General features: G+C 39.4%; 1 pseudogene; it reads right to left on the minus strand.

Annotated features, from left to right (window-relative positions):
* Positions 1 to 21,627: 21,627 nt before the first annotated feature.
* On the minus strand, positions 21,628 to 37,897 carry LOC140229735 (uncharacterized; annotated as a pseudogene).
* Between the last annotated feature and the right edge of the window lie 34,192 nt (positions 37,898 to 72,089).

Genomic DNA, 72,089 nt, shown 5'->3' on the forward strand with positions numbered 1-72,089 from the left:
GCATTGCATATGATGAAGAAAGGAAAATTGAATGAGTTGGCCTTGAGCTTTGACCCCTGATCTTTCATCTCATAACCCCAAAATTCCCTGGATAACCACTGCCAGTCAGTACATGCATATGTACTATGTTTCATGAAGATACCTTGAACCATATCTGAGATATGGAAAAAAAAGGTGAAATGTCAACGTTTTCACTTGACCTTTTACCTCATGACCATAAACTCTCACTCAAGAATCTTCATCGGGTAATGGATGTATATAGCGATATACCAAGTTTCAAGAAAATACCTTCAGGCATTGCATAGATATTGGGGAACGAATGACATTTTGAGCATCTGACCTTGACTTTTGACCTTTGACCTTGAGCATCTGCACCCTAAAGTTGATAGGAACTACTTCATCCCCTTATAGGCCTACCTCTCAAGTTTCATTAGGACACCTCATATGTTTTTTTAGTTACGCTATCCACAAAACTGATTACGGATCAGGCCGCCGGCGACACTTCGTGGTAGAGGCATAAAAACGAAAAAAAAAAATTCAAACAAACAATAAAAAACAACAACTAAACGAATACCCCCTCAAAAAAAAAACAAAGCCATTTTTATTGTTATTATTAAAAAAAAAAAATCAAAGTCAGAATCATTGTGTACTTTGAAGTGCCAATTGTCACCGGAAACTCTATTGCGTCGTATACACTGTCCCATTTTACCCTAATCGATCAGTGCGTGCGAATTCGAATACTTATCAGGCACTGCGGGTTTGACAGCATTTTATTTCCGATACTGTACTGCGCGCATGTGTGAGATTTCACGTTAGGATGCGTCTGTGTATGTGTCAACGTGTGTGACGTGCGTCATGAAGCACTTACGGTACGCGAATATTTTTTCCGTACATGGAAACGCTACAGGACATGAATTATTCATAAGTTTAGCTGAAATTTTGAAGTGCACAGGCGCGTGGACTTCGCTAAATTTCTATGGCTTGGCCAATTTGTACAGGATGAACGGACTCGCATACTGTACATTATCTACATACATGATCACGTGTAATCACTCGCGGGCGTAAGACCAGGCGTCCACTAGGGCGCGGACAAGACGCGGACAAGACCCGGAATGCAAATTTGGTATTCCGCACTCCTTCGGCAACCTGTCCGCACGTTCCTGAACGTGTCCGCTCACTGTCCTAAACATGTCCGGGCGTTTCCGCACCTTCGGGAGAGAGAAAAATTTCCGCGTCCAAATTTTGATCGAGACCAAAATTTGGACGCGGAAATGAACTTCCTGACACCTTCGGCGACTTGTCCTGACGATGTCCTGAGGATGTCCCGCTTGTCCGGAACACTTCCGCTCCTTCCGCACACGATCCGGAAAGAATCCCGCGGTGTGGGGAAGCTTCGCGAATGAAAGCGGAAGACACCAGGAATGTTTTAGGACAGCGCGGAGCCGATGCGGATCTATATATCCAAGTGTCCGGAACCGATGCGGAAATTTTGTGATCCAGACACGAAAATGTCGACACTTTCCGCGAGCGTCATGCCAATGAAACGCAAAATGAGCAAGAAGGGAGGCAAGGCCCCCATGCAAATATCCCCATCACAGGCACACCTTTCGTCTAGTTATGAAGAACAGGTAAATCTAAGGAATTTCCCGTCCCAGAAGGCAAAGAAGAATGTAGTAGAGACTGTGCCAAAAGCAACCAGAAAGAAGTGAAATCAGCCCCCTAACTTCCTAGTAAGTTTATGTTGTTTTGTTCTTTTCAGAAATTATTTTTCATCTGAGTGACTTTCCTGGTTCCTATTTCTTACTATGGTACATTTCCTTTATGTTGTTTTCGTATTTTATTTGCAAACAACCTAGGTTGTCCCATGTGACAGCCCAGCTGAAATATCACAAAAGTAGGTGGAAGTACACTTAGAAAAAAAGCATATTTTTTTTGGCTAAATGTTAATGTATTATTATAAACATTGACAAGTTGTTATTCATACGTAAATGCTTGTTAATGATACAACATAATAGAACAAAAGACAACTTCATCACACTAAAAAGCATGAATTCAATTACAAAGATATACCTGTTGTCTCATTACAATGTAATATCTTTGAAGCCCAAAATAACAATGAAGGCTAAAGATGATGGAGGAAAATGAAGAATTTTCTGTCAATTCAACATTCAAGCGAAATGAGAGAAAAAGCAATGAATTATGAACTCGAAAAAGTGTTAAATTTCTGTCTTTCTTTTCTTTTTTTTTGCTGAGTGTATATATTTAAGTACACACTAAGCATCACAAATCATTTCACAAATATTCTTTACCTGAATGATTTTCGTAGTTGTTATTACCTAATAATTTTATCTTCTCTTTTTGTTTTAGTTGCAAATAAACTCAATTGTCCAATTTGACAGCCCAGCTGACCCTTCCCCCCCCCCAAAGTGAATTAAAGTAGGTTGAAAATATTTCCCCATTTTTACACTTCATTGACAATAGGCTAGTAAGCTCTAAGCATTAAAAAAAAAGATTAAAATAAGAGAGAGTTAGAGATGCACAAGGGTAAACATGAGAGAAAGAAAAACAAATTTAATGATTAGGATCATTTTGGCATGCTCTGCAGAAGTATCAGACAAAACATGTATATACTTCACGATGGATAAAGCACAGGTCTAGAAAAAGGGAATAAAGAATATATATATATATATATATATATATATATATATATATGTATATATGAAGGGTTTGTTTGCAAAAACCGATAAGTCCATTTTTGAAGATTTTGAAGTACGATTTCTGTCATAAAGTACAAAATAATACCTTTTAAATGATATACTGGTCACTACATATAAAGGTATATTTTTGAAGTTATGGTCAAAAGAAGCAAACATTTTCTTATTATTCTCTTTATTTTTCTTGACCTTTAATCGCAAATATCTCCATTTGGCAAATATGGACTTATCGGTTTTTGCAAACAAACTCTTCATATATATATATAAGTAACAAAAATGCAACAAAGTTCATGCTGTATTCACCAATGGTTTATTTCTTGTGAAGAAATAAACCTTTGGTGAATACAGCATGAACTTTGTTGCAGTTTTGTAACTTATCTTTTAATCTTGCCAACATGTGGACTACCTTATCAACATTTATATCTATCTATGACCATTTATATATATATATATATATATATATATATATATATATATATATGTATCATGTACATTTTTATGTATATATATATATATATGGTTCAAAAAGTTTGCGAATATCATCCATGTGACTGTAGGCAGAGAAAAGATTGTCCTCCCAGATGAGAAAAAAAAAATGAGTCGTCAGCCGACATGCAGACAATCCTATTCTTCGACTTTTGGTGGTCACATTTATAAAATAATATTGACCAATCATATCAATATAATATCAGCAGCTATCCTGCGGAATCACAACAAGGAGCATCAATGACGGCTAGCAGTCAAATGAGGAAAAGTCAAAGTCAGCGCCAAATTTATACCTTTCCATTCTCCTGGTATAGTCCGCAGTTTGTCCGCATGCCTAACTTGTGTTGTCCGGAAGGCATCCTGATTGTCCGCGTTCATTCCTGGTGTAATCCCAGATGTTTCCGCGCTGCCCGGCTGCGATTAGCATATTCCGAGGTATTTCGCGCTCTTCCGGAGTGATTCCTAGGAATGTCCGCAGTCACACCGCGGACAGTCCGCGGACAATCCTAGGAATGTCCCAGGACAAGCCGATTCACAAAGTTATTCCTAGTCTGTCGCGGACAGGATGCCGAAATGACAAAATTTGCTTCCGCAACCCTTCCGGAGCTTGCCCGCGCCCAAGTGGACGTCCGCCCTAAGTACGTGCTCGCTATTCAGTTTACATTCGATTCGCAGTTCATGAGCGCCCTACGTAACCGAGCTGGAAATATGCGGGGAGCTAGCGGCGCGGCGGAGAGCATCGTGATTGTCAGCCAGGGCAGCCAGCGTGGATAGGAGAGCAGGTACAGGAGAGCAGGATATTGTCAGCGTGATTGTACCAGACGTACAAGGTCATTTTCCTGCATTTTGTTCATTGAGATCGGACGAACCTCGATCGTGAGTGTAGTGACATGTTTACGCTCGAATATATGTACATGCACAACACACACACACACGTCTACACACACACACACACACACACACACACACACAGGTACTACTACTACTGCATGTGTACACAGAGAGTAGGGCTGTGCGGGGAGTCTCACTAGTCGAGTCCGTTCATTGTGTACAAGTTGGCCAAGCTGGCGAAGTCCACGCGTCTGCGCACTTCAAAATTTCAGCTAAACTTATGAATAATTCATGTCCTGTAGCGTTTCCACGTACGGAAAAAATATTCGCTTACGGAACGCCAAATGGTTGGTCTAACGCTCTTCCAAAGCGCGGCGTGATCGAGCGCGAGCAGAGACAAACAGGGTGCTGTGCAGAGTTGGCACGGCAACGGAACGCAACGAGTGGTAAACGTTTGTCTTTCATTTATGGTTTTAAATGAATGTATGCTGCGTTATATCTGAACTCTTAACGTGCCATTGTCGCCGAACGGCGACATTAGTCCTGACGTGCCATAGTCGCTGATCGGCGACCAGGAAACACCAGGAAACTGCCACTGATATGTATTGCTAGCTGATAAGCATACCCATCGTTACCACTAAAAAAAGTATGGGTGCACTTACATCGGAAAATTTTGAGTAAATTCGTGATTTTTCAGCTAAATATTTTTGTTTTTGTCTGTTTTTTTTTTCGCGTCGGGAAAATCCGCAGACAAAAATTGTTATCATTTAAAAGAGGAAATGAAGCTCTAAAACTTTTTTCGTTCTATTGAAGAAGAGTCACGGTTGACTCTTTCTTTTCATACTACACAAAAATTAATAATACTTTTTTAATGATATCGATTATTTCTGCAATATTTCAAGTTCAGAAGATATTACAGGAAACTAGCAACATGACACGAAAGAACAATCATTTCTTGATATTTGTTGTGTAGAACTTAGATTCAAAACAGTCAATGGTTTTAAAGATATGGCAGTTTTAAATTACATTGTCAATCCAGTTAGCAAACTTTCTGCATGGCGATTGGTACAAACGTCGACGAGATTGATGCGACGAATCGCATCATCTCGAAGAACTTCGCAGCCATTTCGTAAGACGCAAATACGACCCACAGACCGTAGATGATGCCATAACAAGAGCAAAACAAAAACCCAGACCTGAACTCCTCACCTACCACAAACGTAGAAAAACACAAAGACCAATCTTCACAGTCACGTACAACAGAGCCACGGAAAAAAATTCCACGCATCATCCAACAGCACCTCTCAACACTACAGTCGTCATCATCACTTCAGAAAACTTTCCCCGAACCCCCTCTCATCTCATACCGCCGACCGAGATCACTCCGTGATATCTTAGTTAATGCAAAAGACCCGAAAACACAAACACACCACCAACACACAGACATCCACCCTCGCTCTGGCTTCTACAAATGCAAATCAAACAAATGCATCCTACACAAACACATTACAGAAACAAACTCATTCACAAGTACCACCACAAATCGCACATACCCCATCACAGACTACATCGATTGCAAATCAACCTGGGTCATCTATCTACTGACATGTACACTCTGCAAGAAGCAATACATTGGCAAAACAGAAACCACACTCTACACACGACTCAACAACACTCGCTCAGAAATACGAACATTCAACACACAATCAAAACACCTCCCATACACAAGGCACTTCAACCTCCCAGAACACAGCATGAACTGCTTACAAATCACTGTCATTGAACTAATCAAGAAGAAGACCCGCCCTGTGATTCTAAATCGTGAATCGTACTGGATAGCCACACTAAAAACATTACAGCCAAATGGCATCAATGTTGATCCTTAAAGGGACTGTACAGTACTGGTTGAGACCTAATTTCAGGTTTCTAAAATTTTTAGGTGAGATAATAAGAAATCTCATACGAAATATGAAAGAGCATGCAATTCTATGAGGAATTCAACGTTTATTTGCTAAAAATTGGTTTTGAAATGGCTGAGATATCCAAAAAGAGCGATTCTAATAAAGTGTGGGACCCACACTTTGGAACGATTGCTTTGTTTTATTTTGTTTTTGGATGTTTCAGTAATTCCAAACCCGATTTTCATCAAATAAACTTTGAAATGCTCTTAAAATGGTATGCTCTGTGCTATATCATAAGTGTTTTTTGGTATCTTGCAAAACTTTAAAAGCCCAAATTCTCATCTCAACCAAAACTGTACTATCCCTTTAACCAGCAGACCATTAACTGCACATGCGCAACAATGTGATGCGCATATGCAACCATACGCCAACCCACACATACACACACACACGAACAGACACACTCAACCCACACAGACACCACCGCAAGCCTTTATATCCGCCATTAATAAGGTAAATCCTTTTTTTTATTATGTGAACCGTTCATATTCTGTACCATATGTAATATTCTGTTATATGTTATAATACAACTGTATGTATATGAATGGTTGTGGTATATTAGTATTATTTACCTCATTATACGATAGCCAGAAGATGACGCGTGGCTGTTGTACTGTATTAAATAGCCACTTACGTCTTGCAATGCTGCCACATGCTGTATTATCGTCGACAACATAAAAATGTCTAGTTTGATATTATTACAGTCGTCTGTCACACAACACATAAGATGAGGATACTGAATTGGTGTCTTTGTTTTATACCTTCACCTCAATTAATAACACGAGTGTGATATGAAATGTATTCAATAATATGCAATTGATTATGTATATGATTATTGGAATATGTTATAATACAGCTGTAATTACGGATTGATTGATTACACAGTCATTATAGACTCACGCCAGTTAGATTTATATTAGTATATATATATATGAATATATATTTATTAGTGTAGCCATACGAGTGAGTCATTTTTGTATCGTTACAGCCCTGATGAAGGTCCGTTTGGGACCGAAAGCTCGGCGGCAATAAACAGACACGTTGACCTAGCTACGTCCACCTGGCTCTTCTTTTCACACTGAATGCAAATAATGAAGGCCACACACTGGTACTGTAAATGGTCGATACCCCTTCTCACAGTCTATTATATATATATATATATATATATATATATATACATATATATATATATATATATATATATATATATATATATATATATATATATATATATATAATTATCTTGAATCCACTAAAATATAAATGCAATGTGTTTTTTTTTCAAGAAACTCTTCAATCTTAAGTATGCGAAGGTTCATAGAGCAAACAATTGACCTTCTGCAATCATTGACCTGATTTATAGATTTTTTTTTTTTAACTTTCAAAAGCGATGAATTTTGTGTGGGTTAGCACTTTGTTGCACCGACGCCCTCAATTAATCTATGTATCTATTTATCAACCACCCCCCCCCCCCTCGTGTCTGTGTCTTCGCCTTGCATATATGGAGAGAAGGGGAGGGTTAGGAAGCAGGTATTTCTTCTCCCTCATTCGGAGCTTTTGCATTTTTAGAACTGAAATCAACGATCAGGTAAACACTTCATAGGGAATATCTGAAACAAAACAAAAATGATACATGTATTCAAGAAAATGTAGATGGCCAATAATTTACTCTTACTTGTTTTCATTCTTTTTTTTTTTTTTTTTTTTACATTTTCTTTTCGTGCGTGTGTCTTCACTGTGAACTAAGCCGGTTGATATTGACCAAACGGGAGAGTGTTAGAGGGGTTATGCCCACACCCCCTACACGAGGGAGACTTTCACTTCTAGAAGGAAAATTTGACGATCTGGTGTACAATTTTCAATGGAATATTTGGGAAGTTGTCAATAAAAACAAACTGATTAAATTTCAAAGAAATGTCGATACCAACTCTTTAGTTGTGTCTGTATACGTCCTCACTGTTTTTACTAAGTCTGCGGAGATGGTCAAAAGCGGAAAGTGGCTTTTGCGGCATAGTCACCTCTTTCATTTATCTTTTTTTTCCCTCAGTGTGTGTGAGTTGTCTTCGGATATTGACAAGTTCGAAGGGGGATTTTTTTTTCTTTGCGTGTGTGTGACTCCATCGAGTGCACAGCCTATGGAGATTGACCAAAGGGAGAGGGGATGTCCTCTTTAAAGAAGGTAGAGCCTTCCAGTTTTTGAAGTGAAATTTAACCGATACGATGTGGTGTCCACTTTTGGTGGAATTGTAAGAAAAGTTTCAAGTAAAAAAAAAAATATATATATATAATATATATTTTTTTTCTTTTATTTTATATATATGACATATTTAAGAAGAGAAACACGGCTATAAGGACTGTGTAATCTCTCGCATCTTCTTTCGTGTGTGTCTTCACTGTGTAGGCTCTACGAAGTCATTAGTCATCGCATATCTATGGATGCAATGAAAAAAAAAAATATGGACGGCAGGAAATGGAGTGGTGACAAATTCTACGATAATATCACTTGTCACGTCACAAAGAAGGATAACACCATGAGAGCTAGGTAATGAACAAATGTGACCGTGCACCTCAAAACGAACATAAAGTCGCACACACTGATTTTGCGTGAGGACTGAAAATAAGTGAAATGGGTCAACCTAGCCCAACTTGACTTTTTCATATTTTCTGAAAGAGCGGGTCTTCTTTTACATTATGCTAAAATTTGGTATCATAAAACGGGCAGGAAAGTGTGTCTTTTTAGCAGTTTATCTTGAACATTTTTGGTAGAATAGTGTGATTAGGTGTGTCTTTAGAATCCCTTTTTCATTTCTGAAAAACCCTGTCCACACTCATCACTTTCAACTCTAATAACTTTTGAAAGGATAGTGCTACTGCTTTGAAAGTTGGCATTAATTATAGACAAAATGTGTTAACGAGGCATGCTTAATTTCAGTTTAATCTGATAATCCCTTCATTGTTGTTACTCTGGTGGATAAACTTCCTGTTTTTTGTCCCATTCATCGCACAGCCAGCACGGTTTGGTAAAGATTAAGCGCTTGAATACACACTGTACTTCAGAGCCTCTTTTCTCAGTTCACACTTTTCCTGAGTTTGTGCTTTCTTTCCAATATTTGGATAGGTTAGGAGAGTCCACTTGATTTGAGTTATACATCATTTTAAAGCTTAAAGTCTGCTCTTTTAGAATATGGTCTTAACTAAAAATTCATGTCTGGCGACTTTTTGTTTGGAGGTGCAGGGTCACAAATATAAAGGACATGATTATTTTGCAATATCTGCCCGATTTCTCTAATCCAATGAGCTCGGAACACGGCAAACACTGGTTTTGATACCGACTCTATGCGAAAACAAAAAGGAAGAGAAAAGATAAACGGCATCATATCACGGACGCAGTGCTCGTCTTTATTGTCTAGTGTCGAACTTTCATTTTTTCCTTTGTTTGATTGTTCGTTAGTATTTCCTTGTTTGAAGGTGGCTGGATAGCCCTTATACATCTGCCCTGGCAGGTCTTCCGTTGAGTCCAGTTGCATGTTTTGTTTGTTTGTTTGTTTGTTTTTGTTTGTTTGTTTGTTTGTTTTTTAATGGGAACACTTCGTCGGATTATACACCAAGCCTGTTCTTTGCAATAAAAAAGTAAAGTGGGATCTTTTACATGCAAGACTTGTGGTTCTCTCATACATGGGACCTTTTTTATGTCCTAATTGAGTGACAAAATTGGTCTAATGATCCACGTTTGCCTAGTGTCGATCTGGTGGGCCTATTGTTCTTTGTGTCGGGCTGTTGGGCCAGTTGGGTTAATGTCGAACTTGTGGGGTGTATAACGTGGGTTCACGTCAAGAGTTTGACAACCACCATGTTAGGCAGCCCTCGACTTACACAGCCCACGAGTAACACAGACGATGAGTCACTCTGTCTATTCATAGCCCGACCAGACGCTGTCAGTACGCTGTGCGAATACAGCGTCTGACAAACGAGGCATGCACCTTCAAAGTGAGGAACCACAACACGCCTGCAAAGCTTATGAAAATGTATACGTTTATTATTAAAATGTATACGTTACTCACGTTAAGCGCCAGCTTGTATTACAGAAGGTTTATAAGTCCATAGAGAGCCCTCACGATAAATCCACTGAACAAAAAAAAAAAAAAAAAAAAAAAAAAAAAAAGGCACTTTCTGGCACAATAGAACAGTGCAGGTCCGGAGTCCCCGACCGTCGGGGTTCATCGTTGGAGAATTCAAAAATGGCGAGTTGACTACTCAGCAAATTATGCGTGCACGTGCGTGGCTGGAAGTGCAGCGATCTATGCGTACGTGCGCAGCTCTTTGGTAGCAGCACGCACGGTCGACAGATCGAGTGAACTGCCGATTATCAGATGTACCGTTCGCACATGCTGCATATATATTGTAGCATCATTTTCGGTAAGTTGTAAAATTTGAATTTCAATATTGACAGCATAGATATGAAGTCTCATTATTGATGATTTGCATTAGATTGAGTTTTAGGGGACAAAAGAAATAATCTAAAGTATCAAAAATCAAAGCGATCGCATGCGATCGCTGAACTCTCTTCGTGTTTATAGGTCCATTGGTACAGCCCTGTCGCGCTACATACAGCGACTCGGCTGTGTATAGTTATTGTCTATTAGTCATACAACCCGGATCTAGACACTGACGAACCAGGTTCAGTACTTCGACATTAAAAAGGAACCCATGAATTACAATTATGGACCATCTCTCTCTACTACACAAACTAGGTCTATATTACGATACGATACGTACCAACACTATGCAAATAAGTCGAATTAGTTTGACACTAAGCCACAAAAAAAAAAAAGACGCACGAAACTGGCATTTACCAATAAAAACCAAAACCTAGTAATAAACGCCCCATGAGTTCTACAGGATGAACAGCGCCATCTATAAACCAAGTAATCTTGCCTACTCTGTGCAGCAATCTAGACACTAATGAACAAGGTTCAGTACTTCGACATTAAGTTAAAGGAACCCATGAATTATAGATATGGTCCACCTCTCGATACTAGACAAATTAGGTCCATATGATACGATACCAACACTATGCAAACAAGTCCAGTTAGTTTGACACTAAGACAAAAAAAAAAAAAAAAACGCACGAAACTGGCATTTACCAATAAAAACCGGTACTTAGTAATAAAGGCCCTACGAGTTCTACAGGATGAACAGCGCCATCTATAAACCAAGTAATTTTGCCTATAAATTGTGCAGCATATACATAAGTAGTTATACAAAATGACATTTGCATAATTAAACTGCCAAAATATGTTTAACGTGATTGAATCTCAACATTTGACACGTTCGTTCTCATTTCTTAAATTCAATCTTGGATTGTCACTTGGATTGTCAAGCTTGTTTTCGGACTCATGGTACTTTTGGAAAAGTGTCGAGCTTTTGGGCTGAATGACTCATGGGCTGTATGACTCTTGGACCGATATGCATACAGGGAATGAATAATCAGTATTAAGAGTAACTCATATTAATATTGGTTCTTTAGGTCCGGATAAAAGGAAATATGAATCTTCAGTCTTATGATACGCTAGGTTTTGTGCTCCACCGGGTTCATATCATCTGTCATGGTTCTTACTTATGCTGATGAAATGTCTTTAAAAAGACACAAAGGGGTTTCAGCGGTTCGATTAATGTTCAATATATAACTTTTCAAACAGAAGTATCACGCGGGAAGCACACTGGATAATATGCTTACTTTGACGCGGCTGCCCTTTCAAAATGCAGACTTTCTGGAGGAACGCTACACAAATAACGCACCGATGACGCCGTGCACCATGATGGGGAAAACCCACAAAACAAGGATATGGTTTAGTTGATAAACCATGCAACGGAATAAATGACGCGTCTGCTCTAGTTTCATTCATTGATCACTATCATAGAGGAACAATCAATCAGTGTGCAGTTGTAGAAAAAAAACAACAACATCTAATGACACTACTAGTTGAAGCAGTTGCCGCACCGCTTACCTATTTGTTCCCATATTTGAACATGAGTCGATTATGAAAGAAAGGATAAGACTGTAAAAGCAAATAAGATGAATTATTGTGTGAAATTGGTTTGGATTGATAATGATGATAATATGAGATCGGTGATTGCCCCTTGACACCACCCCCCCCCCCTCCATCGGCCTGATGCACGGTCACCTACTGTGACCGTGTTATGAAACCCATTAAAAAGTCGCATGCCCTGATTCTACGTTAGAACTCAAAATAGGTAAACGGTTCAACCTGGTCAACATTTTTTTTTTTTTTCTGGACGTGTAGTTTGTTTTTCTGGACGTGTAGTTTGTTTTTCTGCATCATTCTAGTGTTTCGGATTATCGAATAAATGGAAAATCATGTTTAAAGCATTTTTTCAAACATTTTTGTTGTAGAACGGTGTAATTAGGTTTGACTTTAGAGACCTTTTTTTCATTTTCTGCAAACCCTAACATACTATTCAATGTTAATAACTCTTACAACAATGATTCTACTGCTTTGAATGTTGGTATTATTCATGAATAGAATTTGTTGACAGAACATGCTTAATGGCAGCTCATTAACAATGAGAGCGACTGCAATAGCTCGCTTTAGCCTTCTTCTCATGTGAGGTTAAAAAAGAAATAAAAATAAGTATAAAAATGTCTGTCTCTGCTGGCCAATTTGGGCAACTTAAACTTTTAGGTTTTGAGTTAACCTCTTCCCTCCCCCTAAAAAGTAGAATAAATGAATAAATAAGTAAATAAATAAATAAATAAATTTAGAGGACTGAAAAAAGAGAGTAAAATAGCAATCCTACTGAACTAGAAATGCCCAACCGGACCTCCAAAATATAGCCTTTTAGAAAATTTGGTGGCCTGACTTTGATAATTAGAGGCCCCGGGTCACTGCTAATGTCGAGCCCTGCAGCCTAACCCGAGGTTGTGCCTTGGATATTCATCAAAACAATCATTCCATGTATTATAGCATGATACTCTTCACCTGTGTAACATAGGAGGCATATACCTTGCACAAAACACCCTATAACACTGGGTACATGACAATGTGTGTCTTCACGGTATGATGTAACCTGTACAGATCAGGTATAAATTATTTACCATTTGCGTCTTCTTTTAACAAGCCACAAACCTCAACTTCACACCTTGGTAACAAAACATTTATCATGAAACAAACACATGCATAAATTAGACACAATAGATCCAAACTTTTACAGTGTAACGATATAACCATTGTTATTAACCATCTTATAATGGTGTGACCCTTAGACATTTCATACTCCCACCCCTTTGACATGTAACACCTTTCTCTAACCTTCTTCTATGCACATGTGCGACTTACAATGCCAAATTGTTCCCTGCTCAATAACAGAAAAAACTTGGATTTTTCATACACACACACACCAAACACACGCACACACACACACACACACACACACACCAAACACACGCACACACACACACACACACATACATACAGACAAACCACTACCACTGCACAACCACAACACATACACACAAGATTCAACACATATTATCATACTCTAAACGCATACTCAACACATACCATGTAGCCCCCCCCCCACACACACACACACTCATACACTTCACTTTCATACTGACCCCACTCAACACTGGAGTCAAGCATAACACAGAAACACCCACCCAACCACAATATTCGTAGTGCATCTTAGCATGATCTTATGCAGCTTGAAGAAAACCTCGACGACAGTTTGTGCAGCTGCGTTTCATTTTACGTGCGCGAAATGTCGCCATTAAGGTCAAAAATTGGGAACTGAACGAGCAGCACAATTTGTCGCCGGCGAAAAATATGCAGAGACGACATTCTGTGACGTCACTCCCTTCAAAAAAATAGTCGCCCACGTAAGCTGGCGCGAGCTAAGATGTTGTTCATGGGATATTACCTTGGCGTACGGCGAATGTGGTACCGATAATATAGAGCCGTTGTAAAGTGCACACTTGCCAACATGATTGCGACAATTTGAGCACACGGAGCTTTATTCCAACCACAACTGCAAAGTCCATTTGCTCGCAACGCAATTAATGTCCCTGGGGTACGGGACCACTGCTGCACCCTTTTCAGCGTATAGTCATGCGACAATACCGACACTCTTATGTGTACGCTAACGTACACCACAATAACATGGATTTCAGCTTCTACGTTAGTAGCAAATACAAGAATGTAACATCATGAAGTCTCTCGCTAGTCACAGCGTTCGAGCAATGATTTCACCCGCTGTCCATCATGTTAATAGTGTAGAGAATTAGAAATTAGGTTACCTACTATCACACAATACATTAGTTCAGTGTACGTGAAAAAGAAATAATTTGACATTACCTTTCAGATCTCTGCACACATAAACATGAAAATTCAGTGATAATGGCGGGCAATTGTCAAACGTTCGGATGCACAGCTCGGGGACCTCACGAGTAAAGTAAACTGTAGATACAGCGCAATGCATTGCAAAATGCGATAACGAAAGGGGCTTTGTGCTGGGGATTCCCCGCTTTAGCTTCAGATTTCGTCATTGATGAGCGGCGGAGAGACCTGCGTACGCAAGGTAGCACACTGAAGCAATGTCCTTCGATCGATCTCTTCCATATTTCACCGGTCATGTATGTAATCACGCGTTTGATTTCCTCCTATAAAGCCCTAGGCCCTTAACATGTTTTCTCGTTATTTCTTTCTTCCCGTACATTTTTTTTTTATATTGATTATCTCAAAAAGTTCAATGTCTTAACACTTGAAATTTACGTCATTTCTATGTCATGATCGAAGGATGATTTTTTTCCCTATAGTTATCACTCAACCGTGAAGTAAGTATGACGTCATTTCTAAAACCAAATCCTCGACCACATCTCCTTAACGGAATACAAAATTCCTGTGAAATTCACGTTTCATAAAAAAAAAAAAAAAAAATGGAATTGATCTGGACACTGGTAAAATCGTGAAAAAGCGCGTTTTGAAGTGCTCAAATCAAGTTATTATTATTTTTTTTTTGCATCCGTTTCATTCCATTACCAACATAATCTAAATAACACAAAAGTAACTCGCGCTTACGCACGCGCGCAAATGCGCATGCGCAGGTCGTATGCAATCGAAATTTCACCTTTTTTGCATGAATCAGATGCTTATGACATTTTGAAATATGTTTACCAAGTTTCAACTTGATAATGTCTTCAGGCAGACCATTTAAATTTGAAATGATGCGTGCGTTGCGACTTCGAGACATCACCGATACAAAAAATAGCAAAGCTGAACGAAAACCTACCTTGAATGAGATCCATGACAGGAAACAAAACCTGCTCATTTACATCGTTCCGACGAAATTAAACGAAATCATTCATGAAACCATCAATGAAGTCTTCAGCAGCTTCCTGAACATTCCCAAGAAGAATGTCTCGTCGATACCGCTTATCAACGTCCATCACGTACCTACATCGAACCGTGGTAACCTAGACTCGGAGCCCCAGCCGCCTGCAATAATCGTTAGATTCGCTCACATGCTGGACAGAGACAGGCTTCTGTATGCCTACGACCATCGTCTGCAACAGCACATGCAACGTTGTAGAGCCCACCCATGTCAAAATTAACTACTGATGCCAAAATACCGCAAATGTCATAACACGTCAACCCACAATGTAAAAATTACCACAGGTACACGTCAACAACAATGACAAAATTACCACCAATGTCATAACACGCGCCCATCGTCTGCAACAGCACATGCAACGTTGTAGAGCCCACCCATGTCAAAATTAACTACTGATGCCAAAATACCACAAATGTCATAACACGTCAACCCACAATGCAAAAATTACCACAAATGTCATAACACGTCAACAACAATGACAAAATTACCACTAATGTCATAACACGTCAACCATAAGTGTAAAAATTAAAACATGTCATAACACGTCAACCACAAATGTCAAAATTACCACTAATGTCATAACATGTAAAAACTTAATCACAAATGCCCAAATCTGATTAACCTCAATGTTATAACACGTCGAACACAAATTTCAACAGTATTACATGTACCATGCAGGGAGGTTACCTCCCTGCTATTACGTACTGATGGTGTACATAGATGAACTCGATGTCCAACGAATCTTCTCATGAACCTTTACCGTGTTTATTTTCTTGCAGGGGTGCCCTTATTAAAAAAAGGGGGGTAGGGGGAGAAGGGGATTTTTCACGTTTACTGCATCTTCTGGAAAAAAAAATATATGACTGATTTTCACTAAATTTGGCAGAAAGCATTTTTATGGTGATATGATCTTAACTATTTATGTGCCACGTCCGACTCAGTCGACTGCGTTCCAACTTGGCATACTAGTATTCTGCTCAAACGCACAATCCCGTCCAAACCGATTAATAAATCGTCAAATGCCGCAATACAATAAAAGCGCTTCTCGTGCTTCAGTTCCTCTCACATATAGCTTACATTTTATGTTGTGATGACTAACATGTGGTGTTCCGTAGTTGATTTGCGTGGTAATTCTAAGTCTCTGTCACTGTTTTGTGTGCAAAAGTAATGCCTTTACTATAATCTAGTTACTAGTCATTTGAATGAAACACAATCATATATTTGTCATACAATTTTAATCAAAGCAAAGCTTGGCATTTTTTCTTCAACTTTACTCACTGTTTGTCCAGCCCATTAGAAATATATAGCAGTAATATAGATTTGAAACCAAACAAACAAACAAACAAACAAACAAATAACAAACAAAAAATACCGGTGTAGGGGAGGGGGCGGGCGAGGGTGAAGCCTCAGAGTCCCTTATAAACTCTTGAATTATTCAATATTCTTTCGTCGAACAAAATAATTGAGCTAAGTTAGTGCTGTGAAAACATTGAAGATTGAAATTGCATGTTTGATTATGGCGGATTATGCCTGGATTAAGGGGGGGGGAGGGGAGTGGGGTGAGGGAGCAGAGGGGATTTTCCAGATTTTCTCCGTCTTCTTGATACATGTCACGACGGATCTCCACCAAACTTGGTAGATATCATCTTTACGGCGATATAATCTTTATTTCTAAAGAAATAACCCCACCCCCATCCTCATCCTAAACTGTAGTCTTTTTGTTTTAATCTTCTTGTCGAACCGCATAAGATTAAGGAAGAGAAGAAGAGCTAATTTAGTGTTATTAAAGACATTAATTACTGAAATGTCATGTTTGATAATGGCGGATCCAGGGGTGCCCTGATCGGTTGGGGGCTGAGGGGGAGGAGGGGACTTTCCACATTTACTGCATCTTCTTGATAAATCTCTGACGGATTTTCACCAAACTTGGCAGATAGCATCTTTACTGTGATACAATCTTTATTTGTGACCCTGCATCACAATACCAACAAAAAGCTGCAAGACCTGAATCTTTAGTTAAGGGCAGATTCTGAAAGTGCAGCTTTAATGATGTATGTCGCGATTCACATGAACTCTCCTAACTAACCTCTTTGAAAGAAAGGACATACTCTTGAAAAGTGTGAACAGAGAACAGAGGCTCTAAAGTACAGGGTCTATTCAAGCGTTTAATCTTTACCAAGCTGTGTGTGCTAGCAATGTGATGACTGAGACAAACAACAAGATGTAAACACCGGAGCAACAACAATGAAGTGATTATCAAATTAAGGAATAAGGTCTGTATGTCAGCACATTCTGTCTGTGATTAATGCCAACTTTCAAAGCAGTAGCATTATGCTTTAAAAAGTTATTAGAGTCAAAATGAAGAATGTCCGAAGAATGTCCGAAAAGAAATTGCATAATAAGTACTGCCAACATATGTTTAACGTGATTGAATTTAACATTTTACACGTTCAAACCCATTTCTGATATTCAATCTTGAATCATCAGTTTTCGTCAAGCTTGCTGTCGGACCCATTGGACTTTTTGAAAAGTGTGAAGGTTATGAGCTTTATGACTCTTGGACTGCATATGCATGTACATACAGGGAATGAATAATTAGTATTAAGAGTGGCTCATAAAATTAGTTCTTTAGGTCCGGATAAAAGGAAGTATGAAACTTAACCCGTGGGATACATTAGGCTTTGTGCTCCATCAGGTTCATCTCGTCTTTCATGGTTCTTACTTATTGGCTGATGAAATGTCTTAAAAAGGACACAAAAGGGTTACAGCGCTTCGATTGATGATCAATATATAACTTTTCAAACACAACACAATATGACGCGAGAAACACGCTGGATAATATGCTTACTTTGACGCGGCTGCCCTTTCAAAATGCAGACTTTCTGGAGGATCGCTACACAAATAACGCACCGATGACGCCGTGCACCATGATGGGGAAAACCCACAAATCAAGGATATGGTTAAGTTGATAAACCATGCAACGGAATAAATCACGTTGGCACTAGTTTCATTCATTGATTAATATCATAGAGGAACAAGCAATTAGTGTGTAGCTGTAGAAAAAAAAAAAAAAACAAACAAACATCTAATGACACTACTAGTTGAAGCAGTTGCCGCACCGCTTACCTATTTGTTCCCATATTTGAACATGAGTCAAGTATGATATGCAAACAGAATTGTTGAGTGAAATTGGTTTGGATTGATAATAATGATAATATGGGAGCGGTGATTGCCCCTTGACACCACCCCCCCCCCCCCCTAATCGACCTGATGCACGGTCACCTAATGTGACCGTGTTATGAAAACCAAACAAAGTCGCATGCCCTGTTTTCACGTTAGAATTCAAAATAGGTAAACGGTTCAACCTGGTCGACATTTTTTTTTTCACATTTTCTTGACGTGCAATTTGTTTTTCTGCATCATTGTAGTTTTTCGGGTTATCGAATAAATGGGAAATCATGTTTTTAGCATTTTTTTCAAACATTCTTTGTACAACGGTGTGATTAAGTTTGACTTTAGAGACCTTTTTTTTTTTTCATTTCCTAGAAACCCTTTACACACTATTCAATGTTAATAAATGTTGAAATAATGATTCTACTGCTTTAAATGTTGGTATTATTAATGAATAGAATTTGTTGACAGAGCATGCTTAATGGCAGCTCAATTGTAGGATGGAGAGTGATTGCAATAGCTCGCTTTAGCCTTCGGCTCATGTGAGGTAAAAAAATAAAAAATAAAATGAATAAGAAAAAAAAATGAATAAGAAAAAAAGATGTCTGGCAACATCTTGTTGGTTTCTGGGTGCCGGGTCACATATACCGTATAGACGTTTGAAGATTGTATCTGGGTTACCTCGCTGCAAAGATATGAGGAAAAGCACAAGAAAAAAAAAAATGACGGCCAATATATATTCAGATATTCAAGGAGAACCTTTGGTTTATACATTTACGACCTTCTTGCAAAGTTTGAACAAGAAAACGGGGAATGGCACCACTTTTGGACGTTTTTTTTTTTTCCTCTCTCTCTCTCTCTCTCTCTTTTCTTTACATGGATCAGATGCCTATGACATCTCGAAACAGGTTTAGCCTGTTCCAATTCAATTAGATTTAATATGTCGTAGTCAGGTGTCGTTGAAGTTGAAATTTCACTTGTGTTAATTGCGAAATACAGCGCAAATATGCTAAAAACCTGTTCATCTTAAATCCGTTAGAGCTTATGTAGGATGGACAATGACACCCATTCTTTTAAATAATATCATAAAAGCTACTGAGTTGTATACTTTTGAAATAACATTTACGATCCAAAACTTAACGGAGGGCTCAACAGTTGCTACTTATTTCTCTGCTGGCCAATTTGGGCAACTTAAATCTTTACGTTTTGTTGCTCCCCTCCCCCCCCCCCCTTAGAAATACTATAAATGAATAAATATATAAATGTAGTGGCCTGAAAAAAGACCCCCCCCCCCAACAAAAACAAACAAACAAACTAACTAACAAAAAAAAAACAACAACAACAAGAAAAACAAACAAACATAGCAATCCTTCTGGACTAGAAGTGCCCAACCGGGCCTCAAGAATATAGCCTTTTAGAAAATTTGGTGGCCTGACTTTGATAATTATTGGCCCCGGATCACTGCTAATGTCGAGCAATCATCCAATGTATGAGCATCGTAAATGAGAAGCAGACACAAATCGAGTTTCCGAGTAAACAGTCACCTTGAAGGCATTTAATAGAACGCAGCTTCAGACCAGATAACCAGCAGTGCCATGCATAGAATAATCATACAGTCACCACGAGGTGGCGCTATGTAACAAGCTTGAATTGTAACATTGGCAATCATTAACAACACTGGAGGCGTGATTGCCCTTCTTCTTTACTCTTTCGTTTTTCACCTGAATAATAATGACAATCTAAAAGCTCTACAGTACTTGAGCTTAACAAACCATTATCTTTAAAATGAATAAGGGTGTGAACTTTTATAACATACAAGTAGTTGCACTGTTCATGACCTACGATATTTTCAAGAGTAAACTGCCAAGAACTATAATAGGCTGGCTTATAAAAACACTAAGCTAACATCTGAAAATAATAATTACACTAGCATCAGATTTAGACACCAAGAGTGTAATCATAAAAACCTATTGGGTACATTTCACAATAACACCAGATACGCATCCCACCATCAGTTCATCTCGTCAACGTTAACGAAAACAAGAACAATCACGAATTGTTACAAGCATAACCATCACATCATATCAATACCTCTCTCAGACATGCTGACATTTCATATCAATCAGGCCTGAGTCATACAGGCCTGATTAATATGAAACATAACGTTCAGCAAAAACAACAGGTGTGACAATCATGTACAACCTGATAGGACAAGCTAGGATGGCATAAAATAAGAAGCTCCTACAAAGGCATTAACTTACGCAGCATAAACAAAATTATAAAATTATGTAAATGTTCATGTGGGGACACAGGAAATGCACATATCTATATATCATAATATGCACGTAGCAGAGAACATTGAAAGTTACGAGTAAAGGTGCAATTACACTGTAAAAACATCGGTGTTAGATTTAACACCATGTTAGGGGAGTTAATTCAATAATGACACCGCATGGTGTTGATTTGATATTGGTGGTGTTAATTTCAATGGTATAACACCCGTCCAGCTTCATTAGGGGACCACACCAACTGGTGTTACTGTGGTGTAAATGTATTTACAGATTTTTTTTTCAAAAATCAAGTCCTTTATCGGAAAATTCTTTATCGTCTTGTTGAAGTTCAAAATTAACAAGAAGTACAGTAACTAAGAAACTATTCCAAAAAAAAAGCAATTATACATTTTGAAATGACAGCCGTAGGTGTTAATCTAACACCATGAATGAGCACCGGAAATATAACACCAGCTCGGTGTTTCATATTTAACACCGGACTTTTTGCTGTGTAGGGACAAGTAGTATGAGTAGCTATTCATAACACTAAAGATGTAAGTATAGAAGGGTAACTGATGGAAGATATTAAGAAGATACGGATAAGTGGTAGAGATAAACCTGGTATTACACTCAGAAACAAGAGGGCGTATGCACCCACCAGAAATATAAGCATCATAATTTTATGTTATGCACAGCACAAAGGGCAAATCACTGAGACAACCTGGACTGTTAATAGTCGGAGCAGTGGGGGCAGGTTCCTGGGGGAGAGGGGGGAGGGGGGCTTCAAGAGGGGGTTCCTGCAGGGGGACATACGGGACATCTGGCCCAGGAGGCAATGAGAGTTCCTGTGGAATGTCTCTGCAGGTGTCTTGGGGGGAGCATATCTCGCTCGTCGTCTGGGGGAAGCAAGTCTGTCTCATCGTCGTCAGACATCTGGTGCTGGGGAGGAGCCACAAGGGGAACAGGGACCCTCATGCATTGCAATGTCTTTACACGATATGACGACTTTCTGAGCTGAGAGCCACCTCATAAATGAGAAGCAGACACAAATCGAGTTTCCGAGTAAACAGTCACCTTGGAGGCATTTAATAGAACGCAGCTTCAGACCAGATAACCAGCAGTGCCATGCATAGAATAATCATACAGTCACCACGAGGAGGCGCTAAGTAACAAGCTTGAATTGTAACATTGACAATCATTAACAACACTGGCGCATGATACTCCTCACTTGTGTAACATAGGAGGCATAAACCTCGCACAAAGCACCCACTATAACACTGGGTACTTGACAATGTGTGTCTTCACGGTATGATGTAGCCTGTACAGATCACGTCTATTCACCTTTTGGGTCTTCTTTTCACTAGCCACAAAGCTCAACTTCACACCTTGGTAACACAACATTTGCTATCATGAAACAAACACATGTATTAGATATAATAGATCTAATCTTTTGCAGTGTAACGATATGACCCTTATTATTAACCATCTTATAATGGTGTGACCCTTGACATTTCATACACCCACCCCTTTGACATGTAACACCTTTCTCTAACCTTCTTCTATGTACATGTGCGACTTACAATGCTAATTTGCTCTCTGCTCAATACCGAAAAAAAAAAATGCGATTTTTTTACACACATACACACCAAACACACACACACACACACACACACACACACACACAGACAAACCACTACCACTGCACAACCACAACACATACACACAAGATTCCACATATATTATCATACTCTAAACGCATACTCAACACATACCATGTAGCCCCCCCCCCCCCCCAACACACACTCATACACTTCACTTTCATCCTACTGACCCCACTTAACAAGCATAACACAGGAACACCCACCCCAGCCACACAATTCGTAGTGCATCTTAGCATGATCTTATGCAGCTTGAAGAACACGACCGACGACAGTTTGTGCAGCTGCGTTTCATTTTACGTGCGCGAAATGTCGCCATTGAGGTCAACAATTGGGAACTGCACGAGCAGCACAATTTGTCGCCGGCGACAAATATGCAGAGACGACAATCTGTTCCGTCACTCCTTTAAAAAAAAACAAAACAAAACAAAACAAAACAAAAAACAAAAACAAAAAACGTCGCCCACGTAACTGTTGTGGCGAGCTGGCGCGAGCTAGGATGTTGTTCATGGGATATTGCATGTACCTTGGCGTACGGCGAATGAGGTACCGATAATATAGGGCCGTTGTAAGGTGCACGTTTGCCAACATGATTGCAGGGGCGGATCCAGGGAGGACCGCAACCGGCGCACGCCCCCCCCCCCTTTTTTTTTTGTTGAAACAAAAGAAATAAAAAGAAAAAAATGTAGGGAGGGGTGCGTGCGCCCCCCCCCCTTTAATTTTTTTAAGCGCGCCCCCTCTTTACGGAATTCCTGGATCCGCCCCTGTGATTGCGACAATTTGAGCACATGGAGCTTTATTCCAACCACAACTGCAAAGTTAATTTGCTCGCCACGCAATTAATGTCCCTGGGGTACGGGACACAGCTGCACCCTTTTCAGCGTATAGTCATGCGACAATACCGACACTCTTATGTGTACGCTAACGTACACTGCAATAACATGGATTTCAGCTTCTACGTTAGTAGCAAATACAAGAATGTAATATCATGAAGTCTCTCGCTAACCACAGCGTTCGAGCAATGATTTCACCCGCTGTCCATCATATCAATAGTGTACAATATTATAAACTAGGTATAGGCCTGCTACTATCATACAATACGTGATTAGTTCAGTGAGCATTAAAAAAAAATAATTTGACATTACCTTTCAGCTCTCTGAACACATAAAAAATGAAAGTTCAGTGTAATGGCGGGCAATCGTCAGACAATTGGGTGCACAGCTGAAGGGCCTCACGAGACAAACTGTATACACTGTAGATACAACGCAATGCATTGCAAAATGCGATCTAGCGGAAGGGGCTTTCTGCTGGGGATTCCCCGCTGTAGCTTGAGATTTCTTCATTGCTGAAGCGGCGGAGAGACCTGAGTGCGCAAAGTAGCACACTGAAGCAATGTCCTTCGTGCTGTTCCATATTTGTAAGTGTAATTATGCGTTTGTTTCCTGCTATATGAGTCTACGCCCTAAACATGCTTTCTCGTTATATCTTCCTTTCCGTACATATTTCTTTTTTATACCGATTATCTAAAAAAGTTCAATGTCTTAAAGATTGGCCATCCCTTTTGCATTCCTTCCCAAATAGCACAGAACATGATATATTCCACCAGAATTACAAGACTATTGTAATGCTATAACATTTATGTAATATATGAATGTTGTAAGCCGTTAAAATTCAAATTATGCACCAAACGCTCACCGTAATGTACTCTGTGTACTAGGCACAGCTGAATACATTAATCCTGTGTTTGTAATATGATGTTAATACCAGCGTGAATACTGTACTTCGAACCAGATACAGGCATGTTAAAGCTGTCAGAAAAGAAGAATTCACTAGCTTCTCTTACTCTGCTATCAATGGCAAATAACTTATATAAACGACATGTGCAACTTAGTGCATGACACAGGTCTGTAAAAGTAGACTAGTAGCTTATATCATAATGTTTTCGTAGTACGAAAGATTTATTCAAATCCTAACGGTCAATTTAACTAAACAAATAAAGACCCTCTTGAGTTCAAAATTTACAGGTTTCCGAATAGTGTTTTTTCAATACCTAAGTGTTCTCACCATTTTTTTCAAAAATGTTCATGCAAAAGGGACTGGCTGTCTTTAACACTTGAAATTTACGTCACTTCTGTGTCATGATTTATGGATGGTACGACTTTTTTTCAGTTATCACTCAACCGTGAAGTCAGTATGACGTCATTTCTAAAATCAAATCCTCGACCACATCTCTTTAACGGAATAAAACATTCCTGTGAAATTCAAGGGTCATAACAAGAAATCAAATTGATCTGGACACTAGTAAAAACGCGAATAGGCTCGTTTTAAATTTGTAGGTCTAAAATGCTCCAATCGGTGTTTTTTTTTTTTTTTTTCTTTTTTTCTTTTTTTCTTTTTGCGCCCGTTTCAGGCCATTACCAACAGACCGATTCGGGCGACTGCTCATGGAAGTGCGCCCTCTACAGGCGCCGCCATTCCAGGGGGCTTCTCTCTAGTTTACATATATTGTGCCTCTTCTGGTTTTTCTTTTTGATGCATTAGCGAACAGTCCGATCGAAGTCTTTTTGTTGCTGAAGACAATTACCACAAATAGCATATAGCACAAATATATTGTACTCTTTGAAAATCTCGTCATAGGAGTGACATCATTTTGCAAAGAGTATCTGAACTTCATGGAGTTTCAAACATGCCAACGCTCTGACATAGCTGAAAATACATAATCACGTGGAGCTCTTTCTTGAATAAACTGCTTTCATGTACAATGTTTGTATAATAATGAAACTCATTGAATAATGACTATGAATAGTACTGTGTCACATTGTTTCTTATTACTCCTAGAACAATTGGTAATCATGTAGAAATGCACACCTACCGTTCGCTTCGCTGTTTGTCAATAAAATTTTGTGCAGCTATTGGAGATGCTAAATTGAACCATATCAGAGAGTTTCCATTGAATTAGAAAGCCGAAAAGGTAAGAAAAATGAGAAATCGAAGTTGAAAAGTATGTCGGTCGCGAACATAGTCTCCAACGTAAGTAGTGCACCGATTTCGCAGAGAACGATGTCAACGATTATAATCGATTCTGGTAGTCTCTAATCAGCCGCTTACTAACAATATCGAACTTGACTCGTGCAATACGTGTAGCCCCTACTTTCTTTTTCGTATTTTTTTCCTTATTGATAGCTCACCTGAGTCGAAAGCTCAAGTGAGCTATTGTGATAGTTGTTTGTTTTCATTGCCACTATCATGATTATCACTATTCAAATTATTGATACGATTATTCATACCAGGATTAAGACATCGATCCTTTCTTTAAAAATTGTGGCAAGTACAAATGTATTGATTTCATCATGACAAAAGTTGATAATAATTCAAATTAAATAGTGTTGAAGGGAGTAGAATGAGGTTGACGGAAAAGTGGAAGAAAAAGGTTAGGCTATTACCAGGGAGAGAGAAAGAGAGAGAAAAGAAGATAAGGAAGTTGAATTCAAAGGGGGTTTGTTTCTAGTATCTTCATAATTTATAGGCCTAATTAAATTAATAAATTAATGAGAATAGTATTACAACAAGTGTATGTTACACAATCGTGTATTAATATTGTGGATTTCTTAAAGTGCTTATTTTACCTAAAAAGAAACAGAATATTAATTGAAATGGTAATATGTTTTTGATTGATAAGTTCAACTTAAATTGTTTTTATGATAGTATTCATTTTTCCACTTCATTTTCTTAGTTATGTATACAAAAACTGCAACCCCAGTATTTGCTTTTGTTTTGTGGTAAAAATCAATTTTATTGTGCAATATTCATGATGGATAATTCCCATTTTTTTCATATATCTTTTACTGTTTGGTACACATATTATCTGTCCAACATTTAGTCAGCAAAAAATGTTGACAGATATACAGTCACACGCAGGAGAAAATTACATAAAACGATAAAAAACAGACGCATCAAGATCACTTTCTTTCTTCCACATTTTACTGTCGAGCCGACGTAATTATTGTGGTTAAACACCAAACAAGCGGCTGTATTACAGACTACAACAATCGATTATCATCGTTATATCGCTCTTCCACATAATCGATCATCCATCATGCTACGCTGACACGGCCGTCGATCGGCGTACTTTTGAGTCAAAATTAGCTACTTTTCTTCTGCAATTGACTATGAAATTTCATGAAACCCTCAGATATGGTCCATCTTGACATTTCTGATAGCCACAAGAAGTTTTCATTGACAAATTAAGGAAGGAAATGGTAGGTGTGCAAGGTGTGCATTTCTACACGATTACCGAACAATTAGTTGTTTGAGGATGACAAATTGATGTAATCAAGTCATGACTGGTGACAAACTTATGTGTCAGTTGATGATTGTCTTCATTGGCTGTGTACAGTTTTGACATGATGGTATGACAGTTGTGATGTCAGTAACATTATCAAGGGCAATGACTAATGTCGATAGGAAAGACGGTAATGTGATTGATATGTTTATATGTTAACTACAACCAACCATGCATTACTCAACATCATCAGGACTGAGAAAATTTCATTATTTACACATTGAAATTTGATTTTTTTTTCTTTAAAGTAGGAAGAACAAACATTGACAAGGAAATATTGGTTTAAAAGTGTCAACTTACATTGTAAGCAAGAATCGACTTACATTTTCTACTCTGTCCTCCTTTCCCCCACTCTTTACTTCTTTCAATATTTTTGATCAACTTTTCTCTTTATCCTTCTTTTTCTTTTAACATATATATCCATCTCTATCATCTCTCTCTCTCTCTTTGTATATACATGTATCTTTTTTTCTACTCTGTCCTTTCCCCCAAATAATCTCTGTCTGCTTAACTATTTCCTCATTAACTCTTCTTTCCTTCTTCATCCCTCTCCTCTTCTCTATTGGTCTACCTACTCTTTCTTTCTTTGTCTGTCTGTTTTATTTCTATTTCTGCTTTCTCTTTTTCTCATTTGAAAACACCCGCAAACACAGAAACTCACACATTGGCTGCACACAAATACATGTTAAGATGAACAGGGCAGAAATAGTACAGTGTCATCACAATTTATTAAATTAACTTGACAATTACTTGAAGTTGGTTGTAAATTGGACTGTTTGCCCCATAGTTTTGAAATATGAAAATCCCAAATTCTGGAATAAACATTTTAGAAAAAAAAAAAAGAAATACAGTTTTAGTAAATAATACATTCATGGCATCTCAGTTAAACAGTGTATGTCTATCTTAAGGTCACATTAACATGCATTTGATTTGAATTAACTCATTGGCATACTGCCCGTGTTACGTTTATCACTGTTTTGTAAACTATGCAAAACTTCAAAATACAATAACATTCTTATTTCACGTCCGGTTTTGATCCAAATTTCCACAGTTATGCTTGTTTGATTTTATTTTGTTCATTCAAATCAACGTGATGTAGAGGTGGAATTGGCCTTTAAGTTAAACTGTAGATGTACACTTCAAATCTCTTTAAACTATTACTCGAGCAACCCCAAAATTTGACAGAGTCAGAATAAGGGTTGACCTTGCTACAATAGAGAACATAATAGTATGTAGAAGTGGTTGTGTTTAAGGAATGGGTTATTGATTGATCCTATTTGGAAAATCTGAGACATTTGGCCACATATGCTATCTGAAGGTCTGGTGTGGTGCATAAATGAAACCTTCATAAAATTTTAGCATCCATCTTGATATTCATCATTAATGTCCATGGAAATTTCTTCCTCATTTGGAACCTCACTTTGACTTTCCCTTGACACAGTTCCCTCACTTATCAGAAGGGGTAAGTTGTAAGCTGTAAGTTGCATAACCCAGCACAAACAATTAAAATGTCATCGACATTTTGAGCCGTTCCTGGAATTACACTGCTCGAAATCTTGAAGCACTTCAGGAGTCGAATAGCCCTCTCTACATGGATTCGTACATTGGCCATTCTTCTCGTTGCCGTAACACTTTGTTCAGGTAGACGTCTGTCTTTACACCCTTTTGAAAACGCTGGAATTGATAATTCTACACCAGGTGGCAGAATATCTGTGATGCTATTCCCTCTGTCGGCAAGGACTTCATCTCCTGGCAATAAATGTTCACCAAATCCACTATTTTTGGAAATGAAAGTGTCACTTGCCCTTCCACCGAAGAGTTAAGAAACAAAGGCTACAAAGCCAATTGGGGCTACACAATACAGCGCCCAGTAGGTATTGTGGCTTTTGTAATTTGAATAAGTCTGTGCCTTTTTTTTTCTTTCGATTAAGATGGTCTCTGTACAAATATTTCGGTACAGTCTATAAGGCAAGTGGCTTTTTGATGGCAAGAAGCAAAGCTTTGGGGTCGAATTCTTGCCAAAGTGTCACGTGCTGGCCAGAAGATTAAGTTGGTTTTCACATACTTGGCAATTATTGCAACCACGTAGAAAATACTGCGCATGATGTGGTTCTCGAGATTAAGAATCTTGTGCCAAGGTCAGTAGACATAAGGTCAAGTCGAAGCGTCATAAGAACGAGCAAAATCTGATCACGCACATCAATTTGAAAATTTGGTACAGATGACAGAGTCATGCGGAGAGCATTGACAAACTAACACAGCTTTACTCAGTCATGTGTAAAACTTGACAACACCATCACTCATCTTTGTTATCGACACTTCAGGACACTGATCTGTTTGTGCTGCTTTAGACTTTACATTTTACGATTGATCTTCCATTGCATAGCTGTGATCATGTAGAGTGACATCTTTCCACAGAAAGAAATAATTATTCATCTGAAGTGTATCTGTCTGCACAGAGTTGCGGTTTATCCCCTTGTCTCTCTCATCGTTATCATGCTCTTCAATGTGCTGTTCAACATCAGCTGCCATGTCTGTCGTTTTGGCTGGAGTACGTTGTTTGGGTCGTGGTCTTGAAGAATACATAAATCATAAATGATTAAAACACTGGTTTTCATGTCACTTTTATTGTCTGCCAGACAATTCATTTTACATTCATTTATACTAAATGCTGGTCTTATTTCAAAAGTTTAGGCCACCCCAATTTTAATGATATCACCATGTAATAATGTACAACAATAACATTAAATTTTGTGTGAAAATAAAAACCTACTCTAATTAAGTGCTCATTCTACCTAAAATGATACCCATGTGGCTGCAGAACAGTATTTTATAACGTATGCATACAGCTGAAAAATGACATGTAAAGATATCTAGTTATTTCATTTCCTGAAAAAGATGCTTTAGTATTGAAATGAGTCAATAACATCTAGCAGTAGACCCTACTGTGTATAACCAATAAATCTTGTAGCCCAGACACTTGCCTGGATACGGATGACCAGCAGTTGATTTTCCATCTTTGAAGTGGACTAAACACACCTGCCGGGGAGAAAAGTTACAGGAACCAACAGATAAGTTCCGCAAATGCTTTTTAAGTTCATGACAATGACATGTATTGTAATAATCTCACACCCAATGTTCTACAATTAATTTCTGTTCAAATCATTTCACTTTTTAGTAGAAAATGATCAAATTCATGGTGAACAATTTGGTCTAGTAGTAAAAGTAGCAGCAGAATTACATTTTCAAACCATTTTATACAGTATGATTGAAGGTACCGCCTATCATCACCCTAAGGATCTGCAGCTTATTTATTCCAAAAGCATAGAACAAATTCGCCTAAGTATTGCATCGAATATGCCATAAATACTGCAGTTTCGAATATCATTACCATCCTCTTGATTTTGAATCTGCTTAGTGAAATAAAGCCATTTCAGTGCGTGCAATGTATTCTTCTTAGTGCGACTTAAAAGGGTACCTCAACATCGGAAACCCTTCCCTCCATACACTGTAAAAAATTTGTTTAGTTTCTAAACACCTAACTAAACACTTTTCTGTGACAGTTTAAAAACACTGCGACGTGTTTATATATTAAACATGTTTATGAACTAAACACATGCTGTGTTTATTTTCAGCACACCCTAGGTGTTTATCACACACACATGTTTATGTTTTAAACGGTTCTGATGTTTAAAAACTAAACACCTGCTGTGTTTATAGCCTAAACACCAAACGTTTACACCGTAATCACTCACAGTGTTTAAATACTAAACACCGCACATTCACATAATCACCCACAATGTTTAAGATCTAAACACTGAACCAAAAAATAAACATGACGCACTGTTTACGTTGTAAACACTGCGACATGTTTATTCGCTGTGACAGATTAAAAACACTGCGACATGTTTATTTGCCATTTAAGTGTTTATTCTCAGAACACATGTCTGATTTTTAGATCGATCACAAAATTGCATACACTAAACATGTGACATGTTTACATACTAAACATCGCAATTTCTCTGTGTTTATATGATACATGTTTACGCCTTATACATGCTGAGTGTTTATATGAGACATGTTTACTCATCATACATGGTAATTTCCACGTGTTTATATGAGACATGTTTACACATCATACATTCATACATGCTAATTTCTACGTGTTTAAATGAGACATATCATCATGCATGTTAATTCCCATGTATTTATTAATGTAAAGTGGATTGTTTCCACTTTTTTGCATGAAAAAAGATAAACGCATAACATTATATAGAATTTACCCAGTATGTACCAAATCATCAGCACACTTACATCGCATAATACCAGGGAAGACCTGCGTTAGCTTTCACAAATATTTTGGCTACAAGAGTTAAAGGCAATTCTCTGAATGCAAGTTATCAAAACATCAGTCAAAGCTTGGGCAATATCTGATGAATAATAAGTTAAAATCCTTTAAAGGGGAAATCGAGTCCAATAAATAAGTCTGATAAAAAAGAGTAAAACCTTACCAGTTTAACAGTAAAAATTTGAATGAAATCGGATGAAAAATAAGGAAGTTATCAAATTGTGAAGATTTGCTAATTTCTGCAAAGCAGTTAAAAGTGGATATGAATATGCAAATGAGTGAGTTGACCATGCGATAACCTCACAATTTTCCATTGATCGTGTACCCCCCCCCCCCCCAAAAAAAAAAAAAAAATCATGAAATTCAATGTTTATGTTAATGAAATGTGAAACATTATGGTATTCTCTGGTTGAATAACTTCAGAAAAGTGATCAGTTAGATATATCAGGACTTGAGCCTCGGGAATAATTGCGTTTGAATGAAAAACTTGAAATTAAGTAAGTTGTGAGGGAATGACATGCCCACGTTGCCATTTGCATATTCATATCAACCATTCAAGAACTGTTTCCTCAAAAATTAGCGAAACTTCAAAATGTCATAACTTCCTTATTTTACATCCGATTTCGATCAAAATTTTACCAATGAACTCTTAATATTTTATTCTTTCTTATCAGACTAACTTGTATTTGGACTGGATTTCAACTTTAAATATTGCCATGTTATTGCTATACGACACCATACTGAGTTAAATGCAAGATACCTGGGAGTCACTGGCCTGTACACGAAGACGTAAATGGAATTCTCTCCTATACACACAGTAAAGTTTGTATTTGCAGGAAATGACACATAACTCATTTTGGAGGAAAAAAAAATATTGCATTTAACAATTACTTTTCAGTCACATGTAATTCTTAGCCTACTTTCAAGAATTGCCGTCTTTCTACTGTATTCAGAACTAATTCTTAGTATTGTAAAACAAACGAATAAACTTGTCGATTGTGAAGTGCAACTCAACGCTTCGGAAGCTTGACATGTATGTAACACCTCCAGGAACATAACTGCAGTCTGTGAACAAATCAATGCCGACCTTGAAGATTACATCAATTATTGGCAAAGTGCTTTGGGGTGTACCCGAACCAAATTAGGCTCACGGCAAATTATACCATGCACAACACTATGGTCGTATTGGTACTGATCAGGGAGTGTAGATGATGCACTCATCATAAAGAGACCCCCCCCCCCCCAAAAAAAAAAAAAAAAAAAAAAAATGTTTTCACTGTATTTAGCCTGTGGTGAACATCTGCACTCCCTGATCAGTACCAATAATGGAACTAAACTTAAATACATACATGATATTGTTCTTTTCACTGCGACATTCACTGAAAGTACATGTAGGCTAACAGTACTGTATTGATTTTTCACTTTTGCTATTTCGAGAGAAATCTTAGAATGTTAGCGGATTTCAAAAGGTGAGTGAGAAAAAACTTCTACCTTGCTAGAACCTTGGAGAAAGAAGTCAAACTCAATGGATATACATGAATAGTCTATTAGAGTCTAATCAGTCTCATCATACTCCACATAATCATGGTATGGAGGGCTACTTTCAATCTCGACACAGCAGAATTTGTGGTAAAGACAAGAGGATATGAACAAAGAAAAAATAATGCATTGCAACTGGAGGCGGGAGGGTATGCAAGGCTGTCATGAACACGCGATGTGATCAGCAAGACTCCTCCCTTGTCAATTTGTCAGTCAGTCGCAAGACTCCTCCCTATTCTCCATGCATGTTGTACTACATTTCTGATACCTCTCTCCATGTGACCGATTTCAAGAATATCTCAGAAAGAAAATATTAACTACCGAATGCTGCATTTCCTATCAGGTCTACAAGAAAATTGCAAAGAATTCCAAACAAATGCAACTACTGGCCTCTTATTTGCGTCCAATATCTGCTGATTGTATTTGAAGCACCCGAGGGAAAAAAAAATGAAATGGCTGATATTTTGATTTGATTTGTTTTGATTTCTATATTCCTTTTTGCACAAGAATATAACAGAAAGCAAATCGAACAAAATTCTTGAGTAATATCTTAACAGTGAATTACAAGGATATTGGTTGATGAATAAAATGAAGTGAATGAAACTGTTTTTCTTAGTGCAAAACGATTTCGAGCAAGTGTCTTTACATAATATATAACATTACAATTTTACGTACCAGCTGTTAAAAAAAGACAATTACACATATCTATGAGCAATAAGAATACAGGTGACCATTATCGTCAGCACAGAGGACAATAGAATCGCTTTGTTTCGGATATCCCTGCCATTTCGAAACCAATTGTCATCAAATAAGCATTGAATTCCTCTTCGAATTATATAGGTCCCCTACCTTCATATTTCTTTAGAGGTTCGTCATTATGTAATACACGCATACACGCACACGGAGAACTGAAGCCCCAGCGCATACAAAACCCTATCAACCCCTATATGATTTGCTTTATTCTAGTACATGTATACAGGTTTAGATGCACACTGTCAGTGAAGAAAAAAAAAACAATAGAAAGGTTGCTCTAACAGGTGGGATGCCTCCTAATAGGTCTGTAGTGCATCATGACGATGTGAGACATCACATGGCTAGCGGGAAAAAGATTATTAACATTCAAAATCATTATCCATGGTTCATTTCCTTCACATGGCATGTAGGCCTATAGATATACTGTATATCAGTATATCTTGCGATGTCCTTGTAATCCTCAGATGTTTGCACTTTTAGACAGGTTGTATAGAAGTAAGCGCATGCATCTTTCATTCTAATCCAGACAGGTTTGGCGTGATCCCTGATCAATTCTTCCATGACGTACTGGTGCTGGTAAAAAGAAATGATTACACAAGGAAAACAAATCAGTTGGCTTTGCAATACAATGAACTTAACTGCTCCCATAGATTCTGAAAATGAATGGATAGCAAAGAAGTTGACTGAATCCATAAGCAAGTTCAAATTAAAAGGAATGACAGAATCCCTTCATCACATTAGCACATAGCGTCTTGCGTCAGTTTTTACTTACTTTGCTGAATTTTCTGGAAATAATTCAAGTCTTTTTTGTTGTTTCTTCTTTCTTATTCATCATCATTATCAAGCAGAGTTACGACCATACTGTATCCTTTGTCTCTTGGGTGAAGATTTTCACATCTGTAATTTACACTTTCAACAATATTTGCAATAAATCAATTTTCCATACTGTGTATTTATTTTAGCTAATGGATTGAATTCGGGAGTCGGGAGTAGGTAATCCCCCCCCCCCCCAAAAAAAAAAAAAAAAAAAAAAAACACACACACACACATACACAAACACAAGAACTTAAAGCATCTAAAATCTGCATTTTGTAGAAACTCATTTACATGCCCTTTAAGTACATAATATTTATTGATTTGGCTCTGCAATTTTGAGTACTTACTTGATTTCCACTTTCCACATGGGTAGTATACAGTGATATACTATCCCCAGTCGATTTACTCTGCTGACTGCACCATGCCTCGTTCTCTGCCAGCAGAGGTAATGTCTTGCAGGATTTATACACTACACGTCAGGACATCATCGTCACCCACTTTGGTGCCATTGCAATCCCTTCCAAGACATCCTAATGGGCTTTACATTCAATTTTCACCACCTGTTGAGTGAAGAATTTACAGGGAATAAAACTGAATTTCACTCAAAATATAGTCACTAACCCATCGTCATTCACATGAAAGATACTTCATAACTTCGTAAAATTAAAGATACAGTGAGTTGACCCGCTAGGCCGAGTTTACCCATAACTACGGTACCGGTAATTTGCAGAGTGTAGGCCTAGCAAGTTAGATATTGTAACGTTAACAACACTAACACGTTACAGTTAGACTTAACGCTAGAGCGTTCCCCGTTCTAATGTACAACTTAGTCGTTAGATTTAGAAATAGAAAACTAAAACAAACGAGCAAAATCTTCAAGGCGTAGCTTATTTCCACGCCTATTACAGTTTTACATTAAACGAGGGCGATTTTGCAATAAATCTTGTTATTCACCGACTTAGCAGACTTAGCAGACTCACCGCTTTCATGCAGGCCGGCCAGGCTAGAACTTTATCCCTTCGACGCCATCTTAGCTAGATCCGCTCCTTTATGCAGTGCAGTCAGCTATCAGCAGCAGTACAGTGCAGTCGATCGAGTCGTAAGTGCAGTGTAGTGGACGACAAGCCTAGAACGAATGCGCACGTACTGTAGGCCTACGCACATCACGCTGCTGGGGCATGCAATCGCAGCATGCACCAGCAGCCAGCCAATCAGACAGATCCATCCGTACAGGTACGTACGCGCGCGCACATCTCCTTTCCCGCCAATTGTGCATTGATTATGGTCATAATCATGCACAGCACGAGTGTGCGCTAGAAGCGCACGCACAGGTCACCACTGCGTGCGTTGTGGCCGCGGCCGTCATGTCACAATGCGCTGCTGACTTGTAGAGTACGAGTATCACAGTGTTTATGTTAAACATGTGCGGTGTTTAGAACGTGTTTACGAGGCGTTCTAAATGTAAACGCGCCTGTTTATTCTGACAGTAGAAGTGTTTAGGCCTAACCAACAAACATTTGGGTAATGCCCTAAACCATGAACGAAATCATTAACAAAGGCAACTCCCATTTTTTTTTTCTAGCAGTAAAATATAGGACTGTACATGCGAAACCAAAATATAAATTTATTACAGTTGTATTACATATTTTTAGGTTACCCTTTTTCCTTATTGATTAGGCATTTCCATGAAAGGCCTAAAACATGAAATATTTCATAGTGCATCTTGATGTCGTAACAGTTTCCACTTCCTCGTGATAAAAGGAAACTAGAAATTGCAATTTACACACCATTTCCAACACTTCTCCATATATATATGGACATATTGAGATTAACATAACGTGACCAGAATAAACACTCCAACTAAACACTCCAAGCTAAACACTTTAACTCTCATTACTTTACACGTGCTATACACACCGGGTGTTTAGATGTTAAACAAAGTGTTTAGATTTTTAACACTGTGTTTAGTTCATAAACATGTCGCATGTCGCATTTTTTACAGTGTAGGAAAATCACATGAATTCACAGTCATGCATTGTGTTCGCAATTTACTAAACGGATGTGTACTGTAACTCAACCGTGTTTAGTTTAGTTTAGTTTATTAGTTTGCCTATGAGCTTGTTTTGTTTTCCTGTCTTCGTTATTATTATTATCATTGCATATGGCCCATAATCTCATGCATCCCTTTTCGTTTAATACGCCAACAACTATGATACGCAGGGAGCCGATGTTAAAGGGATCGTATAGTTTTGGTTCAGACCCAATTTCATGTTTCTATCATCTATTGGTGAGATAATGAGAAACCTCTTATGAAATATGAAAGAGCATGTGATTCCATGAGGAATCCAACGTTTATTTGATGAAAATTGGTTTTGAAATGGCTGAGATATCCAAAACAGAGAGATTCTAATAAAGTGTAGGACCCACACTTTATTACGATCGCTTTGTTTTACTTTGTTTTTGGATGTTTCAATCATTCTAAACCCGATTTTCATCAAATAAACTTTGAATTCCTCTTAAAATGGTATGCTTTGTACTATTTCATAAGTGTTTTCTTGGTATCTTGCAAAAACTTAAAAGTCCAATTCTCATCTCCACCAATACTGTACTATCCCTTTAAGGTGCCCTGCCGATACGTGGTCCCATTGGTCTTGTACCTAACCCCGGGGCGCTCCTTGTACACAGTTATGTATACTGTGGGCTACGCGTTAGGGCTGGTCGCAGTTAGGTCTTACTCTTATCATACATCTGGAAACCTGAATTCATCTTTTATCTACATCTAGAAAACATATAATAGATGCACACTTGAAGAGTGCTTACTGGTAAATCTAAGCCCTGGACCTATACAGTAGCTATGCTTAGTTTAATATTCTAACTGGATTTTCTTTTATCTTGTCGAAGCGGTGTCAATGTGCTTGACACTGAAAACACTGCCCACGGTTAAGTTTAATTTGAGAACGATAATATTCAATTTTAGGTTGGCATTTTATAAAGTAGTCGTCTAAGGTATAGTTGGACAACTCAAACTCACCCTGCTGTTGGCTTTAGGAATAAAATTCTTGCGATTCATATTCTTCAACCATTCCTGAAGTTTTGCAGCAGTGCATTTCAGCTGAAGCTCCGTTTGAAATCTATGCATTCGGTAAGGCTGTGAGCACTCACACTAATCGTGAGTCAAAGGAGAATGAAGTTCACACACCGATAGTTTTAATCTTCTAGGTTCTTGCTATTGTTTGTGCGTAGTGTTTCCCTGTTCCTTGCTTCGCTGTTTTCCTTGTGGATTAGAGCTATTTCGTCTAATAAAACAATCACGAGTGCACAACAATGTAAACCAGCAGGGGGAAGACTCATGTGTGTGCACGCCGATCATCGTGGTGGGTAAAGGGTCCTGTATTGTACCAACAATGAGTGGGGAACGGGCCGCTGCGCTGCTATTAAGGCCCCCATATCACTAGAAAGGCGACCATGGCGACCATAGCGATCTGTGATGATTTAACAAATAGTGGCGCGATCGCCGTCCGTCTCCATTTTTGGCCTCCGAGGCGATTACACTACGCTTTCTCCACGCTCAACCTGCGCTGTAGGCGATAGCGCCATGATGATAATACGACACTGTCACGTTGTTGCCGCGTTTCCAGGCCGACGGGACGCTTTGCTTCTGCGATTGTACCGACTGTGTTGCGATATTCGTACGCTTATCAAGACCTCGCTACAACAGTGATACGATCGGAGCGACAGTGATACGTTTACGCCGGGCTCATGCTACGATCTCAAGCGATCGGGGTATAAAATGTCGTATCAGGACAACTCCCCCGGAGGACTCCTCCCCCGGGGACTACTCCCACCTGACAACTCCCCCGGAGGACCACTCCCCCGGAGGACGTCTCCCCCGGAAGACTACTCCCCCGGAGGATGTCTCCCCCGGAGGACTACTCCCCCGGAGGACGTCTCCCCCGGAGGACAACTCCCCCGGGGATTACCCCCCCCCCCGACTACTCCCCCGGGGACTACTCCCCCGAACACTACTCCCCCGGGGGACTACTCCCCCTAGGACTATTTCCCCAGGGACTACTCCCCCGGACGACTACTCCCCCGGGAACTACTCCCCCGAGGACTACTCCCCCGGGAACTACTCCCCCGAGGACTACTCCGCCGGAGGACTACTCCCCCGGAGAACCACTCCCCCGGAGGACCACTCCCCCGGAGGACCACTTCCCCGGACGACAACTCCCAGGTTGACTAATCCCCTAGGTGACAACCCCCACCACTTTTTTTTTTTTTTTTAAATGAAAGACTTCGATTTAGATTCCTGTGGACGCTGATCTTTCAAGAGTGACAGAGTTAACTTTAAGTTTGTGTGAACGTAACCTAGTTCCTATATTCTTTGTTGATTCCTTCATTTTCATCATGATAATTGAGCTTCGGCTAAGTACACGGAACTTTATTTCAGAAATGACGCAAACATAGATGTTCGACATCATTATTCTGTAAAACTAAGAGGGCAAATCGTCCCTTAATTCCCAAATTATCATCTGCTGTCTATTTGTGACCCTGCACCTCAAAACAAACAAAAAGTCGCCAGACATGAATTTTTAGTTAAGACCATATTCTGAAAGAGCAGCCTTTAAGCTTTAAAATGATGTATAACTCAAGTCAAATGGACTCTCCTAACCTATCTAAATATTGAAAAGAAAGCACAAACTCAGGAAAAGTGTGAACTGAGAAAAGATGCTCTGAAGTTCAGTGTCTATTCAAGCGTTTAATTTTTACCAAACCGTGCTGGCTGTGCGATGAATGGGACAAAAAACAGGAAGTAAACCACCAGGGTAATAACAATGAAGGGATTATCAGTTTAAACTGAAATTAGGCATACCTCATTAACACATTCTGTCCATAATCAATGCCAACTTTCAAAGCAGTAGCACTATCCTTTCAAAAAATTATTAGAGTTGAAAATGAAGAGTGTGGACAAGGTTTTTCAGAAATGAAAAAGGGATTCTAAAGACACACCTAATCACACTATTCTACCAAAAAAGTTCAAGATAAACTGCTAGAAAAGCACACTTTCCTGCCCGTTTTATGATACCAAATTTTAGCATAATGTAACAGAAGACGTGCTCTTTCAGAAAATATGAAAAAGTCAAGTTCGGCTAGGTTGACCCATTTCACTTATTTTCAGTCCTCACGCAAAATCAGTGTGTGCGACTTTATGTTCGTTTTGAGGTGCACGGTCACATTTAATTAATGCGCTTTTGACAATCATATCTTATTTCTTATTATTTACAGTCTGGAAAAAAATTCATATAAATCCCATTAACAGAAACTGTCAACGTGAAAAAAAAATATACCACACAATATAGGAACGTCACTGTAATGTTATATTTTTGAAATAAGTTTCTTCCTTCCTTTTACATCTAGAGGAAGGTTCCACAAATCATGAGTTCTTTAGAAGACTTTTACAATGCAGGTTTGAATGTGATCGCATATGTGTTTTTTTGTGTGTTTTTGAGACACCTTAGTAATGGGTAAACTTTCCTTCTATTTATTATGATATTACGTTATGAAAAACTGATGGCCGGTAAGGAACCAAAGTCAACAAAATGAGAGTCATTGTGGGAGCGACCAAGCGAGCGTGTTTGAAAATTGTTGCAAAAACTTGCTCGTTGTTGCTTCATTATATCCGAATTTATCTGTTTATTGCTCGCTTATTATTCCTTTCAAACTGATGTAGAAAGAAAACAAGAGCTGGGGGAAGGGGGGGGGGTGTGCTAGACGCCCACCCGAGTATTACGGTCACCACATCTGACGGAATTTCCCTGTAAATTAAACCTACTTCTCCAATTTTCTCTAGGAGCCCCCCCCCCCCCCCCCCCCCCGGGCCACATACCTAATAAAACTGACTCTGGGTCCCTATCTCATTAGAATGATTCCAACCAACTTTGGGGTTGGGGGAATCTCAGAGGCAAATCTCTCGTTTGAAGAAGCTGCACCCCTGTGCCAGTGTATATCTTGGCAATCAAGGACTTAAAAACCAAAGATATAAAACACCTGTTTCTTGACCCTGGCTAGTCCAGATACTGCACAATTTTAATCGTCCGCATTCCCCACACTAACACACGCATATACAATCATGCATGCACCCACACAATGCGCCCAACCGCTGATTGCGACACTCCATCAATTGGTACTCCCGAAAAAAAATTGTATTCAGGAGGGGTGATCTTGTGTAATACAGTGTACATACAGACACCATCAACGTACGTCCGTACATCACTGCATGTCAGTGCATGGAGGTGACGTTACGAATACAGTCCAGGAAGTGGACTAGACCCTGGCCTAATCTAAGCATCAGTCACCGCCACAGGGGGGGGGGCACCCGCGAGAGGAGGAGATTGTTTTGGTTTTGGCATGGGCTATGTAGCTCCATGGTGCGTAGGCCTATGTGTGTCGACAAACTTCTACAATGCTCTCCTTCATATTCCTGTATTTTCGTTATTTATGGGCCATTTTTTTTCGTTAGAAATTCAAAACGGATGACTATAAAACTTCTCAATAGAATATAAAATCTAAAACTTTAGAAAGAATAGAGAAAATTGAATGGTCTGCCACAGGCAGATATCCTTATCATGCTCTTACGTAATATGACAGCTGTTGCAGTCATTAAACCCTGGCTTGGCCTCCAGGTTTGCCACGCCTGGGTAGAAAGTTATTTTGCAGTGGACAAATACATCTACTCCCATTCCTAAACGAGGAATCGTTAGGGGGGTATAGCACCCCATCAACTTCGTTTGGTGATGGGGTCTCGCCTCAAACGGGGGTTTGACGGCATGTGCAAACTGGTTCTGAAGAAGATGAAAATAGAATGCATCAACTTCCCCCCTTTTTCACCCATCTTAAGTGGCCCGGTTCCCCAAGGGGATTCCAATAAGTCGCGAACAACATATTAAATTAATTGTGACCTGCTACAACAAAATGATCCTAAAGTCGGGCGAGGTCGATTATTTGAAAATTGCATGACGCAATTCCCGAATCTTTCTGCTTTAAATTGATATATAACACATGTTATAAAAATAATCGGCTGTGGAGATATCGATGTTTAAAAGAGAGCATGTCGAGACGTCTGGGAAATCACTGTTTCGAGAAAAGCGCCCTAAAAGTTCTCCTTGCGATGCACTCACGATCAAGGGACACGAAAGTCAGTATTCACCTCCGGACAATAGAAGGTAAGCCCTAGCAACCCCCGAAATGCTCATTCAAACACAGCGTCGGCGGTCTCCTCACCGACCAATCAGCGACCAGGATGGCAGGAGAAGCGGCTGGGCATAGCGCACCCCGCCACCGCGCACCAGTCGACTGGGGAGTGTGCGAGCTTCACGCTTCGGTTAGCGGCAAGCAGCAAACTGACCAATGAGATCGCTCTGGTCGATGTTAGGGGCGGAGCCTATCTGTGGCGCTCAATCCAAATGTTCGAACCAGTTTCTGCTTCGTTGAAACGCCGAAAGACATGGCCCAGAAAAACGCTATTTTTTGGTCTTTCCTTTCATCATTTTGCTTCAAAATTTCGACAGATGATAGAAGACATGTCAGACTCCAATAATATGTCAAATTCAGAAAATCGTAAGTTTTGACCAATTTTGATGCTTTGACTTCAAACTCGATTTTTACAGCTTCGACCGTGCGCGACTTTAGGACCATTTCGTTGTAGCGGGTCACAATTGTCTATAAAGTATCTATGTAAATCATATCTTGAGTGTAGTGCTTTTGGGTTTAGAGAAAAGATTTAAGGGGGTGGCTACCCCCGGCCCCTGGGGACCACAGTAAACACCCAAACAACTAAAAGCACTTTGGGACTCTATATCCCCTGGGGATGGTTCGCAGTAAGTTTGGCTGAAAGCTGCCAACTGGTTCTGAAGAAGAAGAAAAAAAAAATGTTTTTCCCAATGCCCCCCCCCCCCAACCAGGAGCTCCAAGGGGGCTATCCAAGGTATCGTCATGACTATTCTTCACCTACTAATACATCTATGTCCACACACAATATATCTAGACTGTAATGTTATGGGTCTGGAGAACAAATTTCTCCCTATTTTCGGGGGGGGGGGGGGAGGCACATGCACAACATGAACAACTTTTGGACCCTACCTCCTAAGGATAATTCCCACCAAGTTTGATTGAAATCCGTCCACTGGTTCTGAAGAAAAAAAGAATGTGTTTATCCCCCTTGGCCCCCACCCCATACCTTTCATCCCTATAGGCGTCCAAAGGGGCCACATTGGCTCTTGCTATGAACAAATAATTTTCATATATTAGGTATATCTACACAACGCATTATCCTCACTGTAGGCCCATCTCTTTTGGGTTCGGAAAAGATCTTTTAAAGTTTACCCCCCCCCCCTTTCCCTCTTAGGGGCCCTCCCCCTGGGCCCTGGGGGCTATATGCTCCACATGAACGACTTTGGGTCCCTACCCCCTATGCACAGCCCCTTCTACATGATACCGCCATTGCTAGGCACGCGTTTTAGCGGTAATAGCCGAAGACAGCCCTGACCAGTGGCGGCTACGGGAGGTGGGGGGGGGGGGCGAATCGGTCGGTTTTAATTTGCGTGATGACTTTTTTTTTTTTTTAAGTCATCACTCAAATTTAGTCAAAAAAAAAAATTCGGCCGAACATTCGGCCCCCTTCTTGGAGATCCTGGATCCACCAGTGCTGACGTTGTTCTTCGTTGCATGCTAGCCTATGCATTCATCTCGTCCCTCCTCGTGTAGTCTGGTTTCCAGACCCTTTGCCAACTGGACTCCGCGAAGAAAGAAAACAAGGCAAGTGCCAAATTGTGTCTTGCCCATTCACGTACAAGAAAATTTTCAAACTCCCAGAAGTTCGTTGACCCGCCTATGACCTTTGACCTTGTGGTAACCTTCAGCTTCCCAAGGGACATCTACCATCTAAGTTTGGTGACAAACACACAGTTACACCAAAAGTTACGAGCAATAAACGAAACGCGCCCTGCGACCTTTGACCTTGAGGTGCCCTTTATGTTTTGTAAAATGTGTATCTTTGTATAACCACTCTTCCCTCCAAGTTTGATTGAAATCAAAATCCTCAGTAGAGAGTTATTCAAGTTTTTGTAGCGTTATGGACAGACGACGGGCGGACGGACGACGGACGGACAGACGCCGCAGGTGATCCCTTAAGTCCTGGTCACAACTCGCCGTGCGTACTTTTAGTCCGTACGTTTTTGGCGGAGGCCACGGCATTCACGTCTTTTTCTGAAAACGTGGGGAGGGAGTGACTAGAGCAGGGAGGAAGTACGTCTACGCACGACACTCGCACGGTTGCGCAGGGTTAAGTACGTGGTCCGCACGCCACGCCTGGGCGTGAGGGGTTACGTGCATCGTACGTTGTGCACGTGGTAAGTGAGTTGTACGTGCTTACAACGTACACTCTCCGTGCGGATTGCCACGTTATCTTGCGGAGACTGTAATTACACGTGCAGCTCACATACGGTATCCCTACTCTCTCGCATGCTGTAAGTGCGTGCAAGTGCGATGTTTGTTTGTTTTTGTTTTTGTTTTTTTCCCGTCAGATGTTGGGGGTAGGCCTATAGGACCACCCTCCGAGATTCTTCTGATGTATAATCATACGTCTTCTCCATACGTGTACATGGCAGTTTAACCTTCTGTGTACCATATTTCATGTCCATAGGTTTTTATGTGAAATGTGTGAATGTAACCCACTGACAGAGAAAGGGTTAATACATCAGGGCCCTTTTTCATATATAAAGAAAAAAGAGTTGATATGATAGCAACTCTTGCTGGAATTGCAATTGTCATTGTAACGACAAGAATCCAGCTTCCTGACTGGCTGTTGCCATTGGAAGTTGTCATTCCAGCAAGAGTTGCCACTCTAATTTATTTTATGAAATGGTACACGTATAAACATATTATCGTGTATACAATGACATTGTAAAACATTATTTTGGTTTAAATAGCCTAACACATTGGTACTGGAGATGAGCTGAGAATATTTTACGTTTGTTATTTCAGATGCATATGATTTGATGTTATGAAGTCTGCCATCTTTACACGCAGTTTCAGAGGTGGCCAGTGGTTCATTTCAGCCATCCAGCATATTTTGAGGTAGATTAACAGCATATTGCTGGATTATTATGATGACAGTAATACTGTCATCATAATAATTCCTTCCTTGCTTAATTTCGAAATATACACATTCTCAATTTCAGCTTAACTGAGAATTGTACTGACTTTATCACTGCTCTACAAAAACAATGATGACCAATGTACGCACGTTTACTGTAGAGGGCACGTACGTTGCCCGTACTTAGGATGAATCCGTAGCCCGAAAGCAGCGAAAGTTCCTCGTGACATAAAAGTGCTACGGCGTGTCTGCGTGCTTCAAAATCCGTACTGAGGCGGTACTTATTACGTACGGATCCCCAAGTTTTTTCCACGTTTTTGCAAGTAGACAGCACGCACTTGCAAGTACGGCGAGTTGTGACCACGGCTTTGAGCCCTGGTCGCAACTCGCCGTGCTTGCTTTTCGTCCGTACGTTCTTGGCGGAGGCCACGGCGTTCACGTTTTTTTCTAAAAACGTGGGGAGGAACTGACTAGCGCAGGGAGGAAGTACGTCAACGCACGACACTCGCACGGTTGCGCAGGATGTAAGTACGTGGCCCGCACGCCACGCCTGGCCATGAGGGGTTACGTGCATCGTACGTTGTGCACGTGGTAAGTGAGTTGTACGTGCTTGCAACTTACAATCTGCGTGAGATTGCTACGTTCTCTTGCGGATGCTGTAATTACACGTGCTGCTCACGTAAGGTATCCCTACTCTGTCGCATGTTGTAAGTGCGTGCAAGTGCGATGATTTTTTTTCTCCTCGTCAGATGCTAGGGGTAGGCCTAATTATAGGACCACCTTCCAAGGTTCATCAGATGTATAATCATACTTCTTCTCCATAGATGTATATGGTAGTTTAACCTTCTGTGTGTCATATTCATTTCATGTCTATAGGTTTTTATATATTCTGTTGAAAGAAATGAGATTGAAATAAATAAACTAAGTGAAATATGTGAAATGTGTGCATATTTGACTCATTGACAGAGAAAGGGTTAATAGGCTATAAATCAGGTATAGGACCATAGAGCTGTACAGCTCTATGCATAGGACCTAGGTTACATCACGTATAAAATGGCATTGTATACCTGATGTAGGCTAATAGGCTAATGTCAATATCAGGTATACAATGACATTGTATAACATTATTTGGATTAAAACATCCTAACACATTAACACTTGAGGTGAGATGCGTTTGATTTGCTGTTATGAAGTCTGCCATCTTTATACCCAGTTTCAGAGGTGGTGGCATTTCAGACATGGAGGCATTTTTTAGCTAGATTTATCAGCATATTAATAGAATGAATGTAGGCCTATGGGTTTGCAGTTTCATCTGAGACTAAATGTGTCACGTTTGCAATTAAGGCCCTATATAAGGTAATACTGTCATAGAAAATGTTTCCTCGCTTAATTTCAAAATATACACATTCTCAATTTCAGAGAATGGTACTGACTTTATCACTGTTCTGCATGTACAATGATGATCAATGCCTTTTAACCACGCTTGAGCAGATCTTTAATGTAACATTTTTTTTTTCAAAACTCCATAAATCTTGTCACTTCATGCATTGACCACTCAGAGCTCAAGATCTCTATATGTTTTGCTTCTTCAAGCAGTTTTTTATACTTTGTCTTATGTGCCCCAAAATATAGTACAAGTATATACAAGTGTGTGTATTCATTACTAATCGCCTACCAGGCAGAAGGGTCCTATAACATAATCATTTTGGTTTGTGACACAATTCGAAAGAGCTTTAAACGCCCTTTCAAGTGATATAACAATCATTTACTGTGTACGCGATTTTTTCGATCATATAATCCTTACAGGGAATTTCTGCCCGGTAGGTGAAATAGAACAGTATGAATATATAATTGCCATCATCATGACATCTTGGAGACGAAAATGATGATATTCGTCCGTCGGCTCGGTTCGTGTACCTTGCAGAGATCACTGCGCACAACTTGCGTTTTAAGTGCGGAGCAGGTGCTTATTCGGCAAATCACCAAAAACACATTTATAATGTTAAAAAATCAAATAAGAAATATGACCTCCACTATAGAGAATGCACGCAATACATACAAGTCTATGGGAAGTATTCATCCCATACAAGCTCTGCTGGTGTATGTTGGTCTTGTATTATGTCAGATCTCTTCCTCCCTCCCTCCCCCTTCTCCTCCATACCCCCCCCCCCTCTACCTCTCTCCTCTACCCCACGCCCCCCACTCTGCCTTGTTACAATTTGTTTTCTTATTATGTTCTTGTGGTACCAGGTACTAGATCTTCATAGCAGTCAGCAGTATCACACAACTTGGAATGACTGTGTTATTTTAATGTATTTCTTTGTTTTGGCTACCACTGAAACAGCTCAAAATACATAAAGTTAGTCTGTTTGACAAAACAAAGTCTCTTCAAGTACTTTGTAGGCAATAAGGTGATGATGACACCCCCATAATCAAGGATAACTGCCTGCATCTATGTATTCATCTTAATATGAAGAACTGATCAACACTGCAAGAATTTATTCAAAGAAACCCCAAAGGCCATGATTGTCAAAAGTGTCCCCTTTGAGAAGGTTTATAACCCTTGAATGTGTAATCTCATATGATGTAGGGGCAAATATCACCAAAAACACATTTATAATGTTAAAAAGTCAAATAAGAAATATGACCTCCACTATAGAGAATGCACGCAATACATACAAGTCTATGGGAAGTATTCATCCCATACAAGCTCTGCTGGTGTATGTTGGTCTTGTATTATGTCAAATCTCTTCCTCCCTCCCTCCCCCTTCTCCTCCATACCCCCCCCCCCCCCTCTACCTCTCTCCTCTACCCCCCGCCCCCCACTCTGCCTTGTTACAATTTGTTTTCTTATTATGTTCTTGTGGTACCAGGTACTAGATCTTCATAGCAGTCAGCAGTATCACACAACCTGGAATGACTGTGTTATTTTAATGTATTTCTTTGTTTTGGCTACCACTGAAACAGCTCAAAATACAAAGAGTTGGTCTGTTTGACAAAACAAAGTCTCTTCAAGTACTTTGTAGGCAATAAGGTGATGATGACACCCCCATAATCAAGGATAACTGCCTGCATCTATGTATTCATCTTATGAAGAACTGATCAACACTGCAAGAATTTATTCAAAAAAAAAACCCAAAGGCCATGATTTTCAAAAGTGTCCCCTTTGAGAAGGTTTATAACCCTTGAATGTGTAATTTCTCATATGATGTAGGGGCAAATATCACCAAAAACACATTTATGATGTTAAAAAGTCAAATAAGAAATATGACCTCCACTATAGAGAATGCACGCAATACATACGAGTTTATGGGAAGTATTCATCCCATACAAGCTCTGCTGGTGTATGTTGGTCTTGTATTGTGTCAGATCTCTTCCTCCCTCCCTCCCCCTTCTCCTCCATACCCCCCCCCCCTCTCCCTCTCTCCTCTACCCCCCTCTACCTCTCTCCTCTACCCCCCCCCCCTCCCTCTGCCTTGCTACAATTTCGTTTTCTTATTATGTTCTCGTGGTACCAGGTACTAGATCTTCATAGCAGTCAGCAGTATCACACAACTTGGAATGACTGTGTTATTTTAATGTATTTCTTTGTTTTGGCTACCACTGAAACAGCTCAAAATACATAAAGTTAGTCTGTTTGACAAAACAAAGTCTCTTCAAGTACTTTGTAGGCAATAAGGTGATGATGACACCCGCATAATCAAGGATAACTGCCTGCATCTATGTATTCATCTTAATATGAAGAACTGATCAACACTGCAAGAATTTATTCAAAGAAACCCCAAAGGCCATGATTTTCAAAAGTGTCCCCTTTGAGAAGGTTTATAACCCTTGAATGTGTAATCTCATATGATGTAGGGGCAAATATCACCCAAAACACATTTATAATGTTAAAAAGTCAAATAAGAAATATGACCTCCACTATAGAGAATGCACGCAATACATACAAGTCTATGGGAAGTATTCATCCCATACAAGCTCTGCTGGTGTATGTTGGTCTTGTATTATGTCAGATCTCTTCCTCCCTCCCTCCCCCTTCTCCTCCATACCCCCCCCCCCTCTACCTCTCTTCTCTACCCCCCGCCCCCCACTCTGCCTTGTTACAATTTGTTTTCTTATTATGTTCTTGTGGTACCAGGTACTAGATCTTCATAGCAGTCAGCAGTATCACACAACCTGGAATGACTGTGTTATTTTAATGTATTTCTTTGTTTTGGCTACCACTGAAACAGCTCAAAATACATAAAGTTAGTCTGTTTGACAAAGCAAAGTCTCTTCAAGTACTTTGTAGGCAATAAGGTGATGATGACACCCCCATAATCACGGATAACTACCTGCCTCTTTGTATTCATCTTATGTCGAACTGATCAACACTGCAATAATTTATTCAAATAACCCCCAAAGACCATGATTTTCAAAAGTGTCCCCTTTGAGAAGGTTTATTACCCTTGAATGTGTAATTTCTCATATGATGTAGGGGCAAATATAACCTAAAACACATTTATGATTTTAAAAAGTCAAATAAGAATATGACCTAGCTCTACTATAGGGCTCACACCTGTAAATAAAATGGACTGTCCCAGACCCCTTCACAAATTCGTACCAAAAATACCAAAATAAATGAAGAAAAAAAAATAATTAAAAATCAATGATGTAGTTTGGCAAAAAAAAAAAAAAAAAACTGATTAGCTGTAGACATTGAGTATGAATTCCTCTAGAAACTGCATTTTGATTGGAAGATGAAAGCTTCTCTGATGGAATTTGAGGAGACTATATTTCATTGGGTACGTGTACGGAAAATAGGTGATTTTTTGAGTGACAAGAACTCGTAGTCTGGCTTTGCGGACCCTTGGACAGAATTAGAGCAGAAGAACCCGCCCTGGAAATTTGGTGGATGAAAGGGTATATCTCACTTATTGAGGTTAGTGAAGATGAAACACCTCATTTCTCCCAGCTATTTTACAGATTTTTTTTTTTGAAATTTGAATTTTAACACACGTCTCTATGAGGAATTATTTACCCGTGTGAGCCCTACCAATAGACCGATTCGAGCGACTGCTCATGGAAGTGCGAACTCTACAGGCGCCATCATTACTGGGGGCTTCTGTCTAGTTTACATAGTGTGCCTCTTCTAGTTTTTCTTGTTGATGCATTAGCGAACAGTCCAATCGAAGTCTTTTTTGTTACTGAAGACAATTGCCACAGATAGCATATAGCACAAAAAGATTGTACTCTTTGAAAATCTCGTCATAGGAGTGAGATCATTCTGCAAAAAGTATCTGAACTTCATGGAGTTTCAAACATGCCAACGCTCTGACATAGCTGAAAATACATAATCACATGGAGCTCTTTCTTGAATAAACTGCTTTCATGTACAATGTTTTTGTAATAATGGAACTCATTGAATAATGACTATGAATTGTACTGTGTCACATTGTTTCTTATTACTCCTAGAACAATTAGTTGTTTGAGGATGACAGATTGATGTAATCAAGTCATGACTGGTGACAAAATATGTGTCAGTTGATGATTGTCTTCATTGGCTGTGTACAGTTTTGACATGATGGTATGACAGTTGTGATGTCCGTAACATTATCAAGGGTAATGACTAATGTCGATAGGAAAGACGGTAATGTGATTGATATGTTTATGTTAACTACAACATCATCAGGACTGAGAAAATGTCATTATTTACACATTGAAATTTGATTATTTTTTTTCTTTAAAGTAGGAAGAACAAACGTTGACAAGGAAATATTGGTTTAAAAGTGTCAACTTACATTAAAAGCAAGAATCGACTTACATTTTCTACCCTGTCCTCCTTTCCCCCACTCTTTACTTCTTTCAGTATTTTTGATCAACTTTTCTCTTTATCCTTCTTTTTCTTTTAACATATATATCCATCTCTATCATCTCTCTCTCTCTTTGTACATGTATCTTTTTTTTCTAATCTGTTCTTTCCCCCAAATCATCTCTGTCTGCATATTTTCTGATTAGCTCTTCTTTCCTTCTTCATCCCTCTCCTCTTCTCTATTGGTCTACCTACTGTTTCTTTCTTTGTCTGTCTGTTTTATTTCTATTTCTGCTTCCTCTTTTTCTCCTTCAAAAACACCCGGAAACACAGAAACTCATACATTGGCTGCACACAAATACATGTTAAGATGAACAGGGCAGAAATAGTACAGTGTCATCACAATGTATTAAATTAACTTGACAATTACTTGAAGTTGATTGTATATTGGACTGTTTGCCCCATAGTTTTGAAATATGAAAATCCCAAATTCTGAAATAAACATTTCAGAAAAAAATACAGTTTTAGTGAATAACATATTCATGGCATCTCAGTTAAACAGTGTATTTCTATCTTAAGGTCCACATTAACATCAATTTGATTTGAATGAACTCATTGGCATACTGCCCGTGTTACGTTTATCACTGTTTTGTAAACTATGCAAAACTTCAAGATACAATAACATTCTTATTTCACGTCCGGTTTTGATCCAAATTTCCACAGTTATGCTTGTTTGATTTTATTTTGTTCATTCAAATCAACGTGATGTAGAGGTGGAATTGGCCTTTAAGTTAAACTATAGATGTACACTTCAAATCTCTTTAAACTATTACTCGAGCAACCCCAAAATTTGACAGAGTCAGAATAAGGGTTGACCTTGCAACAATAGAGAACATAATAGTATGTAGAAGTGGAGGTGTTTAAGGAATGGGTTATTGATTGATCCCATTTTGAAAATCTGAGACATTTGGCCACATATGCTATCTGAAGATCTGGTGTGGTGCATAAATGAAACCTTCATAATATTTTAGCATCCATCTTGATATTCATCATTAATGTCCATGGAAATTTCTTCCTCATTTGCAACCTCACTTTGACTTTCCCTTGACACAGTTCCCTCACTTATCAGAAGGGGTAAGTTGTAAGTTGTAAGTTGCATAACCCAGCACAAATAATTAAAATGTCATCAACATTTTGAGCCGTTCCTGGAATTACACTGCTCAAAATCTTGAAGCACTTCAGGAGTCGAATAGCCCTCTCTACATGAATTCTCACATTGGCCATTCTTCTCGTTTCCGTAACACTTTGTTCAGGTAGACGTCTAGCTGTCTTTACACCCTTTTGTAAACGCTGGAATTGATAATTCTACCCCAGGTGGCAGAATATCTGTGATGGTATACCCTCTGTCGGCAAGGACTTCATCTCCTGGCAATAAATGTTCACCAAATCCACTATTTTTTTTTTTTAAATGAAAGTGTCACTTGCCCTTCCACCGAAGAGTTTAGAAACAAAGGCTACAAAGCCAATTGGGGCTATATACAATACAGCGCCCTGTAGGTATTGTGGCTTTTGTAATTTGAATAAGTCTGTGCCCCCTTTTTTTGTCGATTAAGATGGTCTCTGTACAAATATTTCGGTACAGTCTATAATGCATGTGGCTTTTTGACGGCAAGAAGCAAAGCATTGTGGTCGAATTTTTGCCAAAGTGTCACGTGCTGGCCAGAAGATTAAGATGGTTTTCACATACTTGGAAATTATTGTTAACCACGTAGAAAATACGGTTACCGCTCGTTATTCCGAAGGTTCGTTATTCCGAAGGCTCTTTATTCCTAAGATTCGTTATTCCGAAGGTTCATTGTTCCGAATTTCATGTTGGGATTAATCAATCTTCGGAATAACGAACCTTCGGAATAACGCCACAAATTTTCGGATTAACGAACCCTTTTTCATTTTCGGATTGACGAACCTCTAGGTATAGGGAATTTTCGTGTTTCGGATTAACGACCCTTCGGAATAACGAACCTTCGGAACAGCGAACCTTCGGATAACGAACAGCACCCGAAAAGACTGCGCATGATGTGGTTCTTAAGATTAAAAATCTTGTGCCAAGGTCAGTAGACATAAAGTCAAGTCGAAGTCTCATAAGAACAAGCAAAATCTAATCACGCACATCAATTTGGAAATTTGGTACAGATGACAAAGTCATGAGGAGAGCATTGACAAACTAATTAACACACCTTTTCTCAGTCATGTGTAAAACTTGACCACACCATCACTCATCTTTGTTATCGATACTTCAGGACACTGATCTGTTTGTGCTGCTTTAGACTTTGCATTTCACGATTGATCTTCCATTGCATAGCTGTGATCATGTAGAGTGACATCTTTCCACTGAAAGAAATGATTATTCATCTGAAGTGTATCTGTCTGCACAGAGTTGCGGTTTATCCCCTTGTCTCTCTCAACATCATCATGCTCTTCAATGTGCTGTTCAACATCAGCTGCCATGTCTGTCGTTTTGGCTGGAGTACGTTGTTTGGGTTGTGGTCTTGAAAAATACATAAATCATAAATGATTAAAACACTGGTTTTCATGTCACTTTTATTGTCTGCCAGACAATTCATTTTACATTCATTTATACTAAATGCTGGTCTTATTTCAAAAGTTTAGGCCACCCCAAATTTAATGATATCACCATGTAATAATGTACAACAATAACATTAAATTTTGTGTGAAAATAAAAACCTACTCTAATCAAGTGCTCATTCTACCTAAAATGATACCCATGTGGCTGCAGAACAGTATTTTATAACGTATGCATACAGCTGAACAATGACATGTAAAAATATCTAGTTATTTCATTTCCTGAAAAAGATGCTTTAGTATTGAAATGAGTCAATAACATCTAGCAGTAGACCCTACTGTGTATAACCAATAAATCTTGTAGCCCAGACACTTGCCTGGATACGGATGACCAGCAGTTGATTTTCCATCTTTGAAGTGGACTAAACACACCTGCCGGGGAGAAAAGTTACAGGAACCAACAGATAAGTTCCGCAAATGCGTTTTAAGTTCATGACAATGACATGTATTGTAATAATCTCACACTCAATGTTCTACAATTAATTTCTGTTCAAATCATTTCACTTTTTGGTAGAAAATGATCAAATTCATGGTGAACAATTTGGTCTAGTAGTAAAAGTAGAAGCAGAATTAAATTTTCAAACCATTTTATACAGTATGATTGAAGGTACCGCCTATCATCACCCTAAGGATCTGCAGCTTATTTATTCCAAAAGCATAGAACAAATTCGCCTAAGTATTGCATCGAATATGCCATAAATACTGCAGTTTCGAATATCATTACCATCCTCTTGATTTTGAATCTGCTTAGTGAAATAAAGCCATTTCAGTGCGTGCAATGTATTCTTCTTAGCGACTTAAAAGGGTACCTCAACATCGGAAACCCTTCCCTCCATAGGAAAATCACATGAATTCACAGTCATGCATTGTGTTCGCAATTTACTAAACGGATGTGTACTGTAACTCAACCGTGTTTAGTTTAGTTTAGTTTATTAGTTTGCCTATGAGCTTGTTTTGTTTTCCTGTCTTCGTTATTATTATTACCATTGCATATGGCCCATAATCTCATGCATCCCTTTTCGTTTAATACGCCAACAACTATGATACGCAGGGAGCCGATGTTAAAGGGATCGTATAGTTTTGGTTCAGACCCAATTTCATGTTTCTATCATCTATTGGTGAGATAATGAGAAACCTCTTATGAAATATGTGATTCCATGAGGAATCCAACGTTTATTTGATGAAAATTGGTTTTGAAATGGCTGAGATATCCAAAACAGAGAGATTCTAATAAAGTGTAGGACCCACACTTTATTACGATCGCTTTGTTTTACTTTGTTTTTGGATGTTTCAATCATTCTAAACCCGATTTTCATCAAATAAACTTTGAATTCCTCTTAAAATGGTATGCTTTGTACTATTTCATAAGTGTTTTCTTGGTATCTTGCAAAAACTTAAAAGTCCAATTCTCATCTCCACCAATACTGTACTATCCCTTTAAGGTGCCCTGCCGATACGTGGTCCCATTGGTCTTGTACCTAACCCCGGGGCGCTCCTTGTACACAGTTATGTATACTGTGGGCTACGCGTTAGGGCTGGTCGCAGTTAGGTCTTACTCTTATCATACATCTGGAAACCTGAATTCATCTTTTATCTACATCTAGAAAACATATAATAGATGCACACTTGAAGAGTGCTTACTGGACGATCTAAGCCCTGGACCTATACAGTAGCTATGCTTAGTTTAATATTCTAACTGGATTTTCTTTTATCTTGTCGAAGCGGTGTCAATGTGCTTGACACTGAAAACACTGCCCACAGTTAAGTTTAATTTGAGAACGATAATATTCAATTTTAGGTTGGCATTTTATAAAGTAGTCGTCTAAGGTATAGTTGGACAACTCAAACTCACCCTGCTGTTGGCTTTAGGAATAAAATTCTTGCGATTCATATTCTTCAACCATTCCTGAAGTTTTGCAGCAGTGCATTTCAGCTGAAGCTCCGTTTGAAATCTATGCATTCTGTAAGGCTGTGAGCACTCACACTAATCGTGAGTCAAAGGAGAATGAAGTTCACACACCGATAGTTTTAATCTTCTAGGTTCTTGCTATTGTTTGTGCGTAGTGTTTCCCTGTTCCTTGCTTCGCTGTTTTCCTTGTGGATTAGAGCTATTTCGTCTAATAAAACAATCACGAGTGCACAACAATGTAAACCAGCAGGGGGAAGACTCATGTGTGTGCACGCCGATCATCGTGGTGGGTAAAGAGTCCTGTATTGTACCAACAATGAGTGGGGAACGGGCCGCTGCGCTGCTATTAAGGCCCCCATATCACTAGAAAGGCGACCATGGCGACCATAGCGATCTGTGACGATTTAACAAATAGTGGCGCGATCGCCGTCCGTCTCCATTTTTGGCCTACGAGGCGATTACACTACGCTTTCTCCACGCTCAACCTGCGCTGTAGGCGATAGCGCCATGATGATAATACGACACTGTCACGTTGTTGCCTCGTTTCCAGGCCGACGGGACGCTTTGCTTCTGCGATTGTACCGACTGTGTTGCGATATTCGTACGCTTATCAAGACCTCGCTACAACAGTGATACGATCGGAGCGACAGTGATACGTTTACTCGGGGCTCATGCTACGATCTCAAGCGATCGGGGTATAAAATGTCGTATCAGGACAACTCCCCCGGAGGACTCCTCCCCCGGGGACTACTCCCACCTGACAACTCCCCCGGAGGACCACTCCCCCGGAGGACCACTCCCCCGGAGGACGTCTCCCCCGGAAGACTACTCCCCCGGAGGATGTCTCCCCCGGAGGACTACTCCCCCGGAGGACGTCTCCCCCGGAGGACAACTCCCCCGGGGATTACCCCCCCCCCCCCGACTACTCCCCCGGGGGACTACTCCCCCGAAGACTACTCCCCCGGGGGACTACTCCCCCTAGGACTATTTCCCCAGAGGACTACTCCCCGGACGACTACTCCCCCGGGAACTACTCCCCCGAGGACTACTCCGCCGGAGGACTACTCCCCCGGAGGACTACTCCCCCGGAGAACCACTCCCCCGGAGGACCACTCCCCCGGAGGACCACTTCCCCGGACGACAGCTCCCAGGTTGACTAATCCCCTAGGTGACAACCCCCACCACTTTTTTTTTTTAATGAAAGACTTCGATTTAGATTCCTGTGGACGCTGATCTTTCAAGAGTGACAGAGTTAACTTTAAGTTTGTGTGAACGTAACCTAGTTCCTATATTCTTTGTTCATTCCTTCATTTTTATCATGGTAATTGAGCTTCGGCCAAGTACACGGAACTTTATTTCAGAAATGACGCAAACATAGATGTTCGACATCATTATTCTGTAAAACTAAGGGGGCACCTCGTCCCTTAATTCCCAAATTATCATCTGTTGTCTATTTAATTAATGCGCTTTTGACAATCATATCTTATTTCTTATTATTTACAGTCTGGAAAAAATTCATATAAATCCCATTAACAGAAACTGTAAACGTGAAAAAATATACCACACAATATAGGAACGTCACTGTAATGTTATATTTTTGAAATAAGTTTCTTCCTTCCTTTTACATCTAGAGGAAGGTTCCACAAATCATGCGTTCTTTAGAAGACTTTTACAATGCAGGTTTGAATGTGATCGCATATGTGTGGTTTTTTTTTTTGTGTGTGTTTTTGAGACACTTTAGTAATGGGTAAACTTTCCTTCTATTTATTATGATATTACGTTATGAAAAACTGATGGCCGGTAAGGAACCAAAGTCAACAAAATGAGAGTCATTGTGGGAGCGACCGAGCGAGCGTGTTTGAAAATTGTTGCAAAAACTTGCTCGTTGTTGCTTCATTATATCCGAATTTATCTGTTTATTGCTCGCTTATCATTCCTTTCAAACTGGTGTAGAAAGAAAACAAGAGCTGGGGGAAGGGGGGGGGGGTGTGCTAGACGCCCACCCGAGTATTACAGTCACCACATCTGACGGAATTTCCCTGTAAATTAAACCTACTTCTCCAATTTTTTCTAGGCGCCCCCCCCCCCCTCCCGGGCCACATACCTAATAAAACTGACTCTGGGTCCCTATCTCATTAGAATGATTCCAACCAACTTTGGGGTTGGGGGAATCTCAGAGGCAAATCTCTCGTTTGAAGAAGCTGCAGCCCTGTGCCAGTGTATATCTTGGCAATCAAGGACTTAAAAACCAAAGATATAAAACACCTGTTTCTTGACCCTGGCTAGTCCAGATACTGCACAATTTTAATCGTCCGCATTCCCCACACTAACACACGCATATACAATCATGCATGCACCCACACAATGCACCCAACCACTGATTGCGACACTCCACCAATTGGTACTCCCGAAAAAAAAAATTGTATTCAGGAGGGGTGATCTTGTGTAATACAGTGTACATACAGACACCATCAACGTACGTCCGTACATCACTGCATGTCAGTGCATGGAGGTGACGTTACGAATACAGTCCAGGAAGTGGACTAGACCCTGGCCTAATCTAAGCATCAGTCACCGCCACAGGGGGGGGGGGGGGGCACCCGCGAGAGGAGGAGATTTTTTTGGTTTTGGCATGGGCTATGTAGCTCCATGGTGCGTATGTGTGTCGACAAACTTCTACAATGCTCTCCTTCATATTCCTGTATTTTCGTTATTTATGGGCCAATTTTTTTCGTTTGAAATTCAAAACGGATGACTATAAAACTTCTCAATAGAATATAAAATCTAAAACTTTAGAAAGAATAGAGAAAATTGAATGGTCTGCCACAGGCAGACATCCTTATCATGCTCTTACGTAATATGACAGCTGTTGCAGTCATTAAACCCTGGCTTGGCCTCCAGGTTTGCCACGCCTGGGTAGAAAGTTATTTTGCAGTGGACAAATACATCTACTCCCATTCCTAAAAAGGAATCGTTAGGGGGGTATAGCACCCCATCAGCTTCGTTTGGTGATGGGGTCTCGCCTCAAACGGGGGTTTGACGGCATGTGCACGCTGGTTCTGAAGAAGATAAAAATAGAATGCATCAACTTCCCCCCTTTTTCACCCATCTTAAGTGGCCCGGTTCCCCAAGGGGATTCCAATAAGTCGCGAACAACATATTAAATTAATTGTCTATAAAGTATCTACGTAAATCATATCTTGAGTGTAGTGCTTAAGGGTTTAGAGAAAAGATTTAAGGGGGTGGCTACCCCCGGCCCCTGGGGACCACAGTAAACACCCAAACAACTAAAAGCACTTTGGGACTCTATATCCCCTGGGGCTGGTTCGCAGTAAGTTTGGCTGAAAGCTGCCAACTGGTTCTGAAGAAGAAGAAGAAAAAAATTTCCCAATGCCCCCCCCCCCCCCAACCAGGAGCTCCAAGGGGGCTATCCAAGGTATCGTCATGACTATTCTTCACCTACTAATACATCTATGTCCACACACAATATATCTAGACTGTAATGTTATGGGTCTGGAGAACAAATTTCTCCCTATTTTCCGGGGGGGGGGGGGGAGGCACATGCACAACATGAACAACTTTTGGACCCTACCTCCTAAGGATAATTCCCACCAAGTTTGATTGAAATCCGTCCACTGGTTCTGTAGAAAAAAAGAATGTGTTTATCCCCCTTGGCCCCCACCCCATACCTTTCATCCCTATAGGCGTCCAAAGGGGCCACATTGGCTCTTGCTATGAACAAATAATTTTCATATATTAGGTATATCTACACAACACATTATCCTCACTGTAGGCCCATCTCTTTTGGGTTCGGAAAAGATCTTTTAAAGTTTACCCCCCCCCCCCCTTTCCCTCTTAGGGGCCCTCCCCCTGGGCCCCGGGGGCTATATGCTCCACATGAACGACTTTTGGTCCCTACCCCCTATGCACAGCCCCTTCTACATGATACCGCCATTGCTAGGCACGCGTTTTAGCGGTAATAGCCGAAGACAGCCCTGACCAGTGGCGGCTACGGGAGGGTGGGGGGGGGGGGGGGCGAATCGGTCGGTTTTAATTTGCGTGATGACTTTTTTTTTTAAGTCATCACTCAAATTCAGTTCAAAAAAAAAAAAAAATCGGCCGAACATTCGGCCCCCTTCTGGGAGATCCTGGATCCACCAGTGCTGACGTTGTTCTTCGTTGCATGCAAGCCTATGCATTCATCTCGTCCCTCCTCGTGTAGTCTGGTTTCCAGACCCTTTGCCAACTGGACTCCGCGAAGAAAGAAAACAAGGCAAGTGCCAAATTGTGTCTTGCCCATTCACGTACAAGAACATTTTCAAACTCCCAGAAGTTCGTTGACCCGCCTATGACCTTTGACCTTGTGGTAACCTTCAGCTTCCCAAGGGACATCTACCATCTAAGTTTGGTGACAAACACACAGTTACACCAAAAGTTACGAGCAATAAACGAAACGCGCCCTGCGACCTTTGACCTTGAGGTGCCCTTTATGTTTTGTAAAATGTGTATCTTTGTATAACCACTCTTCCCTCCAAGTTTGATTGAAATCAAAATCCTCAGTAGAGAGTTATTCAAGTTTTTGTAGCGTTATGGACAGACGACGGGCGGACGGACGACGGACGGACAGACGCCGCAGGTGATCCCTTAAGCCCTGGTCACAACTCGCCGTGCGTACTTTTAGTCCGTACGTTTTTGGCGGAGGCCACGGCATTCACGTCTTTTTCTGAAAACGTGGGGAGGGAGTGACTAGAGCAGGGAGGAAGTACGTCTACGCACGACACTCGCACGGTTGCGCAGGGTTAAGTACGTGGTCCGCACGCCACGCCTGGGCGTGAGGGGTTACGTGCATCGTACGTTGTGCACGTGGTAAGTGAGTTGTACGTGCTTACAACGTACACTCTCCGTGCGGATTGCCACGTTATCTTGCGGAGACTGTAATTACACGTGCTGCTCACATACGGTATCCCTACTCTCTCGCATGCTGTAAGTGCGTGCAAGTGCGATGTTTGTTTGTTTTTGTTTTTGTTTTTTTCCCGTCAGATGTTGGGGGTAGGCCTATAGGACCACCCTCCGAGATTCTTCTGATGTATAATCATACGTCTTCTCCATACGTGTACATGGCAGTTTAACCTTCTGTGTACCATATTTCATGTCCATAGGTTTTTATGTGAAATGTGTGAATGTAACCCACTGACAGAGAAAGGGTTAATACATCAGGGCCCTTTTTCATATATAAAGAAAAAAGAGTTGATATGATAGCAACTCTTGCTGGAATTGCAATTGTCATTGTAACGACAAGAATCCAGCTTCCTGACTGGCTGTTGCCATTGGAAGTTGTCATTCCAGCAAGAGTTGCCACCCTAATTTATTTTATGAAATGGTACACGTATAAACATATTATCGTGTATACAATGACATTGTAAAACATGATTTTGGTTTAAAATAGCCTAACACATTGGTACTGGAGATGAGCTGAGAATATTTTACGTTTGTTATTTCAGATGCATATGATTTGATGTTATGAAGTCTGCCATCTTTACACGCAGTTTCAGAGGTGGCCAGTGGTTCATTTCAGCCATCCAGCATATTTTGAGCTACTCTCTAAAAAATTTCGAGTGAATAATTCACTCCTCGCAAGGAGTGAATACAATTTCACTCGATTAAGAGTGACTTTCACTCGTTGTCGAGTGAATTTCACTCTTGTAACGAGTGAAATTTGTGTGAAACCTATTCGCCGAGTGAATTCCGAGTGAAAATTAAGCCGAGTGAATTCCGAGTGAATACATAATTAAACGCATTTGGCTAGGCCAATAGGAATTGAGAATTCCCTTGTCATGTGTTTACTCTAAGCCAATCACCAGCCGCAATTTCCCCTGGCTTGGGCGCGGGCATGGTTTACCTGAAGAGCGACGCGTCGCCTGTGCGTGGACTGTGTGGAATTGCGTGCATGCTGTGTGTGTGCTAGCTGTGCGTGTATTATGCATAGGATCAGAGATTTACGTGCGTGTGGTATTCGTGAGAATCAGAGCCTAGCTTGATGTCGTGATGGACGTGAAAAAATTTCTGTCTTCAAATTGAGTGGGGCGGAGATATCATTCACTTTTTTGAAGGTAAGCAAACCATAAAAGATCGATCTAATTATAACTTGTTGAGTTTTTCCAGTATTACGGGCTAGTCTAACGTTATACCTCTCCGTAAACGAACATGTAAGTTACCTTACGGATAACCCCGGGCCCGGGGCTTTCCTTATACACAGTTAGCTATGGGGCTGGTCGAAGAACACCTTACGAACAGCTAGTTGTAGAATCCGAGGCCGAAACTCAACTGGTGGGTGTTGGGATGTAATAATACGTTGAGTCTTTAATTGTACACGTTGGGATCTATAGGGCTTGAACTATTCGCGGACTATGTAAAGTCTTTAACTTTTTTAGAAACTGATTTTCAAACAAAATAGACCAGTTAATTTGAGTTCTGATTTCAAAAAAAAAAAAAATGAGTGATGAGTGAAACGTTGGTCGTTAGTCATTGAATTGACATTGTACAAGCATACTCATCACACAGAGATTAATGTAGTCGAGTTTAAATAAAGATAGAACTTATAAATACTATAACTGTTACTAAGCTGTGCTAAAGCAAGCGCCTAGCGCTAGACACGTACTCTACATTGCTATTGTTGAGTTGACAGCCGAATCACTGACACTGTGTTGCCAGATGAGATGGTGATCTCGATCAGTGCGGTAATGAAAAATGGTGAAATTTGGTGATTTATGATTATTGTTCATTATATACACTGTATGTAGTAAAAAGGACTTTTATTTGCCACTACATTCGAGTATCCAAACAGCTGGGAGAATATACTAGTACCACGTACACTCCCACGTCATGTGTGGTGATCATCTACTACTGTACTACTAGGTAAGAAGTACGATGCGTGTACTGTTCGTGTTAAGTGTTGGTCCACTGTGACATCACACTTCTAGCTGAAGATCAGCGTGCTCACCACACGTCATGGAGATCGATCCCCCTTGTAGCAGACGATGACGGGTACTATGTTTCAACATTGTTTTTTATGAAAGTTACAGGTGACTTTATTAGGTATTGAAATTTGGCAGAGATCATCTTTGGGTCTTTCTAACGTTAAATATGCTGATGTAGCAAAAAAAGTAATTAGGCCTACTAGCTTTTGTATTGGTGCTCACTTAGTATTTGTGTGGACAAAACAACTGCATATTGTCTTGTGGAAATGATCGAGTTCTAAATCCATTTCTGAACCTTGTGTTTTCATACTTTCCTCCAGCTTTAGATACATGACAGCTCTTTGGGAGAGGTGGTGATTTAAAGGAACTCGGTGTAGGGGTCATCATTTGGAGCACAAAGACGGATATTGATAGCTGTACAGTCTCTGTCACACGAAGAGGGTGCAGATCACCAGATTGCAAAGTACCAGATGTGGTCAACGACTAGCCATTGAATTCAGGGTTGACGAATGCTGGAAACACCGGGCCAACATCAGCGAAGGAGCCTCTGAGATATGGACTTCCATTGCACTAACCCTGCTGTAAGCTATTCTGTTGTTTTTCACGATGATTAATGAAGGGAGACTAGTTTGAAATTGATTGACATTTATTTTACATTCTAGAGTCTCAGTAATTACATAAGAGGCTACATTAAGAGACTGAATGCTTGGTTGGTTTTATTTTGTTTGAAGAAATGATTTTCAAGATACTTCATGGAGCAGTTTTGGAGCTGTCCTTCCCTCTGAAAATGGATTTCTTGACAGGTTAGTACTTGTATTTAAAAAAAAAATGTGTACTGGGTACTTGCCGTATCGACAGAAGTGAAAACCATGTTATGGTCGATCAGTCTTGAGTTGTGTAAGTAGAGCTGTTGCTTATGTCAAATATGTATGTTGAATGATTTTGCACTTCAAGTTTATAATGTAAACTAGAGGGACCTACTATCCTCATGCCATTCGTATGATTCATAAAACCCTTAAATTTTACTTATTTGCCCAGGAATTCAACACACACACATCACTTCAAGGGGGAGGAGATACTTCAAAAGCTGAGGGAAGGAGTTCTGACTGTTCCGAGGAGACATCTGCACATCCAGATCATTGTAGCATATTTATTGTTGAAAATGGAAGCAGAAAACTGTACAGCGTAAGTTCAATTATTTAAGATATTATTATTATAATTATTGAAAAATGGTCTGGAATACCAGTTTCCCATTGTCATGTCTTGTACTACATTCCCATCCAATATATAACAATGTAATTTGCCTGTTCTTTTTTTTTTTTAATTGTCTTCTCAAGTATAGAGAACAACAGACTAAAATTTGCCCCCCCCCCCCAAAAAAAAAGAAAAAAGAAAGAAAGAAAGAAAGTAGAAGGGACCGGTAGGTATAACATTGTTAATGAAGTGATGGTTATAGATTTAAAAATAAAGACTGATATACTTGTATGAAACATGTAAACAGAGTTAACGTACAAGACTCCACGCTGACTTATTTTCTTGGTAGCCCCATCAGGCCACATGTATATTGATTTGGTAATAGTCCTAATACTTATGATATGATCATCACAATGATGAATAAAAAAGTTGGAGTTGATGTGGCATGAAGTTCAATGGATAATCACATCTTGTATAAATTTTTCTACTAACTGTGCACATTCACACTTAACCTATCTGCATGAAATTTTCATATGTATTAACTGATATCTGGCTCAAGTAGCAATAAATGTACTTGAAACAGTGGTACTGAATAGCAATAGAAATTAATGCCAAGAAAAAAACATAAAAATAGTTCAGTCCCTTAAAAGATTAAGATGAGGGCCAAATTTTTGATGTTATATATTTGCGTCGTATAATATGATTAACATTCTTCTTGCTTTCTTTTTAAATTCAGATACCCAAGTAGTGAGCAAAAGACATTGTAGCCAAGGCAGTTGCAATGCAGTACCCCACTTTGTGAGACGCCACACAAGGTGCAAAAGGACATGTAAGTTTATACTCATAAGTTTATGTGATCTACAACTTTTTTTAGCCCTTTTTAGCAGAAAGCTTAAGTGACATACATGGTATCTTATTCATCTAGCTTGCAAAAACTTCAATATTTTCAACTTTTCTCCAGAGCTAGTGGACAGAATTAAGCAGCCAAACTAGGAGTTGATCATCCTTGTTTAGTTAGGGGGCAAGGACCCAAAGTTTTTCAGGTCATGGGCATGACCCCCCCCCCAAAAAAAAAAAAAAAAAAATAGCCTTAACAGGGAAATTGCATCTATTTCTTAATTAAATCATTGTGCAAATATACAGGCAATGTGGGGACTTTTTATAATCTTTGATGTACCTTCTCATAGATGTCTAAAAAGTTTGTGTGCAGATTGGCCTGATTCCATGACTTAGGTTCAATGAACGATAACTTTAACGTAACGTAATGTAACTTGATAACCTCCAACATGCCAGTTGTGCCGTTCATTTATGATAAACCTGTTCTCGTTTTCTTCCATAAGAGTGCCACTACATGTATTTCTACCGCTACCAGATCTTCATCAGTTATAGTCAACTCTGTGCCAAAGTCAAATTTGTTGAGACTCAAGAAAAAACTTTGACTTACAATGCATTCTTATATTTCAGGAGTATACCTGTATGGCAAGGATCATGGATTCATTGAGTATCGTTTGAAGACCTTGAGGAGCTATGACACCACTCATCACCTCAGGCAGAGAGAGAGAGAGAGAGAGGGAGTAGTTGCAGCTCCCACCAAGCCCCTGACCGAGCACCATTCCAACATAAGATTAGAAGCCCAATGAGAAGAGACAGCTACCATCGGTGTATAGGTCTAAATACCCTTGCTCTTTTTCCTCTTTTGAGATACGGTATATGCTCCTCTGACGTTGGAACTTACATTCTTGTTGAAGAGTCAGCCTCATCAGGCTCAGCGGTAGTTTAGCATGAAGCTGTTACCAGGATGTACTGCAGCACTTCAACATAAAAAGTAGAACAGGACTCGCCGATGAAAAGAGTTTCTTAATGCTTTAAATTGTTGATTGTTGTACTAGTAACTGAAAATAGTTTTGACTTATATTGTCAAGAAAAAATCTCCTCTTCATGGCTACATGTTAATCAATACATTCATCTGTGAGGTGTTCCAAGCATATCAAAGAATGTTTGGCTTGGCATTCCGCATGATACGAACCTGGCTGCGCTCATGATTAAGCACCCCCATCTCCTCCAGGCAATTCTGACTTGCTTGAATAAAATCTTTTTATGGTGTCATATTCAAGAGAGAAGTTAACTGTTGACAGACACTTGCATGTAATTTTTTCGATCTTATTATTTTTTTTTTTGGGGGGGGGGGATGCTACAAATAGCAGCTAAATAGTAGAATCTTCCAATGGTCATCCATGCTCTTGGGATGAAGATCATGTCTCCATGTTGTGATTAAGTTACCACATACATTTGTCACCCCTTTGATTAGCATTGATGCAGCACAATATGAATGTGCTCAAATTTATTGCATCCATCTTCTTTGGAGTAGGGGGAAAAAATAAACAAAATTGATGGGAATCACTGATCCCTAGGGTTACGGGACCCAGAGTTATTTTGTACATTTTCACCTCTATGTAATTGATGTACTGTACTTTGAAAAACTTGAGGGTAGAAGCTCAACTGGTTCAACTTCTTTTTCCACAAAACATCTGCAGCCCATCATTGATAAATATATGGCGTTAGAGTAGATGGAGCCAAATAGATTAGTTCACTAATGTGCCAAGTCAAACTTATGGATAATTCTTCCCTTGACCTCGTAACAAATTATTAAGATAACCTGCAACTGACAATCATATTTTGATGTGGGTAATTCCATGAAGTTGGGGCAGTGTCCATGTAGCATCATGATATTTAAAAAATACATTTCAGCATAACTCAATATTAATTATGCTATACATTTTTTGTTTGTAGGCTTTGCATTTGCATTGAGGCCACACATTTTCCTGGAAATTTTGTGCCATTCAGACTCGATTTTGATGAAGTTATTAAACAATATGAAACAGTGTCCTGTAGCATCGTGACATTTTAAAATTTGGTCCTAAGAGACAAATCATGGCAATTAGCTTGACCAAAATTTGATGCAATATGCATTTACAAGATATGAATGAGATAGCTAAATATCTCAAATTTGCTGTACACAGTTTGAATTTTAAAAGAAAATCACAAAATGTATCATGATGCTATGCGGTGTCCTTTTTTGCAACATTTGGGGGCCACCGCTTAGCATAGTGACACATTGTGTAATTTTCTTGTAAAAGTGAAACGGTGGAAAGGAGGGTTAAGATATTTAGCTGTCTGACTAATCTAGTAATTATGCATATATCAAATTTTGGTCAAGCTAATTGCATTAATTTGTCTTTTAGGATCAGATTTTAACTATCACGATGCTACATGGACGCGTCACGATGCTACAGGACACCGTTACATATCGTTTTAATAACTTCATCAAAATTGAGTCTGAATGGCACAAAATTTTCAGGAAAATGTATAGTCTCAATACAAATGTAAAGCCTATAAACAATATACAGTCAGACCATTAAGTTATGTTACTCCCGCACGCACTGCGCACGGGGCTGCTTCGTGCGGCTGCGTGCGGTTTCGCACGGGTGCGTGCGGCTCCGTGCCATTTCGTACGGCCTCGTGCGGGTGCGTGCGCTTCTGTACGCCCCCGTGCGACCCCGTGCGACCTCGTGCGCCTCCGTGCGGCGCGTGCCAGTCAGTGCGCCTCCGTGCGGCTGCGTGCCACCGTCGAGTGCGGACCATCTGGCACGCTACCGTGCGAGGTGTTGGCACGGTACCGTGCGTGGTGCTGGCACACTACCGTGCGAGTCCGTGCGAATCCAGCATCCTGCTAGTCCCGATACGGGACTTTTATCTTTTTTTCACTCTCTCATACGCCCTCATTGGCGGTAGCGCGAAGTCTTCTTGATCGCGACAGCCCACGCATCGCGTGAGTTCACTAATTGCTGCCCCCGAAAAAAAAAGAAAAGAAAAAAGATCTACACTTGGTCTCTCCTAATACTACACGCCCTAAACTACGGTATTTCCGTGTGCAATATTGCTAATACCATACACACCATAATAGTACACACCGTATACGAAGGCAGTCCAGGCAGTGGACTAGCATCCTGCGTGCGAATCCATTGGAGGCCGTGCGTGCATGCATTGTAAATAATAATATCCCCTTTGTAAGTGTGTGCTCATGACTATGTGTGCGCCTGCGTGTCCATGTCTGTGGATCCGTGCCCATGCCTGTGTGCCTGCAAGCGATCGCGAGAAGACGATACGATGTACACACTGTACAATGTTCAATGAAAGCCCTTATAAGTGTGTGCAACTGCGTATTACATGTAAACACTCATGCCTGTCCAAAAATGGACAATTTTCTACATTGCAGAGATCACTGCCAATCTTTCTAAGAATATGGAGTACCATCACCGTGTGTACATGTATATCTCCTTGCAAAGAAATTAGAAAAATTGTGTGGTTGTATGTGTGTCTTTATCACTCGATAACTTGAACGGTGTAGAAATAATTATGGTAATAATGACAATCAACAACAACAACAACAACAACAGAGAAAAGCTATTGTATAATTACATCAAGGGAACCATTTGTTGATGATGATGATGTTGATGATCACTCAAAAGGTAATAATAAATGTACATTGTAGATGTTCCATATTGTTACATTATCAGTATGGTGTATTAGTATTTTTATTATTTTTGCCTCTCTTAAAAAAAAAAAAACACACACACACACATTCTTTGTCCTTTCTGATATTCCCCCAAAGCCTTGAAATATATGTAGAGCTTACACATTGTCGTAAGCAGGAGATTAAAAAAAAAATCGTCGCTGCAGGATAGGTCGGTATATTTACAGTTTCCGTCTCGATAGGTTTGTAATCTTGGCAATATATATATATATATATATATATATATATATATATATATATACATATACATAGATTAATAAATATAAACATACATTTATATATATATATATATATATATACATATACATAGATTAATAAATATAAACATACATTTATATATATATATATATATATATACATAAATATATATATATAGATATTGACTGAATCGTTTCTTTATTCAAGAAAATGTTTTACATTACACCACCGGTCTAGTTATCCCAAGGTTTCTTTGAAAATGCTGCAAGCATCAAAATATCAAACATCGTAATTTTTATATACAATTTCCCGTGAATGCTAAGCGTATGAGAGAAAGAGATAGAAAAGAACAAAAAACTTCTGCCATATGTCTTGTTTCTCGCTTTATTGCAGCGTATGTCATTGTCGAAGTGTAAATGCTATGATAAATGTCGGTAACAACCACATGAGAACTTGCATATTCGATTCCCAACAACCATTAAATCATTGGGGTCCGTAAAAAAGGTTACATGATACATACGAAGCACCTCATTATAATGTATTCGATGGACCGGTGCAGAAAAAACTGGCTGTCTGTAATCGGTCTTTGAACATCTCTATTATGCTCATAATCCCCGACTTTTCAGATGGCGGCTACGAGCGCGTCCAGGGATGTTTTTTGTATCAACATTCTGACTATTCATGGAAGTACAATGTAACCTGATACTCTGGCCACCTGGTCTATTCAAAGTATTCTTGCGTAATACACGCGCGTAATTATGTTAGGCTGTGTTTCACCATGATGAATATATAGGACCCCATAGTAGCAATATCGGCTCTTGCGTTGTATGAATGCTATATACAGGGATCCTCCATTTGGTTCGTTGGTCAAGTAGATTCTTTTAACGATCTTATAAGCAGGCTGTCATTCATAAGTATGACAGAAAAAAAAAACAACTTCAAGCAACATCGAAGTTGAGTTTCGCGAACTAATCTTCCATTTGAGTTGGTTTCTCAGTTTTGTTTCAACAATTTTTATAATGTTGACAAAAGCCTGATGGGATGTTCAATATTCAAATAAATCATTGCACCTTTCTTGCAATCTTTGACAACTAATGATGACTAAACCTGTGAAATCCACGATTTATTCATTTATTTATCTATTTTTTTTTTATAGAGACGTTTTCTTTTTGAATTTATCTATCATGACTGCCTCCAGATTTCGACCATAATTATATGACTTAGGTTTCCATGGGATCAATAAAGGAGATCAACGAGCGCATTTGTAGGTTTCCTGTCGGGTTTAATGTTGCAAAGTTTATGTGCAATCACGATTCACTTACAACCCTATATATACCGTAATGTCGGGATGAGATATTGTTCACTACACATCAAGTGAGATTAAATCTTACACAGTGATATGATATATATGATAAAAGTCATTAGTAAACGGGATAGATTATTGTTTTGTCTATGTGTGTGTGTGTGAGACAGAGAGAGAGAGAGAGAGAGACATGAGAAAGGGTGGAGAATATATATATATATATATATATATATATATATATATATATATATATATAGGGCCTATATATATTCACTTACAACTATATAATTTCATAAAACACATGTTCAAGTCAGTTGACGGAACATTTATAAGCTCTTCCGGTCTGCGTATGAAACATATAGGAGTCTATGCGATAAGAAGAAAGATTGAGAGATAGAGAGAGAAAAATAAAATAGGCTGGTGTTCTAAATTTTGTTCGATGAATGGTAATCTGAACACACTTTTGCAAACGAAATGAAATATTATGCACGGCTAGGTTTGCCTATAATCTGTGTTATGGTGATATCTTATTAGATTATACATAATAATACGGGCAAAGTATCTTGGATAAGTGATCGCCACCATCGATGAGGATATTCAATCTAGAAGACTAATTGAAGATGATGAATATGAAGAAGACATAGTGGATAGCTAGAAAGGAAAGTAATGTGATGCAATGAGATAAAAATGAAGGAGCACGAATCGACGCAAATGTATTACAAAGGAAGAGAAAATGGCATATTTGAGTGTTCAAAATGGTTTAACATTATGCGAAGATTTCATAGTCATTTTTTTCTCTGTGTGTGTGTGTGTGTGTGTACGTTTGTTTTCTAATTTTACAGTTATGTAATTCAAACTCGTCGACAAAATAAAAGAAACAAGATAGCGCCATGAATATGTTCATAATTCAATCTCAGTTTCCTCTCACTATATCCTATCACTTCAAAAAACGTATTCAAATTAGAATGCCCATAGACAATTCAAATTCGTCTCCATGTGAGAAAGCGTCTTTTCAAACAGGGTCGCAGGTGACCATTCCCGAATTCGGCGCAGAAGTTAATTCAATTTAGCAACAACAACAAAAAAAAAAAAAAAAAAGGCTGGCCACCGCGTATACTCCAGCAGCTGTAGAAGAAGCCGACATGATCATATATAGAAGTATGACAAGCACAAGCCACACAGGCTTGAAGGCCTAAAATTAACATCACTTGAGAAAATAAGGAAAAGGCAATATTTTTGTTGAAATAAACATTTCTCCTGGCATTCTTCAATCTCTCATAACAGACGACTAATTTTGCTGAATTGTTCTTCTCTTATGTCATGAGTGTAAATCAATATTTGTTTAATTGTTTATACAGTACCAGTCATCCCCCGATAAAAGACAAGAAAGAAATGAAGAACTAATCTCATTCAATAAGCATAATGTATAAAGGAAATGAGCATTTGCTGCAATCGTTTATGAATATGAAAATGCTGCAATATGCATGAGTTCGCGAAGTCTAATGGAATGAAAAAATGTAGTCCTACCTAAATGCATATATATTTTACACACACACACACACACACACACACACATATATATATATATATATATATATATATATATGTTACGCTGGCACGATAAGTGAATAAACCACTTCAATAGCAGCATGAAAACATTTGATTTCATCGATACACATGAGATAAGACAAGAACACGTCATGCTTTTATTGCCCGAAATACCTTGCTCCTTAACAAAGTGTTCAATTGAAGCGATGGGTTATCACAGGTCCATCTCTCACAAAATTGAATCACCCTTCGCAAATTTGGAGCGCTTTCTACGAAGGCAAATGCATTCTATGGACCGGTGCAGAAAAAAGAGACCGCCTGTAATCGGCCTTTGAACTTCTCTATTATGCTCATAATCCCCGACTTTTCTACGAGCGCGTCCAGGAATGTCTTTATATCAACATCCTGTCTATTCAATGAGGTACAATGTAACCTGATACTCTGGCCACCTGGTCTATTCAAAGTATTCTTGCGTAAAACATTCGCATATGTTAGGCTGTGTTTCACCATGATGAATATATAGGACCCCATAAAGGCAATAACCATCGGCTCTTGCGTTGCATGAATGTCCTCTATTTGGTTTGTTGGCCAAGTAGATTATTTGAACGACCTTTAAATGACATAATCAGACTGTCGTTCACAAGTATGAGAGAAAGGAAAAAAAAACTTCAAGCAACATCGAAGTTGAGTTTCGCAGACCAATCTTTCATTTGAGTTTATTGCTCGGTTTTGTTTCAGCAATTATCCCTTTCATAATATTGACAAGAGCCTGATGGGATTTTCAATATTCAAATAAATCACTGCATCTTTCTTGCTTTCTTTGACAACTTATGATAACTAAATCTGAAAAATCCATGCTATTGCGGTACCTGCCATCCACACAGAAGTTTCTTCTTTTTTTTGTATAAGAAGTTTGCTTTCTGGAATTATCCATTATGTCTGCCTACAGATATGACTTAAGGTTTCCATGGGATAAATAAAAGAGATCAACGAGCACATTTGTGATTCAACAGTAGGGGGTTAAATGCTGCCAATTGTATGTACAATGTTATAATTGACTTAAAACTCTACTGCCAAGAAGTATTGCTCATTACGAATCACATGAAATAAGATTTCACATAGTGATAAGACAGAAGTTATTTGTTATAATATAATTATGATGAAAACTCATCACTAACCGGAAAGACTATTGTTTTGTGGAATTTGTATATTTGATAGAACATTTATGAGGTCTTCCGGTCTTCAGGCGAAACACTGGAATCTATGCGATGAGAAGAAAGATTGAAAGGGAGAGAAAGAGAGAGGGAGAAAAATAGGCTGGTCTTCTAAATGTTGTTTGATGAATGTACATATAATTATTATTATTATTATACATATATATATATATATATATATATATATATATATATATATATATATATATATATAATACAGGCAAAGCATCATCGAGAAGTGATCTTCACTAATGATACTATTCAA

The sequence above is a fragment of the Diadema setosum genome, chromosome 6 (assembly GCF_964275005.1).
Source record: "Diadema setosum chromosome 6, eeDiaSeto1, whole genome shotgun sequence".
Taxonomy (NCBI): Eukaryota; Metazoa; Echinodermata; class Echinoidea; order Diadematoida; family Diadematidae; genus Diadema; species Diadema setosum.